The sequence below is a fragment of the Fundulus heteroclitus genome, chromosome 13 (genome assembly GCF_011125445.2).
Source record: "Fundulus heteroclitus isolate FHET01 chromosome 13, MU-UCD_Fhet_4.1, whole genome shotgun sequence".
Taxonomy (NCBI): Eukaryota; Metazoa; Chordata; class Actinopteri; order Cyprinodontiformes; family Fundulidae; genus Fundulus; species Fundulus heteroclitus.
In genome coordinates, this window is record NC_046373.1 from 2,784,743 (window position 1) to 2,848,919 (window position 64,177).

General features: G+C 37.8%; 7 protein-coding genes and 2 long non-coding RNA genes across 9 annotated transcripts in view; 7 read left to right on the plus strand and 2 right to left on the minus strand.

Annotated features, from left to right (window-relative positions):
* Positions 1 to 131, minus strand: part of LOC105922503 — a 4,680-nt gene extending 4,549 nt beyond the window's left edge. Inside the window, exon 1 of the mRNA XM_036144883.1 lies at positions 1 to 131. This exon is cut by the window's left edge and continues 89 nt beyond it. Within this exon, the coding sequence (XP_036000776.1) occupies positions 1 to 76 (76 nt within the window). The 5' untranslated portion in view covers positions 77 to 131.
* Positions 132 to 12,040: 11,909 nt separating this feature from the next.
* LOC105922921 lies at positions 12,041 to 15,950 on the plus strand. The gene is made up of 2 exons (XM_012858844.3): positions 12,041 to 12,146; positions 14,461 to 15,950. The coding sequence occupies exons 1-2, from the start codon at positions 12,128 to 12,130 to the stop codon at positions 15,948 to 15,950; spliced, it is 1,509 nt and encodes a 502-aa protein (XP_012714298.2). The 5' UTR covers positions 12,041 to 12,127.
* A 274-nt stretch (positions 15,951 to 16,224) lies between these two features.
* On the minus strand, positions 16,225 to 19,814 carry LOC105922922 (C-type lectin domain family 4 member E). The gene is made up of 6 exons (XM_012858846.3): positions 19,614 to 19,814; positions 19,456 to 19,542; positions 19,121 to 19,363; positions 17,461 to 17,621; positions 17,267 to 17,373; positions 16,225 to 16,931 (listed from the first exon to the last, which is right to left on the minus strand). The coding sequence occupies exons 1-6, from the start codon at positions 19,663 to 19,665 to the stop codon at positions 16,772 to 16,774; spliced, it is 810 nt and encodes a 269-aa protein (XP_012714300.2). The 5' UTR covers positions 19,666 to 19,814; the 3' UTR covers positions 16,225 to 16,771.
* A 981-nt stretch (positions 19,815 to 20,795) lies between these two features.
* Positions 20,796 to 26,151, plus strand: LOC118565170 (CD209 antigen-like protein E). Its single transcript, XM_036144885.1, has 6 exons — positions 20,796 to 21,538; positions 21,801 to 21,890; positions 23,504 to 23,581; positions 23,819 to 23,961; positions 24,059 to 24,159; positions 24,511 to 26,151. Exons 1-6 carry the CDS (start codon positions 21,421 to 21,423, stop codon positions 24,656 to 24,658), a joined length of 678 nt encoding a protein of 225 aa, XP_036000778.1. The 5' UTR covers positions 20,796 to 21,420; the 3' UTR covers positions 24,659 to 26,151.
* A 2,459-nt stretch (positions 26,152 to 28,610) lies between these two features.
* On the plus strand, positions 28,611 to 30,176 carry LOC110367816. Its single transcript, XR_004932229.1, has 7 exons — positions 28,611 to 28,696; positions 28,931 to 28,987; positions 29,082 to 29,150; positions 29,380 to 29,436; positions 29,571 to 29,633; positions 29,796 to 29,864; positions 30,143 to 30,176. It is a non-coding gene; the product is annotated as an uncharacterized LOC110367816 (long non-coding RNA).
* Positions 30,177 to 30,180: 4 nt separating this feature from the next.
* Positions 30,181 to 34,147, plus strand: LOC110367704 (C-type lectin domain family 4 member F-like). Its single transcript, XM_036145852.1, has 9 exons — positions 30,181 to 30,199; positions 30,396 to 30,464; positions 30,611 to 30,667; positions 31,503 to 31,565; positions 31,664 to 31,726; positions 31,888 to 31,956; positions 32,943 to 33,067; positions 33,204 to 33,304; positions 33,423 to 34,147. Exons 1-9 carry the CDS (start codon positions 30,181 to 30,183, stop codon positions 33,559 to 33,561), a joined length of 705 nt encoding a protein of 234 aa, XP_036001745.1. The 3' UTR covers positions 33,562 to 34,147.
* A 547-nt stretch (positions 34,148 to 34,694) lies between these two features.
* On the plus strand, positions 34,695 to 44,346 carry LOC105922504 (CD209 antigen-like protein E). Its single transcript, XM_036144886.1, has 6 exons — positions 34,695 to 34,811; positions 35,112 to 35,207; positions 40,972 to 41,046; positions 43,276 to 43,418; positions 43,549 to 43,649; positions 43,861 to 44,346. Exons 1-6 carry the CDS (start codon positions 34,700 to 34,702, stop codon positions 44,006 to 44,008), a joined length of 675 nt encoding a protein of 224 aa, XP_036000779.1. The 5' UTR covers positions 34,695 to 34,699; the 3' UTR covers positions 44,009 to 44,346.
* Positions 44,347 to 49,669: 5,323 nt separating this feature from the next.
* Positions 49,670 to 52,804, plus strand: LOC105922920 (CD209 antigen-like protein E). The gene is made up of 6 exons (XM_012858843.3): positions 49,670 to 49,794; positions 50,070 to 50,165; positions 51,472 to 51,546; positions 52,065 to 52,207; positions 52,344 to 52,441; positions 52,621 to 52,804. The coding sequence occupies exons 1-6, from the start codon at positions 49,683 to 49,685 to the stop codon at positions 52,766 to 52,768; spliced, it is 672 nt and encodes a 223-aa protein (XP_012714297.2). The 5' UTR covers positions 49,670 to 49,682; the 3' UTR covers positions 52,769 to 52,804.
* Positions 52,805 to 56,669: 3,865 nt separating this feature from the next.
* On the plus strand, positions 56,670 to 59,340 carry LOC118565171. Its single transcript, XR_004932230.1, has 3 exons — positions 56,670 to 56,744; positions 59,048 to 59,116; positions 59,284 to 59,340. It is a non-coding gene; the product is annotated as an uncharacterized LOC118565171 (long non-coding RNA).
* The last annotated feature ends 4,837 nt before the right edge of the window (positions 59,341 to 64,177 follow it).

Here is a 64,177-nt window from a genome sequence, read left to right on the forward strand (position 1 = left end):
TAGGGCTTTCTGCACACAAAATTGCACAAATTGCCAAAGCAGCACGTTTCTCTCTAGTTATGTTTACAGGAGCCATCGCCACTTCTTCTTCTTCTTCTTCTTCTTCTTCTTCTTCTTCTTCTTCTTCTTCTTCCGTCTTCTTCTTCGTCGTCGCCTTCTTCTTCTTCTTCTGTCTTAGTCTAGGTTTAGTCTGAGCACTCCGGTGTAGGCATAGGCCGTTTCTCAATTCACGAGAACGCGAGTCCGTACTCGCGTTCTCGTGAAGTCTGTTCTCGGTAAGAACACAGGAAGATCGGACTTGACGAGAACGCGAGCACGCAGCACGTATTGTGCATTGGAACAGAAGTATACTCGTGACGTCATCACACCCACAGCTCTTGAGCATTTCTTTAACGTTCAAAACTATTTATACACTACACCATCATATCTTATTGAAAACGTTTTTTTTATTAATTTCTAAAAAGTCTAATAAAATATCTAAAAAAAATCACAGAACTGTGGGCATAAAACCAACAATAGCGGGAATTTCTGGGGAGTTGTAATTGTTTTAGTTGCAGAGGCGATTGGATCTTCTTTAAAAATTAGCACTTTGTAGAAGCAAAATGAGCAATACGAGCAATATTGCTGTTGCTCTGGTCGTTGGTCAGCTTTACCAGCAGGCTGAAGAGGAGGTGATGCAGTTGAGGAGGCAAATCCGAGCAAGGAGAAGATTGATGCGGCAGAGGAGGCTCAGAAGGCAGGCTTTGCTCACCCATCTATTGCCAACTGGTAGGCATTTTAAGATTGACAGCCTATTTCCTACTTTTATCTTTTAAAAAAAACTCATTGATGATGATATTAAAAACGTGATCAGGTTGAAATTGTGACTATTTTTCCTATATTAATAAAAATGAAGACCCAGTTTTAACATTAATAACAGTAGGGTTAAGCTACTTTATTGCACCTACTAACCTTCACAGCATTGATCATTAAGAAAGGAAAAAAAAAAACATTTTTATGTCTGTCCACCTTTACTGTGATTAATCTATAAATTATGTGCAGTTAGTTCAGCCCATTTTTTCAGTGAAATGGTAAAAATACCAGAGAAGGGAAGCCATTTGTTATTTACTATACTTGACTAGTTTTACAACACTATACATTTTATCTTTTCTTTCTTGAGAACTATAATAATCTGCATGTTAAACAGGTATAGTTTTATGCATAGAAAACGTGACAAAAAACAATTAACATTTGGCATTTTTTATTTACAGGAAGAAACAGAAACAAAATATGTGAGGATAAACACTTCTGTGCCAATCCTCCAAATATTTTTTAATGAATGACCTGAAACCAGCCTTCAGGCTAAACAGGTCCACCATCGTCCTCCTCCTTCAGCTGCTGCCCATCCAGAAGGTCCATGGATGGCCACAGGAGATAGATGTGCTGGTGACCCTCTGCTGGCTGGCCTGTGGTGCATCCTATAGGGAAACAGCTTGCCAGTAAGATCTCTTACCTTCTTGTCCTTAAATAGAGCCAGCAATGACATACAATTGATAGATGATATTAATTGGATAGAAGATTAAGACAGATCAGCATATTACCTAAATTACAAGTTAATTTTATATTTGGTACAGGTCAAGTGGAGGCACGCTACAACAGGCACCACGCCAAGGCTGATAAACATCATTGAGCGTGTCTTTGGTGGTCTGAAGACACGGTGGTGTTTCATCTTCTTCAGGGCGCTGGAGGTCCGCCTCACGTTTGCTGAAGACAGAATGCTGCTCCAGCTGGCTGCATGTTTAAGTGAACATGACTACACCTGACCTAATGTAGATCAGTTGGAGTCATGTTCACATGCTGCTTCATTTCTTTTGTTTTCACCACCTGGAAAAATACATAAAATAATGCGCAAATTAATTTCCATTCCACCAATTATTTTTAATTGTAAGTTTATAGGCATTGTCTGTTTGTATAAGATCTTAATGAGTTATTTCATTGTTTTAAACCATGTTAGTAACTGTTAATAATTTGTTGAATATATTACACCTTCATTCTGTTCCAAAGATAAAACATTTGTATAAAATAAATGTCAGTTTTTTCATATACTATTATTACTATTATTTTCTTTCCCTCTTTCTCCTCTCAATTATTCGTGTCATGACTCAGAAGAAACTCACTTAGATAGGAAAAACATTTATAGAATGTATTTATTTATTTATTTTATATGCTGCTGCCGTCCTAGGGAGACATTTACAATTTATTCCAGCAAGTATTGAGTTAATAAAGTAACACACGTCAGTCAGATAAACACAAAACAAATAAATCAGAACCAGCAGTATTATGCACACTACTTTTTTTAATTATGCACTAACTCTGTAAACAGGCCACATAGGGAAGCTTAAAAGTATAATGTTCTCGCCTCAAACGATCTTAAAACGTACTTTTGAACAACAACAGCAGCAGAAAAGGGAATTTTTTAACTTACCGCTGTGAGCTCTGTTTGCGCCGTCTCGAATCAAGCTGCGGCCGCGGTGCATTCTGGGCAAGCGGTCAGTCTGAAGAACGCACAAGTCTGCTCTGATGCATGCTCGATAAAGAGGGCGGGCGAGAACAACATCCGGGGAATTCGGCGCGTTCTCGATTTGGCGTTCTCAGCATTGGAACAGTGCTCGGGCTGAGGCTGATGACGTGTCACGAGTACACGAGCACACGAGAACGCTCAAGAACGCATATTGAGAAACGGCCATAGATATCCATAATAAAGGCTAGATGTCTCGTCCGCGCTGCTGGCCAATGGGGGTCGACGTCCGCACGTGGCGGCCATCTTGCCACAGGCAGCTCGCTCATTCGTAACATTGTGTTTCAATGGCGCATGTACTTAAATAACCATAACTTCCTCAATTGTCTAACGATTCTCAAACTGTTTGGTTTGTTAAACAAAAGTCAGACATGTAGTTATGACACTGCACACTTATGAATAATTATAACCATGGAATTTTATATGAAAAGAACATTGAATAGAACGTACAGGTGCAATAAAATATACACGGCACAAGGGTATTTATGTTAAATCAATATATGCTTTAAAACTCAGTGTACAGGAATGGGCAACATGGAATATATTATAAATACACACACACACATATTATATATATATATAGAGAGAGAGAGAGAGGAGAGAGAGAAGTGAGAGAGAGAGAGAGTAGAGTGGAGCGATAGAGATGAGAGAGAGGGAGAAGACGAGGGATAGATGACAATGAAGAAGAGAGAATAGATAGGAGAGGAGTAGATGAGATGAAGATGAGTAGAGAGACACACAGATAGAACAGAAGGAGTGGGTAGAGAGCAGAAGAGGGATAGACACACACAGAGAGAGAAGAAGATGAAATATAAGAGTTATAGAGATGATTTATAGAGAAGAGATTGACTAAAGTTTCTGATAAGAGAGAATAAGAGAGATTTTATAGAGAGAGGGGAGAGAGACACACAGATTATACATAGACAGAGAGAGAGTTAGAGATAGAGGGAGAGATCCACACATCTATATATTATCTATATAGATATAGATATATATATATATTATATCTATATATAGATATCATAGAGATATATATATATATATATATATATATCTATACTCTATCTATATATATATCTATATCTATCTATCTATATATATATATATATATATATATATATATATATACACTTTTATTTGGGTGTGATTAATTATTTCACAGTCCTAATTTATTTATATTTACATACATACTTTTATAATATGAATATTACTGTTATAATAAAATATGAAATACTGACAAAAAAAGCTTATTGTGTGGCAACCTCTTGGTGTAGAAGCATAATCCAGGTTTCAAATTAAAGGTAACACTTTGAAGTTTCATGTAGACTATTCAGATTATATATCAGGAGTAATTACACAAAAGTTCCTATTTTTAAACCATTATAAAAGTGACATTTATTTGGTATAAAAATTGGTACAATAGTCCCCTTCACAAGTATATATAGATGTAGCATGTTGAAATCCCCACCTACACTACTGTGATGGTATACACATGGAAGACAGAGATTTAAAAAATGACCCAAAAAACATAGCTTGGCTAATGCCCTTAGAAAAGGACGGTTTTATTGAGCTTCTGTTGCATGTTGTTGCTCTGTAAGCTAAGGTTAGTTATTTTGGCAATGTGGTGCAGCCTTAACTTAAAAAAAACAAGGACACAACCAACGTTAACAGCGTATGGTGGTGGCTGTCTTTGCCATAGACAGGTCTGACGAATGACCCACTCTGCTGCCCTGACTACCATCACTGTGCCTTCTGATGGAATCACCAGATTTCCATTGTTTTTTAACTTCAGCAGGTGGTAGCTCTGGTCCATGATGGCAGATGCAGCATCTGTTACCAAGCTGGCACGGCAGACATCACAGGACAGCTTCTTCAGAGCCTGTCGCTCAACAAATCCTGAAATAAGAGTTGGTATATTAAAATAATTTATAATAACCATGGGGAAATTAGGGGAACATTTATTTTTTTGGACCATAATGAGATTGATTTCCCTCAAATTTACACCAAAGATTAATTGTCATACAATCGTTATTGGTGTCAGTAAAACCTATATAATTGACCAGTGGTCTCAGCCTTGATAACTTGCGCAAGTAGCCGTGATGCACAACTATGCTGCATGATTAAGTCATTTTTCAACAAGAAAATCTGCAATTTTGACATGTTCAAGCATCAAGAATTATAGCCACGTTAATAACGTTTGTAAGAAACCAAACTGTTTGTAAATCCGTCAAGAATTCAATGAGATAAGAGTATTTGTGTTCGTGCTGATCACTCACCTTACATTAGGTACCACAGAGCACGCCAGAAAGCTTGCCTGAGGCAAGATGGCCGCCGGTGATGACGTTTGAGACTCCGCCGTAAGACATCTAGCCTTTATTATGGATATCTATGGGTGTAGGTACCAGATTGACTCGGGCTGCCAGATTGGCTCGGGTGCTACCCGATGACGTCTACATATGGCAACTCAACTCAAACAAACTAGATTATGCGCCCGCGGTCTCCATTTGTTACAAATCAATTTTATTTTGTTAATTTACGGTTATTTTCCTGTAAATTAGTCGAGGCATGAAAACTTTTAACATCATTTTGGAATACTTGTGTGGTAGTCTGACAATTTAATCGGTAATTTTGCAGGATCAAAGAAGTTACAACCTTAGAGAAATTTAATTCCTCCAATTTTTTTTTAAGTTGTAAAGGGAAACTAAACCATAAACTCATTTCATTTTTAATAAAAGTCAGCAGCCACATTTCATTTTATCACGGCATTCATCACTGTAAAATCAATAACGTTCATTCCTCCTTTTTGTACTGATGTTGTTCTTTCTGATCACATGTTTTTTTATTATTCCAGATGAAATTGTGATGAATTTGATTATTTTTTTATTGTGGTATTTGGTACATTTAAGATATATGCTGGATAAATTAGTCTGGCTAGCCCTTCCATTTTTGTTAACAATATTCTTCCAAACATTGAGCCAATTGTCAAATATTTTTTTTTTTTTTTTTTATTTATTTGTAAAATGGCTTGAATATTTGTTCAAGCTTTTGAGAAAAAAGAAACCGCTAAATTAACTTAATAAAATTGATTCGTTACAAATGCAGACCGCGGGCTCTATGTAGTTTGTTTGAGTGGTGTTGCCATAATGTGACGTCATCGGGAGGCGCAAGGCCCACGGTGAATTGGATTCTTCTCTTATCCCACTAATAAAACTAAACATTTTTATATTATCAATCTAATTTTATTCGTTGCCAAATATCATATACATAAATCTAAATTTTCAAATCAGAAACCTCGCTTTGCAGCCTTTAGAGAGGAATTCAAACAATATATTAGATCTCTCGAATATTCAAAAAATAGAAAAGCCATTAAGACAATGGATTTGTGCTCTTACTTTAATATCTTTCTGAGTTAATTTTTCATTTATTTATTGGCTTTTCGATTTGTTTGTGCTTGATATGTAACACCCTGGCATTACTGTCTTGTCTGTTTTATTACTCATTTGTATTGTTAATTTTGCTTGTTTGTAAACCCCTTTATTATCAATAAAAAAAAATAAAAAAAAAAAAAAAAAAAGAATTGGTGACGTCATCGGGAGGCGCAGGGACCACGGCGATTTTCTTCGTAAAATTGTCCGTTTACAAGCCGCAATCCCGCTCTCGAATAAAACCTACACCCCGCTATAATTACTTTAGTAAGTTGTCCAGACCAATTACAATATTTTGCGCAATTGAGCAAACGTTAAACCAACAATGTATAGTGACGTCATCAGAAGACGCAGGACCCGAGTCAATCTGGCAGCCCGAGTCAATCTGGTACCTACACTACACCCATAGACATATTATAAGAGTAGACCCCGCATTGACTGTCGCTGCGCAGGAATTACGGGCGCCACCTTGGGGCGGTCGACTTGATACCTAATCCTGCTGATTCAAGCTGACACACTAATGATGCCTCAGCACTGTGCGGCTCATTTTTGTTTAAATCGAGGGACTATTTATGTCAGGGCTCGAGGGATAACTTTCACAAGCAAGATGAAAAGACATTGTTTATATTTTTGATCAGAATGTAAGTTTTCTATAGGAGATACAAAGTTGTTGTTAGACATTAGTGAATAAACAGCATATAAATATACATAAAACAGCATATATATATATATATATATATATATATATATATATATATATATATATATATATATATATATATATATATATATATATATATATATATATATATATATATATATATATAGTGAACCCTCGCTATACTGCGGTTCACCTTTCACGGTCTCGCTGCTTCACGGATTTGCATTGATGAGCCGTTCATTACAGTTCTCATCAGGTGCCGTGTCGGTTTATAAGAATCTTTTTGCCCAGAAGAAAAAATAGTGACAACTACCGATAAAAATGTGTTCTTCTCCCGAAAAAAAAACTCACCTTCACCGCGCGCTTTAGAAGAAAAAAACGCTACAGAGCGGAGTCACGGATGCAGCGCCTCAGTCAAAAGAGCAGTGAAATACACACGAGTCACTATTTGTCCTACTGTACTTTGTATTTTTTAATATTAATTTTTCATTTTCTCCCGTTCTAATCCAATGACTCGGGTCGCGGTGGGCCGCGCTGATCTCCGCAATTTGAAGCCTTCAGTTCGTATTGATTAAAATTATTATTTTACAGCTTATTTGTAAATAATAATAAAAAAAACGTTTATATAGTACTTTCATTTGTTAAACAAATGCTTGGGCCGGTAAAAAGGTTTTGTTCTATGGTTTCAATATACTATAGTGTATTTCATTGTATATAATAATTGTAAAAAAATTAATAAAGGTTACTACTTTACAGATTTCGCCCATCACGGGTTCTTTTTGGGAAGTATATGTACATGTACAAATGTGTTTGTTTATATAGCAATAAAAAAATTATAAAAAATGTGTGCGTGGCTGTGTTTTGAAACATACATACATCATGTCAGAATATTCTATTACTTTTAACCCCACTAAGATTATTTAAACGCATTGGACCATTTGTTGTAATAGCTATAGTTTTAAAGTTTTAAGCAAAACAAATGTGAAAATTAGTTCAACATTAAACGAGTCATAGTTGATTAAAATTGATTCTGCACCTGGTTAACACATTAGACTTAGCGGAGTTGTCGACCGCCCCAAGATGGCGCCCCTAAATCTCGTCAGCGCCTATAGGCGAGAGCGGTCGATGCGGGGTCTACTCTTTATATATGTCTATGCCTACACCCATAGATATCCATAATAAAGGCTAGATGTCTCGTCCGCGCTGCTGGCCAATGGGGGTCGACGTCCGCACGTGGCGGCCATCTTGCCACAGGCAGCTCGCTCATTCGTAACATTGTGTTTCAATGGCGCATGTACTTAAATAACCATAACTTCCTCAATTGTCTAACGATTCTCAAACTGTTTGGTTTGTTAAACAAAAGTCAGACATGTAGTTATGACATGGATATCTATGCCTACACCAGTCGCGTCAGAGCGTCGCCGTACAGTGTGAGAACTAATATATATATATATATATATATATATAGATATATATATATATATATATATATATAGCTATATATATATATATATATATCTAATATCATCTCTATATATGTCTCTATGTATGTATATCTGTCTCTCTGTCTGTCTCTCTCTATGTCTCCTGTCTGTCTCTCTCTCTATCTCTGTCTCTCTCTCTGTCTCTCTCTGTCTCTCTGTCTGTATCTATCTCTCTCTATCTATGTATCTCTATATATCTCTCCCTACCTATCTATATCTCTCTCTCTACATCCCTATCTATATATATCTCCTCTATCTCTATATATATCTGTGTATATATATATATGTCTCTTTATGTCTGTATTAATTATCTATATATTCCTATCTTTCTCTCTTCTATGTTTTTATGTATGTATTCTCTACTATCTATATATCTAATTATATGTATGTGTTACTACTATCTATATTAGTATCTCTATATCTCTATCTATCTCATCTAATTCTCTATTATCTTCTTCTAGTATTATTTTTATTATTATTATTAAGCAATTATACACTGGAGTGCTGATTTTGCGAAAAACGAAGTCACTGGCCGCCATCTTGCTACTCCCTACTCTCACAGAATCCCCATAGGATTTGGTTGCAACAACAAGCAGTTTTCTGGCTGTGGGAAAAACGTTTCACAGGTAATTCTACAGTCAGTGGATGTACTAACACTATCAACTACTAAGAAATTAGGTGCTGAAATATGTTATTCATATTATATATATATATATATATATATATATATATATATATATATATATATATATATATATATATAAAGTATGTGTATATGTATATATGTATACTATATATGTAAATATATGTTTTTGTATATTGTTATTTATATATTTATATTTTATATATATATATATTTAAATAAATAAATGCAAAATATTTCAGCACATGACTTTCTCAGTACTTTAGTACTGATAGTTTTAGAACATAACATAAAAGTATATGGCATTTGACATTTTAAAAGTTTTAAGCCCCTCTTGAACATGAGAAAATCCTTGTTATTCGATGCTCTACCGCACATATTCCCTAGTTACTGGGGGGAAACTAGGGAGTACCAATATGGCGGCTGGTGGCTTCAAAGTGACTCGTTCTAACAGCGGGCGATTAGCACTCCAGTGTATAATATAGCTCAGTGGTGAGAACACAGATCGTGAGCGGTGAACTTTTAAACCCCGCGGTTCCGTCGCACAGTTTGAGATGTATATAAGTACCACGACTGAAAAACTCGTACAGTGTATGCCTGGCTTAACCCCCAGTCGGTCGAGGCAGATGATCTTTCACAGGGAGCCTGGTTCTGCTGGAGGTTTTCCTCCCTGTTAAAGTAAATGGTAAATGGACTGAACTTATATAGAGCTTTTCCAGTCATGCTGACCATCCAAAGTGCTGTACACTATAGCCACATTCACCCAGTCGCTCTCACTGACACACACAGACACATTTATGCACGAGACACAGCTCGGTAGGCAACTTGGGGTTAAGTGCCTTCCCCTTGCCACATTGACATGTGGCAAGGGGAAGCTGGAATCAAACCCACAACCTTCTGAATTGCAAGACAACTCAACCCATCAAGCAACAGTCGCCCAACAAATGAGGATGCCGAGATGAACTGGAGCAAGTCAGTTATTTGTTGATGTTGGCGTCTCCACTTTTTATGCTGTATTACATCACCTTTTGTACAGATGTATGTTTAGATTAGCTTACTCAACACTTAACATCTTCCTAACACTGATGGACCCTGCACAAAGCTCACTGAGGTTTAAGCCTAGAGCGTGGACCCATTGGCATTTTAGCCGTTTCCTACATTTTTTACTTTATTTTTTATTCATTCAGCAGAACTAATTTTTCTATTCATCTTTGTTTATTTGGCCCTACTTGTGTCTTTAAAAAGTGATCATAACTCCAGTAAAACTGCTCCAAAAAGTCAACATTTATTTCAAAAGGATACCTTTGCCAATGATTTATTATCCATGTTGGCAAAGCAATGTTTCACCAATCCCACGCCATGTTTTACTAAAAACAATAACTTTATGGCAAGCTAAAATAAAGTTAAGCGGGATACAAAGTCTCTTGTACCATTTTTTGAAAACAAAAAATGTTACGACAGACCCCTTCCCCCCCAAAACATACACACACAAACAAACAACAGAGCCCCTCTGCCCTCCCTACACAAAACACCTGTCTTTTGTATTACATTGTATGTAATGTTGACATACACTAATTCCTTATAGAACAACACATTTAATATTACTGCATGCCAGTAATTAATCCCCATGCCTTACTAATGACGCTATAATAGTGAAATTTCTCCTTGGCGAATAAAGGTATTCTTAATTCATTCATAATTCATTCAGCCAGTGCTAACATTTTGTGTTACTTCTTCCTGGGCCTTTTAGTAGCTCTATCAGTCCCCGCTGGGTCACGCCAAGGCATAAGCAGGCCATCTGCCATACCTGGCAATGTACATTTTTGGGCCGATCCAATGCTGTCTTAATTGAATCAAAAAGGCATTTATATATTAATTTATTCTATTTATTTATTTAGAAGCTCGGAGAAATAAAAGGTTAAAAGAGAAATGTGACAGATATGTTTAGTGCCACAAGTGTGGCTGGAGCAGCGGGAAACAAGACCGTTGAGTGCACAAGCTGGAAAGAGAACTAGAAATGCAGGTGGATTCAGTTAAGGAGGAGAGAGAGGTGAACCAACGCCCCCTTAGGAAGGTCATCCAACATCATACTAACTTGAATGGTGTTCTCATGTTGTCTCTTCCATTTTGAAGCATGGTAAAGTTTAATTGCCATAATTGGTCTGATTCGGTTCCTAGGAACCAACCCTTCTTGGAGACTCAGCTGGTCCTCACATATAAACGCTGTTTCGGACGAAGGCCGAGCAGAGACTGTACTTCCTGCAGCAACTCAAGAAGTGCAGACTTCCACAGGAGCTGCTGTTCATCTTCTACACTGCCGTCCTTCAGTCTCTTTTGTGCCCATCCATCACCGTGTGGTTTTACTCATTCATAAACAGGACAGGTCCAGACTGCAACAAACAATTAGGTCTGCAGAGAGGATCATCGGGGCTGACCTCACCTCCATCCAGGAGTTGTAGAGGTCGAGCGTCAGGAAAAGGGAATCCCTTTCTCTGATAAATACAATAAACACCTTACAGCTTCAGCAATAAGCTACTCTGCTGTGAAGAAATTAGCATAGTTACCTTACCACAACTTAACTTTCTTTTTGCTTTATATGTAAAAAAAAAATAAACAAAAATAGCTGCACAGACACATACATGTACATACTGTACCTTTTATCCTCTGTTTAATTTCCTCTAAAGCTTATATCTTTATAATTAATGTCTGTATGACGTGTGTGTGTGAAACCAAACCCAAATTCTTCTTCTTTTACGCATGATCTGGGCTGATAAAGCCAATTCTCATAATTTAGACCGCAACATGAAGAAACACCAAGACGAAGATTACTTATTAAGTTCACTGACACTCTGAAAGCGTTTATTACAAAAAATGGTTCAGTTATGATCAATTTACAGGAGCAGGTGGTTTAAAACCTGATTGTGTTAAAAACAATTCTTTCTCAACATGCTTTTTTCCCCCCACCGAATAAATGTACCCAAGTATTTGTATTTTGTATTTGTGTAAACATTTCATTGTGAGGTTGTGGTGTTGCAATAAAAGATCCATTTATTTAAAACATTTTTAAATGTTAATCCAAATTGCTTATAAACTTGAAAGTTGCTGCATTAGTAAATGTTTGAGTTCTACTGAAAAGCACCCTGAGCGCCGTAGTGCAGAGATCCTGTAGATCTCCTGGAAAGATGATTCAGAGAAACAAGCTGAAAGAGGGTGTGTCCTCCGAGGGCTCTAATACTATAGGGGCAAAAAAAAAAAATCTCTTTCAGACACGTTTTACTACGAGTCCTGTGAGCACAGAAAGGAGAAAAGCGTATCTCTGAAAGAAGATTCCTCCGTGTCATCCTATCTCTGGGCAACATGAAAAGGAGTAAACTGAGTAAGGGCATGTTTGATACCTATACCAACATTTCTATTCATGTGTTTGTTGATAATTGTGTGCGGCTGACTTTTTTATTTCATGTTAATTGCCAAGTTTACCTCACAGGGCTTCAAGTGTTCTTTTTTTATTTATTATTTTTTTATTTATTATTATTATTATTATTATTTTTTATTTATTATTAACTACACTAACCTTTGGGTGTGAATGTGAATGACTGTAGTGTCAAGTGCTTTGGGGTCGTTGGACTTAAAACGACAAGCCATTTGCCATTTGGAGGTTGAAGCGTTCACATCGGGTTTGTATTGTTTATATCTTCCATCTCTGCTAGTCACATGTAGCCGCGCACTGAAAGGAATCGCTGCGGCACGTCGCCTCACCCAGTTCAACCTGACAAACCTGTTTGTTGAAGGTGTCTGGCTGTGGGCTCATTGTTAATGACATGAGGCGACACTGGGCACATGAAGTCAGGGATAGAGAGATAGCGACAAAGACAAACTGAATCCGGAAAAAGGAATGCCGCAAATGTTTGATTGCTTCAACTGAAAAAAATACCTGGTTTCAGGCGCAGCGGTGCACTCAGTGTAGATCTTTCTTGTGGAAATCGTTCAGTTTAATAAAGAGAAACTATTGTTTATGAACGTGTTTAAATAATCAATACCTGAAGTAAAATACAACAATTGCCACATATAAAACACACACATTTATATAAACAACTTAGTGTTAAAAAACTGAAGAGACTGGTGAAATGAAAATCATGTGAAATGACCAACGCTGATTATTGTGAAAGATCCCGAGTGCTTTCAAGTCTGTCTCATAGCCAAGATATTGCCACCTTAACAAGGCCACGTTCAGCTAAATGAATGAACCTTTGTGGGTTTAGGAGCACAATGTATAAACCAACGTATGCTTGAATGCTTGACTGGTTACACATAACTTATAAGAATGTTAGACATAAACCTTAATTGATACTTTAATTTTTTACAACAACAAAAAAAAAAAACAGATGACAGCTGGGATATGCTCATCATATACCTGTCTCTTTTATTAACTGAAAAACTGGTAAGTCTAACTTTGGCTGTAGTTAGTTTGAAATTTCCCACTTTTAATCTAACAGTACACCATGTCATTTGGTCTTTCTTTTGTCTTTGCCAATTTGCAGCCCCTATTTTTACCCAGGCATTGCCATTTTGTCCCTTCCTGCTTGGATTTCAAGCTTGTTAACCCGCCACCCCACCCGACGTACCCACATGTTTAACACATCTCTTTATTTCTCATAAGAGTTGGATATCTTTGAAGACTTTTGAAGATAATAGGAAAAAACACAAAATACCAATGTCTCACATAATTTCATGATCCTTCTGTGAAGACTACATATTACACACTCTTTCCATTGATTGTGGTTTAGATCCATGGAAGTCTTAAGAAAGGTGACAGATTATGACCTCATGATCAAGCATAAAACAAATAAGCAACCTCCTCCCAGTGAAAATGTTTTGCTGGAATTACATAACCCCTTATCCTTGCTGAATTAGTAAGTAAATGTAGTTATAATCTTTGACTATATGGAGATTTTATAAAAAAAATAGTTTTGAATCTTCAGATGTCCAAGGAGGTGGAAAATGACCCTCTAGCCAGTATACAAATTAACAAAGCGTCCCATTGCACACATCTCCTTTTTGTTGCTGAAACCGAGGGGTACATAATGACCAAAGGTATTAAATGTAGAGTCAGCAATTTCTCCTGAAATTTCCACAAGTCCCTTTTTGAATAACTGTGCATGCGCAAGGCCGTCTTACCTGCTCTTCCGCACCGCAGGGCGGATTGCGTGAAAAAAAATCTCCCAAATCCACTCTGGTCTTATTTCTTTCTACTGAGGTCTTCCTCTTCTTCTCATTAACTTGTTTGCTTCTTGCAACTCTCAGCCATGTTCAAAGTATATGGTCGTGAGCAGCGGAGCTACAATGAATGGCTAACACCTAAGCTAACGACTAAGCTAACCAGATACATAAACACTACAAGTGCACATGTGCAGCCAGCAAGTGGAAACTAACACGGAACATGGACACACATCTGATCAATCCCTGCCATTTGGACCAAACAGAAGGGATCGGTCAGAGTTTTCACAGGCCTGCAGCTTTCACAGAGATCAAAATTTTTATCCTCCTTTTTCCGAATACATGATGTATTTACTACTGTCAGAATGGAAGGATGATTTCACCCAGGATAACAAAATCTGTTTCTGAACAGGATTACCAACTATGGCTTTAAAGTACAAAATGGCAAAAATGATCACGCCTGCTTTCTTTTTCAGGAACCAGGAGTGAATTGATGGAGGCGGCTCTGGGATTTGGCCTGGGAGCCGTGGGAGGGGGCATACTGGGCGCCACTGAGGACCCGGTGGATCGGATCGTGTCTGCGATGACAGCAAGTGGTCCACTGCAACCAGTGGTGGAGGAAGTCCAGGTGATGGGGCCCCTGGGACTGGGAAGTCTTATGGGAGCAACGGCCCTGACAACAGCGATGACATCAGTAATAGCTGGAGTTATTTTAGCAGCGGTTGTCGCTTCGGTGTTTGTAGCGATGAGGAGCTGCAGCACCTCCTACACGAACTCTGCTGGCTTGTGGGTATCGGCAGGATTTGCCGGTATCCTTGGGACCACGCTCAGCGGAGCTACATTTGGAAAAGCAATCGAATGGATAGTAAACACCTATGGCATGGTGGGACTTCTGTGGGCTTTAGGCCTTTTCACTGTGCTCAAACCACCCCTGAATGTTTTATTTAATTTGCTCTGGAGCCAGGGAGAAGTCTGTTGCACTATAGGATCAGAAGTCATGTCCAGGGAGAGGGAAGACATTGCGATCACTGAGTGGCAGCAGAGAGAAAGGGTGGCTCTACAGATAGAGGAGAGGATCTTGTCAGTAGAAAAAGGAGGCGACACGATGGACGACAAGACAAGATGGATCTCCGAGAAGAGAGAGAGGGAGAAGATAGAGAGGAGGAAAATGGAGACTGAAGATGCAGAAATGGAACAAAGAACCATCCATGACTGGATCAACACTGTGCTGGTCAAGCATGTCGACTTCTTGGCTTTTTCAGGAATACCAATGGCAATCGTCTCAATAGTTACATCAGTGTTGGGGCTGTTTGGTTACGGGAGCCATCAAGTGGTGTTCATAGTGCTCGTGGCTTTAGTTGGCCTCATTGCCTTTTTGCTCCTGCAGTCCTCCGACTTCAAGTTCTGGATGTTGTTGGGGTGCATAGGAATGTTTGCAACCTTCATCATTGCCATGCTCACACTGCATGCCGAGCAGATGGTCGTTATTAGCGCTAATAAGATGAGAACAGTGGGGCATAATCAGTCCAAAGAACTCATCGCCGCTCAAATGAACTTCCAGTCTTCGTTGGAGGCTGTAAGCACGGCCTTTTTTGGGGCAAAACTCTGTCAGCTGGGCCTGGGGGCCACTGTGGGTGGGGCATTGGTTCGCCGAGCAGCAGGGGAGGTAAAAGTTATTGTGGGGGCAGCTTTAGTGGCAGGAATCTTACTCGCTGGGACGGAGGTTTTAGCTGCAGTTCTGGGTGATGGAGGAATGGCCGGTGCCCTGCTAGGAGTGGTTGGAGCAGCGGGGGTGTCAGTCGGTGCAACAGCAGCGACAGCCACGAGATGGTCTTCATGGTCGGGAACTGTGGGAACCGTTGGAGGGTTGATCTTAGGAGCATTAGTGATGGGAAAGTGGCATACTGTGAATATTGGACTTCAGGTTCCCGTGGCCTTTGTATTTGCAATGTCTAATCCTTTTTAACTAGTGTTAAATGTGTTATGCACAAGTAAAGTATTGTACTACAACACAGATTATCACTGAGTTCTAAATTTCATGCATTCGCCATGATTTAGAGCCTTTTATTGTAATAAAGTATATTCAAATTGCATTGTGTGCAACATCTTGAGACTCAGAGTCAAGTGAATTATTGTTTTAATTAAAGGCCGATAATGATCCACAGCTCATTTGTTTTTTGCCAGCTTCTCACTTTTGAGAAGTGGCTCAACCTTAGATTAGTTTCTCGGCTCAGACCCTATTTTTACCACAACAGGCTTGACCAATGCTTTGATTACAAAGACCCAACCTACTGTATGTCTTTACAACAAGGTCTGTCCTGCTTGTGAACAAGACATCAGCATACTTGAAATCCTTTTCCTGAAACAAAGACTTAAATCCCCAGAAGCAAGACTCATCGTCTTAGAACAGATTGTTCTTTTCATATTTGTTTATGCTGAAACAAGAACTCTCAAGGAGATTATTAATGATCTGTGCCTGTTGTGACAGACTGTATGTTTACATTTATTTTTAAAAAAGCCCCTTTTCAATTGAATTCCTACATCATGTAATAAAATAAGCTGAAATAAGGACTGACCTTATTCACATAAAACCCTCAGTTTAAATAAATACCACATATCTGAACCAGATCAGCGCAAGGATTTACTGTTTTCTTTATTTAATTTTACTGTTTACTAAAGACGAATACATTTACATTTTTGAATATCTTTGACACGTCGTTTGTAAAAGCACATTTGGTGTATTCAATTTAAACTTGTGTAGTAGATGCGTTTTCCAGAGCAGAGACACTATGGAAAGAAACCCAGATCCTTCTCACACAACCAGTGCCGCTGGTGTCCACAAGGGGCATCATTCCAGCTGAGAAGCACTGGCTCTTTGTGATACATCTCCACGCAGTCCTCATTGTTGTTAGGGCCACCATGATCCGGCTGCCCAAGCTGCCAAAATCTAAAGGACAGTAAAAGTTCAGGAACTGAAACATTTTGTCTATCTTACAGTACAGAATACAATGGGATTTCAAAAGCTTCCTTTGTAACTGAGGACTCATTATATATTTATTTGTTTTGTATTTATTATTTTATTTAATGCTTTGTATGTATATATTTTTAATTCCACAAATTAATGCTTACATGTCTGATCATTTTTTTGTAAAGAGGGTTGGTTATCATCAGGGTTATGCAAGGAAAAAAAAAATACTAGTATCATCTACAGCTTTAAAGGTTTACCTGCACACAAAACTCCTGTGATTTTGAGTTCTAAATTTTTTTTTAAAAAGGCCTTACGGTGTTTCTAGTGCTGATCCATCCACCCACTGAAACATCCCATTCTTGCCATGCAATCCAATCCAGAACAAGAGATACTCGCTCCCATTCAGACGATAAATGGCATTCCTGGTGAGAATAATCCAGGAGGTATAAGGACACAAAAACCACACCTGTAACACCAAAATAAACTTGCTCACACAACAAGACCAAACCTGTTCCTGTTCGCTGTTAATTACCACCAGGTCAGCGCCTTGACTCTGGCAGTGCTTTCGGCTGCCCTCCCATGTCTGCGTCTCTGTAGAGAGGAAGTAACACCTGGAGTTGAGCTCCCTCCAGTCAGCAGGACACTGGGACGACGCACAGCCGTTCCTCTCTGACAAAAGGAATAAACACTCAGATATTAAGCACTGGGATTTTAACATGTAAAGCTGTCCATTAGCTTTGTTGCAAAATATCTATTAAAAGGGAAATGTCATGCTTTTAAATCCTTCCTCCTCGCACTGAAATCAGACAGTTGCGGTCTACATAAAGTGGAACTGCAATGCTTTGGTTTGAGTTCCTCGTTAATTTTTTTTTCTATCCCTGTTTTTATCTGATAAAGTAACTCAAAGGAGGGAACAATTTGTAAAGTGGAGGGAAAATTACTAACGGTTTTCAAAGGATTTTATAAATAATAAACTAAAAAGTGTGGCATGCATTTGTACTGTACTTGTATATAGTTCCCATTATTTGATATCCATAAATGAAACGCTGAGCAAGCAATTGCGGAAGTCTTCTAATCAGGATACAAAGTCTAGTCGTTAATGTTGTATTCTCTGTATTATTATTTAGCTGCTCTGTGAAAGGCTCAGAGGTTTGTTAGAACAATGATCCCTAACCCCGGTCCTCAGGAGACCCTGTCCTGCATGTTTTAGGTGAAAGAGTGGCATCTTGGGGTCTCTGAAATAACATTTAAGATGCTATGTTACATGCCAATAGGTTGCTTGGGAAGCATGTCATGCCAGGGGCTTACTTTTTCTGTCCAAAACAACACTAAATGAAAACACGTAGTTTGCTAAATGCTGCTGGGACTTCAACTGGAACCATGGGCTTTTCTACAACCAGCACTCCAGGGTGAAATGGAGAATGAATACAAGTAAGTACAGTGGAGGATCTGTGATGCTTCCTAAGACCCAGAGTGCCTTGTTACAGTGCCTTGTTACAACTCCAAATTTTTAAATTAAAATCAGACTCCGTTTGCCAGAAACGTAAAGTCATTTTTATTTCTTGTTTTTCTGTTGTTTCATGGGGTTTATTTTTTTTTTAGTGATCCAAAACATATAGTATGGCCAAATCAAACAGAATGTGTATAGCAGACATGATTCTGAAGAAAGAGATTTCTTCTCAAAAAAGTCATCCAGGAAACCATGGTTGAATGAGACGCTGGACAGCTGAATATCGTCAAATGGCTCGGGCTCACCGATGAATCATCAGCTTTTCTTGGGTTTGGGGTTACCAATGTTGCGACAGGCATGTCTTCATCAACGTCATTTATTCTTTACGCAAAAAACAACAACAAATTACTGAACTTTACTGGGATTTTTTTTTTTAACCTTAGATTATGGAACTGTGATAGGAGACCAGTTAGTCATTTGTTTTATCGCTTCTTTAACCTTGCATGCCAATAAATGTGGTGGGTACTGAGGAATGAGACAAAGAAAAACTGCAACACACCAAGGAACTGTTTTATGTTGCTTAGCTCTAAAAACTATGACGTTGCATTCAGAAAATAACAGACAAATATGTGTTGATTTATTATTTGGCATCTACTTATGCAATATCTCTTTGTATTGTAACCAGTGACTTAAAACGTTATCATCTTTATTAACTCACCAGCCAGCCTCCTTTTCAGTATGTCTCTCTCCTCCTCCACCTCCTTCATTTGTTGCCGCAATTTACTGTTGCTGTTTTCAAGCTGGCTTCTGTCCTTTTTCAAAGCACAGATGTCTTCCAGGAACTTTTTGCAATGACCTGGCTGTATGTGCTCACAGTCTGTTTCTCCGTCCTTCCTGTGGTTTTCGCCACCAACGTCCGTTACATTGCAACCTGAGGTTACTGCAGTCTCACTTGAGTATACTGAGAGGGGAAAAAAAAGAGAAAATAACAATTGACTTCTTAAGATAGTTTTTTTTTTGCCTACATACTAAAAACAGAAAAGTGATACTCACATGTAAGACGTAACGACAAATTGAGAACGGCTTGTACGATACACAGCAATCCGATGCTCAAGAAAAGCACATGATACAGTCTTCTCTCTGCCCCATTAGATAAAATAATATTTAAAGGGATAGACTAAAAGAAAGAGGATCATTATATTTTGTCTTACCTGACAATTTTTTTTCCGTACGCTGTGGCTGCTCATTAACATAGTCCCTCATTCTGTTTATCGTCCTGGCTGCATCAGCGGTGGGATGTTAAGTGATCTTGTCCTCCCACTGCCGGTAACATGTCATCCTAACAAATGAGGAAATACAGAATTAGAAGTTGTAAGAAATATGAAGAAGCAACGGAAGTAAAAAGATAAATGGAATCTGCATAATTTATCGGCATTTTATTGTAAGATAGTCAAATGTTTCTTGAAATGTTTCTGTCTGATTTTAGTTGCAACATTCAAATGATAGAGCCAGAATCTAGTATAAAAAATTAATCTATTCTCCCCTGTATCAACAGTTCAGGTAAAGGAGTGGGTCATGTTTTCTTGGTACACTGTGGGTCCTACAGTACTTAATAAACTTTTAAAAGCAAACCCACTTGAATATTACTGCGTGTTGGTTTCTGATTGTGTTCCCATCATCTGATGGCCACCTCTAGGAGGATGATCCCACATTTCACAAAGCTGAAATAATCACTGGATGAAAATCAGTGCCTCCAAATCCGAGACCATGGACTTGAGCTGGAAAAGGGTAGAGTGCCTCCTCCGGGTTGGGGAGGATGTGCTGCCCCTAGTGGAGGAGTTCAAGTATCTTGGGGTCTTGTTCACGAATGAGGGGAAGATGGAGCGGGAGATCGACAGGCGTATTGGTGCAGCGTCTGCTGTGAAGCGGGCGCTGTACCGATCCGTTGTGGTGAAGAGAGAGATGAGCCAAAAGGCGAAGCTCTCGATTTACCGGTCGATCTACGTTCCTACCCTCATCTATGGTGACGAGCTTTGGGTCGTGACCGAAAGAACGAGATCCCGGATACAAGCGGCTGAAATTAGTTTTCTCCGTAGTGTGTCTGGGCTCTCCCTTAGAGATAGGGTGAGGAGCTCAGTCATCCGGGGAGGACTCAGAGTAGAGCCGCTGCTCCTCCACGTCGAGAGGAGCCAGTTGAGGTGGCTCGGGCATCTGGTCAGGATGCCTCCTGGACGCCTCCCTGGTGAGGTGTTCCGGGCACGTCCCACCGGGAGGAGGCCCAGGGGAAGACCCAGGACACGCTGGAGGGACTATGTCTCCCGGCTGGCCTTGGAACGCCTTGGGATTCCTCCTGAGAAGCTGGCCCAAGTGGCCGGGGAGAGGGACGTCTGGGCCTCCCTACTGAAGCTGCTACCCCCGCGACCCGACCCCGGATAAGCGGAAGATGACGGACGGACGGAAATAATCACTGTACTCTGTCTCTGCAGGTTCTTACCAAGGGGATAAAACTGGACCATATCGAAGAATGAAGGTGGTCACATCGAAAATTTTGAGAGTCCTACGCAGGAAATTGACCAATTCTTCAAACTGTGATGTAATCATGTTAGGTGTTGATTAGGCCCTGATGTTGACTCTCCTGTTGATTTTGCCACCAGCTTCCTAGTGGATTAATCTGTGTGTTTATACTGTACATTTATTGTTGTGAATTATTAGTTTAGACCTGAACCAATGATCTTGAACAGCAATTCCAAGGCATCACTGAACGAGGGACAACACAATTATTGCCTTTTTAAACAACCCTTTGATCATCGTGATGCAGAACAGAGTTTTAATGAAAAGCTGTTTCCTTCTGAACTCATGACTTATTGGGGATTGATGATTTTTTTAGGATGTCTAAAAGAGGAAGAAAAAAGTGTTATAATGTTGAGAAATCAACAAAAGGAGAACTGTATTGCACATTATTGGCACGCAAACACACAGACGTCTTGCCCGCTGTCACTGTCGTAGTCAAAAGGTAAAATGGTAAGAGCTGTTCATGGAGAGGCCGCTGAGATCAGCGCGGATTATGTGAATCAACCCGATCCATCCACCAGAAGCCGTCCCGATTTAGAAACGGGGGGGAGTCATGCTGCGCCGGGTAAGACTTGAATTCAAAAGGTTCAGAATAACTTTGAAGCATCATAGCTTTAAATAATGGTTCTTTACTGGAGTAATTTTAATAAACTGGTTCGAAGATGCTGCTGCATATTTTTTACCTTAATGAATGTTTCAGATGTGTCTACACTTAAATAAAAAAAAAAAGATGTATCTATACTTATCCGTTTGAGAGGGAAAAACGTCCTGTTTTAATCAGCGACACAAGAGGTTAACTGTCACTGTGTCTTTCTTCACTCATCCAGGGGGAAAGCTGTCCACACTAGTTGTTGTTAGCTTTGGACTCCTGTGCATCCTACAAGTTGCTCTCAACATTTCCCTACGCCTGACACTCTGTGAGTTTTATCCCCTCGGCTGTGATACCGCACACTTCTCTGAAGAGCATTCAGACACCAGGAATTAGATATTTACCCTCAGAAAAGGAACGTGTTATGTAGGATGCTTGATGAAAGACAACAATGGCTTTAATAAAACCATACAATTCTATTTTATTGCGCTCATTTCTTAGATCTGCACATTTTTGTAAAATCAAAATATGATTTCTAACCTCCGTTAGATCATAGCAAAAAAGAAAACTGTCAATATAGCTGGAAAAACATGGTATTAAGTTTGTTTCAGTTTATTGAGAGATTCAGGGAGAATTCATCTTCTATACTTCTTGAACTTTGGTCTTTTTAAATCTGATATTTTTGGGTAGAAGTTGTTTGTTGAGAGAGTCTTTGTACTGACCATTCATCAGTTCATAACCACTTAAACAATCTATGATTTTGAATAATTTTCACTAAAGCTTCCCACAGATTCATTTGAGAATAGCTGTTGAAATAACCCAGATAAATACAGTTGAAACCAGAAATTTAGAAAACACTTGATAAAAAAAGATGCAACTTTTTCATTGTTTACAAATATATGTTTTTACATTTATGTTGTCTGTAGTTAGTTTGGCTTGATTAGGTGTCATTTCATTCATATTTCAGAGTCACGTATGAACCACTATAAATGTTACTGGGTGCAACATGAATAAAAAAAAAAAAAAAAAAAAAGTGTAATCTAATTCAGATAACTGTAACCATACGACACAATGGAGAAAGGGTTAGCACTGTTGTCTTGCAGAGACAACAGTGGGTCAAACCGATGCCTGGCGCGTCCTCCAGCTTTTTTCCCACAGTCCAAAAACATGTATGTTGGGTTAATTGGTTATTTTAAATCGCTTTTAGGTGTGTTGGGTATGGGGAAATGTCTAGTCATAATTGCTGGGACACTACTGTCAAACAATCAACATTGTGTGGACATCTTGCATTGTGAGGGCACGTCTTCACAATGCAGAATGGACAAAGCTTGGTTAGGGTTTGGTTTAGTTCTAAGGTCTGAACTAAGTCTAGGTTAGGTATGTACTAATAATGCTAAGATTTAGGGGATTGGGGTAAGGCTCAGGGTTGGGCCATGGAAAGGAATGGAAAATAAATGGAAGTCAATGCAATGTCCTTACAATGATAGTAACTGTGTGTGTGTGTATTTCTATCTGTGCATGTCTAGCTAAAGTTGTGTGGACACCACTCTTGACAAACAGCCTACATTGTGTGGACACTTTGTGTTGCGAGGACATTTTGACAGTCCTCACAACGCCAATGACCCATCAAGTACCAGATTGATTAGATGTCTACCATTGTGGATACATATCAGCATAATCAAAGTTATTTCACTTAGTGAATATATATCTTTATACTAAATATTTTTCTTTTTACAATCCTCAGTTAAAAAAAATACTTTTCAGGATGTTAAAACTTTCTAACTCCTGTTAAGCCTTTTAAAAGTCAAAAAATAACCTGGGACTTTCCTGTTACCTCATGCTTATTTATGTCCTAAACAACAATTGACCAATTAACCTTTACATTAAACGACAATGAGAGGCTTGTTTTCAAAACGTGGACAATTTCTTCTACATTTTCAGACAAATCTCTGCCGACACTAGAGGAAGCTGCTTGCAGAAATGAGACTCGAGATGCATACAAGCTGAGGCAACAGACTAGTAAGTGTGAGGATGATGAAATGTGACACAAGAAATTATGTGACAAATACATATCCACAAAGTTTCAACTTGGTGCCACATACACATGCATAGAAGCACAGTTCTGTCGCTATTTGCCATTTAATCCCTTCCGGTTGTCAATGTTCTTTATAAATGAAAAGCTTCACAGTCTAAGAGACAAAATATGATCCAAACCTTAATTTTATGAGACAATAAAAACATGTATTTCCACAACAGGACAATATCTCCAGAGAGGATGGCTGTATTTCCATGACAGTTTGTATTATATATCCTCCAGCAAGAAAACTTGGCATGAGAGCAAAGAGTTCTGCTTGCAAAAAGATGCAAATCTGGTGATTATAAACAACATAGCGGAACAGGTAAATTTAAGTTAGTAAGCAATGAAAAACATGCTATGAAGAATGCCAAACAGTTTCCACTTTTATTGATTACCGGTTGTTTATTCTTTTGTGTAAGGACTTTACAAGACAATTCGACAGACTCACATGGATTGGACTGTACGATTTAACTAACACAGGACAATGGACGTGGGTGGATGGAGCTCCGCTGAACAAAAGGTTTTTGCTTGTTTTTATTTGAACATGTTTGAAATATAGCTAAGAGCATTCATCCATCTTGTTTAGCCACAGATCCCAAACTGGGATTCAAACCCAGGACCTTTCTGGTGCAAGTCAACAGTGCTAACAGTTGCCCCACAGTGCAGCTCCTTAATCTGAAATCCAGTATGCTCAAATCACTGACAGTTAAATTTTTGATGGCGAATGGAATGGAGAATGCACAAAAATAAAAAGATAAATAACAATAAATTAAAAGATGTGGTGTACAGGTACTGTTTCGGTCTTTCCTCTTTATCTAACAGGGTTTCCTTTTCTCTGATGTTGCAATGTTTTGTCTTCTGTGTTTTTCAGCTACTGGGGCGAGGGAGAGCCAAATGGTTATGAAAGCAATAATGAGTCCTGTGTGGAGATAAGGTTTCACCATATTGAAAACAGCTGGAATGATATACCCTGTGATGATCAAAACTTTTGGATCTGCGAGAAAGAAGGAGCCCTTTGAATAAAACTAAAAAAAAATGGAAAGCTGGTTTCATAGCATTTAGCATCTAGACTGTCTAACCGAGTCTGTTGTATTTTGGCATTATTATCAGGATTATGTCGTTTGATTTGTGCATAAAGTGAAAGCAATCCCTGTAATAGCCTTCGTTTTCTGTTAATTTGTGTAACTAAATCATTAGATAAAAACAATTCAATTGAACCTAAGACAATTCCTTCAGTACCAAGTGAAACTATTTTTTAGGTGTGCTTAAAGTGGTTACCAACAGCCTGTACAATGAGCACAAATTTTATTTTAAGGGGTACTGATTAAAAATCAGAATGAATGTTTCATCATTGATACAGCAGGGGGCGCACACAGGCAACAACTTCTCTATATACAGACTGCATAGCTGTTGTTCAAAATCCATGTATGGTTTTTGTTAGAACTACTAATGTAAATTATTTCCTTCATGTAATAATTTCTTAATAACACTTTTATAGTCTGTTTTTTTTAATAATGGCATTGTGGTATTTATTGTTTTGTGCAAGTCCCTCATCTTCTGTTAGTTTTGCAACAAGAAAAACAACGAATAGTCTGTTAGTAGGGAAAAAAGCTGCAACAATCCAGCTTGTGTGCAGATTGTGTGCAACAATCCAGTTGCACACACCTAAATACTTTGCTAATCAACTTCTGGTTTAATTTTGAGCATTCGGTCTTCTTTGATAGGAATCTCCATCTCACATCAGCTGCAGTTCCACCGACCCCTACTCGGTTTGGCCTGCCCAGCTCAGCTCTTCCCCACTCGGTTTGAATTCAAGTAGTTTGTGTTTTGACCGGCCCAAAATTGTCTGGAAGAGGGAAACACCTCCAGGGGGTGGATCTAATCCCCATCCCTTCCTACTCGCATCCTGTTCGTAACATTGACACTTTAAAGAAATCTGCGAGAAATGTTAAACGATAAAAAAATGAGGTGGATGGACACTCCAGAGGCTAAATCTAACAGCCTTCAGAGTGTGTAAAATGAGAGAAAGCCTTGATAAATCCGTAGATCTGCATAGAGAAAGCTGAATGTCCTTTTTTTTCTTTTCCTTTTTTCCTTCAGGCATTTTTCATGGTTTATAAATAGTGAAACTGTATCTTATAGTGGTCCTTAATATTAATGTCACCGCTCTTCACTTTTCCGGACTTTCTCGGAAAAAAAACAACTAATTTCTCCTTTCCTCTTGACCAATCACCGAAAAGCAGTGCGTTCACGCAAAGCTTCGCTCAAGCGTGCTCGGTTTGACCCTGGTGCAGAGCAGGGCCAGAGAAACCCGGGTTGGGCCTGAAATACAACTGCTCCTGACCTGCCTTGCAAGCAGGCGGGGCCAAGTGGTGCACAGCCAAACCGAGCCGGTGGAGCTGGGGCTATTTTGACATGAAAGTATTTGCCTAATATACCTTGTAAAAAATGCGATCAAAGTTACTATCTGTTGTTGCCCTTTTCTATAAAATGCTTGGTTTGGATAAATTTATATGACTCATGTTAGTTATTACCAGTAGTAAGTTTTATGTACGTTCTTGATCCCCTTTAATTAAGGTTGGTTAAAAAATGTGGTGTAGAGCTGGTAATCTGTAACGTTGCTTTTTCAACTTTTGGTTTAATAAGGAATATAGTAGCAATAGTATAGTATTGTTGAATAACTGCATTTAATTTTTTTTTTTGTTATACGTTCAAGTTGGTAAAATCCACAGAATATTTCAATATTTTATGAATTAAAAATGTATCTATACATTTTTAGCTGTTCTGTTGTAGAGGAAGGGACATTAAAGGGGCCCTGTATGGAATTGTCTGCAGGTTTCAAAATGGCCGCTGTTTAATTGCCTGTGCAGATTTTATTCAGGATAACTGTGAGTAGAGTAATCTGACTGGATTTTATTTTTTTGTGCTCCTTTGTATAAACTGCACCAACTGTTGTTTTGTGAATATTTTTTATCACAGGGCCGAACTGGCTTTCAGCATGAGGTATCTGCCCAATTTCTGCCCATTATTTATAATTTGCTAGTGCTGTACATTGTGTAGATGTATCACACCGACCACAGAGACCCATGAATTCTTGAGACACAGAAGGTTCCCTTTTTTTTAACCTAATATATTTCAAAAGGTGCCATTCAGTCTAGCAGAAAAAATATTAGCTAAGTACAATGACAACAGCATGTTGTTTCCCACATACTGCTAGTTATTTACTCAATATGCAATCATCAGTTCCAAAAACAAAACCTTCCTCATTCTGAGAAACTGTAGATCCACTTTTTCATAGATTAAATGGTGCTTTGAAAGTTTGTCAGATTTAAGATGCTATGCAAAAAAAAAAAAAAACACACAACCTGAGGTCAGTGGGTGTGATAACTTAGTCATACTTATTCTCAGTATTTGTCTGAGGTCTTAGCAAAGGCAGCGGGTATAATGTGAGAAAACTAACACTTCCAGCATCTGAGACTTTCCTTGGTAGAGTTCAGAAGTTGGAATTAGTCAAATTAGCTTTAACCAATTCATAACAACAATTGCAACGTGTTCAAGACCATTCACAATGTTACATAACACATTGTTATGTAACATTGATGAAATGACAGGGGCTTTTGATCAAAGATTTTTAAGGATTTTTTGAATAATATTTCTATTGGTTTTAAAGTTGTGTCTCCAGTGAGTGAGTAGGTTGTGATGCAGTAGTCTATGTGTGAAAATATCATTGAGTGTAAGAACATTTTAGCAGAACTGATTGTCATCGATGATCTGATTTGCTTAAAGTTACATATATTAAATTTAATTTTGCTTGCAGTGATTTTGATGTGTTTTTTGAATGAAAGTGTTGTGTCCAGTGTGACCCCGAGGTACTTGAACTCTTCCACAAGCTCAAGTTACACTCCCCCCAGGAACACATTGGACCGCTCAAGTTTTATGGGTTTTTTTGTGAACATCATAGAAACAGTTTTTTTTGTTCAATAACAGACATGATTGAAGGAGCCAGGGCTGTATATTGTCCAGGGCTGATGTGAGGACGGACGATGCCTCCTGTGTGCTTTTAGCAGGTGTAAAAATAACAGCATCATCAGCATACATTTGGAATTGGACATTTTGACAAACATCTGGGAGGTCATTTATATATAGGGAGAACAATACCGGTCCCAAAATAGAACCTTGTGGGACCCCTGCTGGACATTCAAGGTAGGACGACATAGTGCCACCAACACTCACAGATTGTTTTCTGCCGGATAAGTAAGATTTAAACCAAGCTATGGCATCATCTGCAAAGTTGAAGTGAGTCAGTTTGGACAGAGGTGCTTGATGGTCTACAGTATCAAACGCTTTCTTGAAATCCAAAAAGACTGCACCAACACTGGTGGTTTTATCAAGCAAGGATTTCACTGTTTCTATGAAGACACAGTTTGCTGTCTCTGTGGAGTGGCACTGGCGTAACCCAAATTGCATGGGGTGCAGGAAAGAGCGGCCTTGGCTAAGGTGTTTGTTTAGCAGTTTGGAAATCCACTTTTCTGCAACCTTAGATACAACAGGGAGAATGCTGATGGGGCGATAGTTTGAAATATTTGTTTTGTCTCCTGATTTAAAAATTGGTGAGACTGTGGCCACCTTCCAGTCTAATGGGACAACTGCCAATCTGATTGATAAATTGATAAGATGTGTTATTGGGCATACCAGTGTATTTCTATGGATTTTTAAAAATTGTGTGTCAAGGCCATACGCATCTTTGGCCTCAACTCTTTTAACTGTTAATGGTTTTAGGAACTAATGATTGGTGTAATCACAGATAATTTTTGTTTTCATTCTAAATAAATACTTCCACAGTTTGTTGTTTCTTCGATAAAATGTTTGTGATTTTTTTTTTTACAAATTATTTTTTTATAAGCGTTTCTCGTCATTCTGTTTTAAGTTTATATGATTTAATTATTTTTGTTCATCTCCGTGTGCTCACAGAGGTGTTCTAAAGTATAAAGTGGGGACTGTGGCTTTTGGACTTTTATGTCTACTGCTGAGCGGTCTCATCGTTTATCTTGCTTTTTGTAAGTAATCTGTAATTTTCCAGACTTACACTTCAGCTATAAACAATAGACACGAGCTTAAGATCATAAATGTCAGTAAGGTATGTGATGTTATTCAGCTAGTTGGATATAACTCAATTAAAGATTTCCAAGAAAATCCAATATAAATAAATATATATGGCCATTTGCTTTTAACGTTATGCATAAGATCCAACAAAAGGAAGTATTAAATCATATATTCCTCTTTAATTACAGTTTCAGAGCATAACTCCACAACTGAGGAGAGAGATGGGCAGAAGAATTTTAGCTGTGGTAAGCATGAATAGTGTCATTAATTGACAAGTCTGATTATCTACATTCATTGCTTGAAATACAAACATGTTAATGTTTGGAAATTTCCTTCCAGTTAATGAGACCAGTCTGAAAAATGCGATAGAGGAGAACGTAGAGCTGAAGAGGGACCTGAATAACATTAGTATGTATGATAAGATGCTGGAGAGTTCCTTCTTACATGCTTATATATTTTCTAAACTAAAAAAGGTCGGAGTGTATATTATTTTACCATAAATTGTCTAAAAAAAAATTTTTTTTTAAATAAACTTAAACTAACTTTAGTACTCCAGTTCCTCATATTAAATGTGATTTCATATCATTTGTCTTTTATTTGTAAATATTACAAATAAAGTTTTCTTTCATATTAAAAGCTTCACAGCTCAATTCCGTCACTGTACAAAGAGAAGAATGGAAGGAGATCAAATTTGGTCAGTGCAATATTTAAGTGCCAAATTGTCTGTGTCAGATATGAAAATCCAACTGCTTTTCAAGATCATTCTGGTTCAAGAGCAATTTAGATATAAAGCTACAAAAATGTAAATGTTGGCAAATGTTCCTCCAGGTTATGATGCCAGTCTGAAAAGTCTGACTGCAGAGAGAGGTGAGCTGATTAGAACCATCAGCAGTAAGTATGACAGCGTGAACACTCTGCAACAACTGTGTGAGGGGGAAATAAAGTGTTTAAGGGGGTCAGCGGTAGGCACTTCAGCAACCCAGGGATGACTGTCAACGGAAGTAACTTTTTTATAAACTAAAACAATCACACTGATTCTGTGATTTTTTTCAGTTGTTGAGGCCAATAATACAAATCTGACTGAAGACAGAGATGAGCTGAGAAATGACATCCAGAACTATAGTGAGTAATTTTAATATGAGATAGAAAAGTATTATTGGTTTTCTGAAATATAAATTATACGTTCTAAATCAGAATAAATATATTAACCGTAAAATTATATATATATATATATATATATATATATATATATATATATATATATATATATATATATATATAGGAAATAAAAATAAACTAATGTATTTCAGTAACTGGTATTATTTACATTTTTGGTTATGGATATTGTCTTTTACACCTATGGCCAATATGACCAATACATTTTCCTCTGAAAATAAAAGCTTTACAGATTAAATCCCTGACCGAAGAAAGAGAAAATATGAAACAGATCAACTTTGGTAAGCGCAAGATTTTCTGTGTTAAATAAAACACAAAGTCTGATTGTTGTGTTGTTTGTTTGTCCTCCAGGGTTTCTAAATTACTCCATCACCTGTTTGATTCTTTCAAAAATTTGTTTCTACCTGCTAGCCTCTTATCCTGAATAAAACCACAACAAATCAATTATTTAAGAAGATTATCAAAACTGTGTTTCAGATATTGAAGCCAAAAGTAAAAATCTGAAAGAGGAGAGAGACGATCTGAAGAGGAAGCTGAATGGTTTGGGTTCGTATGACAGTAAAGTTCAGACAGTTTTCAGAACATAGATGAGCAGGGATAAAGAGAGATGACATTTCAAGATAAATTTATCATTTTCTTATCTGCAAAAGAAAACGATCCGTATTTGTCAACTTTTTTAAATTAAATTACAGCTTCTGAAAAGAATCTCTTGGCTGGAGAGAGAGACACTTTGAAGAGGATGAACTCTGGTAAGAGCAATACTTAAACTCTAAAATTGTATGCTGTTGTTTTATCTCTTCTTCTATAGTAATGTGTTGTTAACCTATGTCACTGCCAGGTTCATTCAAATACATCCACTGATTTACAAACTATAAGCATGTTGAGCTAAATTTCACCAATTGATAAAATTCTTTGCAGATTTGAGAGAGAAGATGGCTGCTGTATCTCTGTTTAAAACAATGGTGTCACAACAGCATCTAAACTTTTTATTTCTCCATGAAATCACTTTTGTGAATTCCTTCAGAGAGAACCAAAGTGTGAAGACATTTTAAGCAACTACTTCAAAGCAGGAGGATAGTCTTTATGTTTCCATCTGGGTTGCATTTAAAAGCTGGAACCAAAATAAAATCCTGATATCAGGGGAAAATGAGGAGTGCTGTTAAATTGAAGTTTCAAATTTTAATAGCTGAACCTGCAGATTTCAGAAGTAGCAGCAGCAGCCTGTAATGTAAAAACGAGTCATGGGTTGTCAACAAGAGTGTCCCATAAAAGCAGACTATTTACTATTTTCATTAAACATCATAAACAGGTAATAATACTTTGAGGCATTCTATGATATATCAATATACTCCTTAGGTTATGTTGTTTCATCTTAAAACTGGATATACCTTTTTAGGATGATGTGCGGACACAATAGCCTCCTAAGCCTATTGTGGTTTTGTTCAGCTTGTGGTTTTCACACAGAAAATGATCAAAAGACCATTTAAAATAAACATAAGGAAACAAAGGAACATTGTTTATCATTAGTAGGAACAAATAGAAATGTACTTTAGTGTAAATGCAGCTGTTGATATTTTGTTTTAGACTTCCAGGTCAGGAATCAGAACCTGACTTTAGAAAGAGATGAACTAAAGAAGATTAACTTGGGTAGGTATTATAATTGCCATTATTGGACAAGGATAATGATCCACATGTGGATGGACATAAAGCAACAGCAATGTCTGTGTTGGCAAATGTTTCTCCAGGTATTGAGGCCAGTCTGAAAAGTCTGACTGCAGAGAAAGATGAGCTGATTAGAACCATCAGCAGTAAGTATGACAGCGTAAACACTCTGCAACAACTGTGTGAGGGGGAAATAAAGTGTTTAAGGGGGTCAGCGGTAGGCACTTCAGCAACCCAGGGAAGACTGTCAACGGAAATATTTTTTTATAAACTAAAACAATCACACTGATTCTGTGATTTTTTTCAGTTATTGAGGCCAATAATACAAATCTGACTGAAGACAGAGATGAGCGGAGACATGACATCCAGAACAATAGTGAGTAATTTTAATATGAGATAGAAAAGTATTATTGGTTTTCTGAATTATAAAGCATATGTTCTAAATCAGAATAAATCTATTAACTGTAAAATTATATATACATATATATATATATATATATATATATATATATATATATATATATATATATATATATATATAATAAAAATAAACTGATGTATTTCAGTAATTGGTATTATTTACATTTTTGGTTATGGATATTGTGTTTTACACCTATTTTTAAATAAATTACCAAATAGAACTACTTTAATGTCTAGATCACATTCCAGCTATGTTCACACAGCAGATCTTGAGGTCCAATCTTACATGGTTGTTGGCATTATAATCTAAATGTGACTGCCATCAGACTTCAGCTTCAATGCATTGTTCTAAAGATATTGTGCAATCACAGCTGACAAATTTGACTATTTAAATATGTGGCATCTGCTGTAATATTGCTAAATACTGTTGTCACAATAAATTAAGAAAAGTACGATTTGAATTTTTTTTAGCTTTATGCGCTTATAAGTACCTGTGCATGGAATTTAAATAAAAATAGATAGCTGAAACACTCAGCTCGAGAGTTGCAAGCATGCAAATATTAAACTCTGCAGCAATCACGACATCTGCTGAGCTTGCTTCCTCAACCTTTATCAACATTTGATCTTGCCTCTTTCTACCTCCCCCGACACAAAACTGTAGGTCTGTCACACTTAAATAGCAGAAAACTGGAATTGGGATGGTGTTGGGTCAAAATCTCCACTTGTAACTACAAAAACCGCTATTAACTGTTGAAGGTGCATGCTGAGATCCAAAGCCTACTTTGCTTATAAGTACAACTGAATCGTGTATTGAGCATGCACGAGAAAACAAATCGGTACTGGTACAGTTTATCAGTTTCTCTACATTTGGCAAATTTTATAATGACCTAGAGGACACTATTCTCCTTCATGCTGTGCCCTCTTCTCTGTTTCCTCAAACAGGATGGGAGGTTTTTGAAGGTAGTGCATACTACGTCTCTGTGGGGAAGAAGACCTGGCAAGAAAGTAGACGTTACTGTAAATCACAAGGTGCCGATCTGATGGTTATCAACAGCCAAGAGGAACAGGTATGAATATTTGTTCCTGCATGTAACACAGATGTTACAGCTGCATTGAGAGTTAAGAGCGTAATAGTGTGTGATTAAACACTTTTACTTATTAAAATAAGTTCTCAATTTGTTTTCATTTGTTGATGTTTTCTAGGTCTTTGCCAATGGATTCAATAAATATATGTGGATTGGACTGACTGACTTGGAGACAGAAGGGACATGGAAATGGGTGGATGGGTCACGACTGACTTCAAGGTTCGTTTTTTTTTACTTTTTGATTAATCAAACACACCATTGCAGAAATTATTTACGGTGGCATTTGAAGCTTAAACAGCAAGGCAATTTCATTTCTGACATTTTATTTCTGTTTTAGGTACTGGAAGGTTGGCGAGCCAAACGGTCAAACAAATGAAAACTGTGGGAATATAAAGACTTATGAATCACTGGAAAGCTGGAATGATGAACAGTGTGAAATGCTCCTCAACTGGATTTGTGAAATGAGCCTTACTTAACTGTAAATCCTAAGTTGGACAACAAGATGTACTTCTTGAATGAAGAGAAGAATTAAAAACAAATATGTATCTTTTTAATTTGGTCTACATTTGGATTTCCGGCATATACTTTAGATGTGATTTCACAAGTTATTTTCAGGGTAGGTTGTTAGCTGCTAACTAGAGTCCCCTCTGTGTGTTAAATGAAACAATGCATTGTATGTTTCAGTCAAGTAGGAAGCAGAAAAATAGAAGCAGAAGCTGCCTTTTAACATTTTTAGGGGATTCATTATAGAGAAAAATGGCTGAGGAACTAGTTAAACAAATTTTTACTTTTTTTGAGAACCTTTAAAGTGGTTACTTTGTTATGATAGATCTGCTTTGAATATCAACAAGGAAGGACAAAATGCTAAAGTCCTGAGGTTATATTGTCCTCACACAAATGCATTACTAGAATGTTGTCAGTTGATTGCCCGTTTTAAAGTTTAAAAGACAAGTTTTATGTTCAATATTAGATTTATAATGCTAAGAAAACCCAAAAATGTTTAGTTTATGTACTTTATGGATTGTGTAATCTGCTGTGGTCATTGTTCTTTCCTATTCTTTCTGCTAGTAAACATGTTTCCATTCTCTGTCAGAATTCATAACCTGTTCATCCTTCTCTGGTTATTTTTGTTAAAGAATAAAAAAGCTCAAAATCCACTGTCTTGCTGACTTGATTTTGTTGGAGATTCAATGTTGTAAAGCATTACTTAGACATGATCTAACAAGTTTAGACTGCAAAGTTGATGTAAAAGTAGTGGAATTATCCTTATATCTTAAGAGTGAGCATTTTCTTCGAAGTTGATCTCTCTTTTTATTTAGGCAGATAGAAACTCAACTAAATGTAGAAACTAAATATGGAAAAAAGAGATCATGTCATGATCATCGAGGTACATTTATTTTCTCAGCATTACAAATCAGAATGTAATGTGAAGTATTGTTTTATTTCTGACATTTTTTCTCATGAGGGAATAAATTAGTCTGAATGTCTGAAAGAGGAACAAAACGCATTTGACGTTTTGTTGCCTAATTAACAAAAGGAGAAGTGTCTGACAATTTAATGTCACGCAAAACAAAGATCCCTAGCCCATTGCCGTTGTGGTGGTCTGAAGGTAAGATGGCAGGAGCAGCTGATGAAAAGCCAGATGAGTTCAACATGTTCTATGTGAATTTACCTGAAGAGTCAGGTAGAACGCCTGCTGGAAACGAGGGGAGCCACGCTGCACCTGGTGAGACGAAAAACAGGCGAAAATAGATGGTGGACTTTTTGACATGCCCCCTATTTTGCATAAAATATACAATAACAATATTGTTTGTGATTTATAATCTTAAACTTTAAATGCAATTTATTTTGTCAACGTTTCTTTATTAGACTTCATAAATTGCTGAATGAAAATTCAGTTACTTACCTTTGAGCTTTATGTGTGTCACGGTTCACTGAGAGCAGCAGCACTGATAAAAAAACAAGGCTAAAAATAAAGTTTGACATTAGTTGCAACAGAAAAATTACTTTTTTTTCTTGTTTCTAGATCCAGGTAGAAAGTTATTCAAACTGGTCGGTGTTGGCCTTGGACTCCTTTGCATCCTGCAAGCTGCTCTCAACGTTTCTCTCCGTCTGACACTGTGTGAGTGTTATACCTTTTGTCGTGTGACAACAAGGCTGTTTGCCCAAGAGACAATAAGTTGTATCTGGGTACTTTAAGAATATGCCATGTTAAACTAAGCGAACATGGCATTTTGTTTCCACTTTAATAATCCATGAATTAACAATTTTTCTATAATTTCCTCATGGTTCCCTGTAAGGAAATGCAGTTACATGATTGCTAAATAACTCTTAAAACTATATTTAGTTAATCAGGTCAAAATTTTTCATCTCTTCATGAGTGAACTGGACTAAACAAGGATCAAAGCAAAAATGAATTTAAATTGGGTATGATATAAAGTCGCCAGAAAATAATATACAAACTCATTTTTGGGGATATTTAAGGACTTTTGAAAAGTCACTTTTCAAAAGCTGTATCTGTATATATTTTGATCCAAATCCTTAAGGGAAACGTAATGTTGGTGAAACTGGGAACCGGGTATTCGAGTCAGACATGATGTTGCGTTTTAATAAGGTTTATTGTAAAAGAGATGGAAATGACTGGCTGAACAGATGAAAATAACCGAGTTGCTGGAACAAGCAGATGACGGCAGATCAGTTGATGGTAGCTGAGACAGGCTGAACAAATAAAGGCAGAGAGCAAAGACTTGGAACGGGCAGGAGTCGAAAACGGCAGCTCAGTCCATGGGGTAAGGCAGGAATCGTAGTCAGAAAAAAGTCCTAGTTGTGTCCAGAATCAGAGAGCCGATGGATACCCAGATAAAGGAATACCAGGCACAGGATCCTCCCAGGAACACATAGAAGCAGGCAGTGCACACAGGTCAAGTGATGGCAGGACGAGCACAGGAACATAGGATCAACTGGCAGAGCAACGCAAACTCAGAGGGACAATCCATACAGGCAGTGAAATGAGACGATCTGGCAGGGAATGACTGTGGGAGGCCAGTTTAAATAGGAGGAGTAACAGGTGAGCTAACTTGATGGTAATTAGTAGCAGCAGGTGACGCTGATTATGGAGAGTGGAGCCGGGAATAGGAACAAATGGCCAATCAGCCCAAAAATATATAAACAAAAAGCCAAATACGTGACAGGGAAATAAACTGAAATGCAACTACAATGGTTAATTTTTTTCTGGGTCCAGTCAACATTGACAAAGGGTTGGACTGACCAACAGTGGAGGAGGTCACACTGTTACAACAGGGGGTGGATTGTGCCGGGCACCCCCTTTGGCACTCGAGAACAACACACACCAACACAACATTTGAGCAGGCCAAGGGAGGATCGATGTCTTTCTCACACCTCTGTTCGCCGATTGCCACCTAGAGTCTGGGGCTTGGTGAGGAGCGAGCCACCTGGTCGGGGGTCTTGGCTGGCGGCTGTTGTTGGGCCTGGGCAACTTGCCGGGACTAGGGATGACACCTCTGCCCTCCCCGGGAATAGGTGTGGTGTGTGGCTAGGGCATGGAGGTGGAGGCAGTGGGGGTGATAAATGTTCAGGATTTATTTGGGGGGCGGCGGGGGTGGGCTCTGGTTGACATGTTGGCACCATCCTTGGTGGGGGGGGGGGGGGGGCTGTCCCGTGGGCCGTCTGACCTGGGTGCAGGATGGGGGGCCAGGACCGGAGCAAGAATCAGGAAGGTTGGGTTGTCCCTGGGGCCCATGTCCGGTTCCACCTTGGCGTAGCTGGCTGCCAGCGGGGCCCACGGCCTCATACTCACGGCTCCTGGGGGCTTCAGAGTTGCAGCGGCTGGGGTGTTTCCTGGGGGCCGTCTCCCCTCTTCCCTCTGTGGGGGGTGGGGGGGATTTCCTGTGTTGGCCCCATTTTGGGCACCCTTACTTTGGGGGTTCCTTTGGGCGTCTGCGGTTTTGGGTCCCCTGGCGTCTGCCTTGGTGCTCTGGGGGAGGGGTGGGGGGTCTTTGGCTCTTCACAACCACTATTGAGCATTTTCCCCATGGATAAACCTTACACACTCAAGTGTACTCTCACAAACACCTACAGGCTACCACTTTATACATTTCTGATTATTACTGTATATACTTTTGTGATGGTATCAAGGTGTTGCTGTATTGTATCTGTAGTTCTATATCAGTTAGTCGTGCTGTTCTTTTTATATCTGTCTTTGCAGGTGATGAAGCGGACTGATGAAGTTTTGTCAATCTCACTCTTCTGTCTCCTCTTTCTTTCACCTTTTCTGCTTTTTTCTTTCTAATTTTCTGTCCTCTTTTACTTTTTCAATGTAGTGTCCACATACGATTAATTATTCCCTACATAAATCACAATAAAACTATTTACATATATAAATCAAGCAGAGCACTATGGTGAAAGCGATAATGCTTCACTTAAGAGAGTAAAATCTTTTGAGCTCTTTGTGGAAGTAAGACAACAATTCTTATTACCAGATTGCCAGACAGGACACTAAAAAGAAAAGAAAAAAATATAATAGCTACAATAACTCTAGCATCCATTATGACCTAGATATGTTGTTGTGTTGGATTTTTACAACATAGTCAAACTGTGGTCAGGAAGAATATTTTAGGCAAGGCAAATTTATTTGTATGGCAGTACAAAGACAATGCAAAGTGCTTTACATGATTAAAATATAGGAAAATAAAAACAGAATAAAAGGAAGTTGGAATAAAATGTACAAGAAATTAAACTAAATAAAACATTGGGAAAAAACATGGAAACTAAAACCAAATATTAAAAACAGTTGGACTACAAACTTGACATCCAGAACAAACATGAACATACTTGAACTAATGATGTTTCAGTAAAACAATTTAACTAGAACAGTCAAAGGCAATCCTACGCAAATGGGTTTTTAGTCTTGATTTAAAAGAACTCAGGCTTTCAGCACTTTTACACTTTTCTGGAAGTTTGTTTCAGATAAGTGGAGCATAGGAACTGCTGCTTCTCCATGTTTGGTTCTGGTTCTGGGTATGCAGAGTAGGCTGGATCCAGAAGACCTGAGTGATCTGGAGGGTTTATACACTGATAACAAGTCTGTGATGTATTTAGGTGCTGAGCCATTTAGGGATTTATAAACTAAGAAAAATATTTTAAAATCTATTCTCTGAGAAACAGAGAGCCAGTGTAAGGACTTTAGAACTGGGATGATGTTCTCTACTTTCTTAGTCTTAGTGAGGACGCTGGCAGGAACGTTCTAGATCAGCAATGTAAGGTGTGTAAGCTGCAACAGTGTTTTTACACTGTTGCAGTAATCAATTTGACTAAAAATAAACACATGGATTAGTTTTTCCAGATCCTGCTGAGACATCGGTCCTTTTCTCCTGGAAATGTTCCTCGGGTGATAAAAAGCCGACCTTGTAATTGTCTTTAGATGCTTTTGGAGGTTCAGGTCTGATTCCATCACTACACCCAGGTTTCGGGCCTGATCGGTGGTTTCTAGCTGAAGCTAACTTTTGATCTCTTCTCTTAGTCCAAAAATAATTATTTCAGTTTTGTTTTTATTCAATTGAAGAACATTTTGGCACGTCCATGCATTGATTTCTTCCAAGCTTTTACTCTGTGCGTAAAATGGTGCATAGTCACGTGGTGACATTGTGATGTAGAGCTGCGTGTCGTCTGCATAGTTATGGTAGCTGATGTTGTATTTTTATGATCTGAGCTAGAGGGAGCATGTAGATATTGAATAGGAGGGGACCCAGGATGGACTGTGGGGGAACCCCACATGTGATTTTTGTCATCTCTGATGTAAAGTTACCTACTGACACAAAAAAGTCCCTGTCCTTTAAGTAGGATTTAAACCAGTCAAGTGCTGTACTAGAAAGGCCGACCCAGTTTTCCATGTGCTCTAACAGAATGGAGTGATCAACGGTATTGAATGCTGCACTAATGTCCAATAATACCAGCACTGTGATTCTTTCACAGTCTGCATTAATATGGATGTCATTAAACACCATGATAAGGGCGGTCTCTGTACTGTGGTGAGCACATAAACCTGACTGGAAAACATCAATGCGGCTAGTCGTTGTTAAGAAGGTGTTTAATTGTTGAAACACAGCTTTTTCAATAATCTTACTGATAAAGGGGAGGTTTAAGATGGGCCTATAGTTCTGCAGAAGTAGCTTGTCCAAATTTTTCTTTTTTAACAGTGGTTTGATAATTGCTGTTTTTAGGAACTGGGGGAAAACACCTGACAGAAGGGACGTGTTTATTATCTGAGTCAAATCAGATGCTGTGACAGGCAAAACTTTCTTAAAGAAAGTTGTGGGACAAACATCAAGGCAGCAGGAGGAGGAACTTAGCTGGCGATTGGTTTCCTCTAAGCTTTTGTAGTTTATTTGACTAGATTGGGACATTTTGTCAAGATAAGTTCTAATTGGAGACAGCTTTGATTCTGAACTTGACATGGATGTACAGACAGAATTTTAAGACTTTTCCTTTTGTGACAATAATTTAATTTCCTTTGTTTTACAACTCCACTTCCTTAATTTTTTTTAAATAAATTAAATGTATGAAGACTTATGGATTTTGTTATATAGCAGCAATAGCTTGTAATAATAATAAAATTCCTGAATTGCGTTTGTTACTCAAATAAAACAAAAAAGCTGAGAAGGTCCCCTGGACGGGTTGTACCTGGAAAATTTCATCCCTCCTCCACAACGTTTCTTCAGTCTAAGGAGTTACAGGTAAAACTTATGAACAGTACCTTCACATAGTGAATCAACAAGTTTATCGGTGACAATCAAAACTTGATTGTCACCGATACTAATTACTAATATGCAAGAGAGGACCATCAACTGACTGATCGTTGGTGCTCTGCTGGCCATTTATTTTTCCCAGGGGGCGGTTATACTGGCAATAACAGCATTGTAAGAGGGGGCAATTGAAAACAAGAGGCCTCTACCAATATTTAATGATGGATGGTTTCTCTTCACAAGAATGGCTTCCATCCTTTCTTTACTGCCATTATTTTGGACATCTGGCAGAGTACAACCAATTAAATGTTGACTTTCATGTTTAGCAGTGAGGATGTCAATCAGTGTTGTTCAAATTATCCTGGTGAAAGGACTCTTAATACACATAATAATTTACATCGATTCCATGATGTTAAGACTCCTTCACTGTTGTGAAAGTTTAGAAAATCAGAGGAACTACTCAAAAAGAAAGGGGAAGGGGAAAGCACATGACTTTCCAGTGTCCTCACACTTTACATGTCCACTTAAAATTAGTCACAACCTCCCACATCAGAATCAGAGAATCAGAATCAGAATCAAGTTTATTGCCAAGTAGGTTTCCACTTACAAGGAATTTGACTTGGTATTGATGGTGCAGACAAAAATTAAGAATCCAGTAAAATAAGAAGTAAAAGGATGTATACACAGAAGCAGTATACACTCAGTAAACTGTGCGTTAATGTAACGCAGAAGCTTGTAAGTCCTGAACGGGGGAGAGAGACAGTGTCCAGTTTCACGGGTGGCTCTTGGCCTTGTTCATAAGGCCGGTAGCAGATGGGAAAAAAATGTTCTTGTGGTGTGAGGTTTTGGTCCTGATGGACCGCAGCCTCCTGCCAGAGGGAAGTGACTGAAATACTCTGTGACTGGGGTTCGATGGATCAGCCACAATCTTCCCTGCACGCCTCAGAGTCCTGGAGACGTACATGTCCTGGAGAGATGGAAGATTGCAGCCAATCACCTTCTCTGCAGACCGGATGACACGCTGCAGTCTGCCCTTGTCCTTAGCGGTGGCACCTGCATTTCTATTTATGTGACAAGATGAAGTGCTTTCTTTTCAAAGTGTGGAATAACTTTCTACTTTTTCAGTCAAATCTGACACTCAGCCATCACCTACAGAGACCGTGTGCAGAAATGAGACAGACAAGCAGAGACAACTCATTGGTAAGTATGAGGACAATGAAACTCATCACGAGACACTCACATCTACAGAGTCTTAACTACAAGGAGCATAAGTAATAAAAAAAATATGGATAAATCATTATTATATGTTTGTTATGTTATACATCTGATAATCATAGTGCGGCTAATTTCTGGATGTATTTTTGTCAGGTTGAGAAAAATGCTTTTTACTCAATGTATTATGAGTTAAAAGACATAATTTGATAATAGCAATTGACTGATTGGTTGCACGATCGAACGATTGCAGCCGTTTCTTAGTAGGAATAACCAGCGAAGAGAGGTCGACATTGGATGACTTTTCTCTGCCAATGGCACAACGAGGGGTGTTGACCATTCACATGAGAAAATATAATTTACCTGACAAAACAAAGAGAAGTCCCTCAATGAAGCCTTGTTTCCTCCGCAGGATTGTGCACAAGCCTGAGGCTCGTGTTTAGTCCTGTGCATGTCACCTGGGAGGACACCAGGAGGTAGAGAAGGAGGGTTTCTCATGTGGAAAAAGCAGCCGGGGGTGGGGCTTGCAGTTCAAACTAAACTGTTTTCACTCATGGTTCGAACTTGTGCAGGATGAGGCATAGTGTAATGTTTTGTACAATAAAAACCTGCTATTTGGGCCAAACACCGAACACGATTAAAAAAGTTTATAGTAAAGATTGTATTAGTTGACAGGCAGAAGATGACGGTGAAGGCAGATGATGACAAGGCAAGCTGATAGCAACAGAAGGCTTGTTGGTAGACAAAAACCTTGGCTTAGATACATTTTGGTCAACATTTTTTAGTCAAGGGCTCAGTAAGCTTTTGAAAGAAGCCACAATTCATGATTACTCATAACCTTGAACATGTTTTAATGTGTTAAACTACAAACTGCAATAACTTGTATTTTCTTAAAAGAATATAACATTTTTAACACTTTAGTTGAGGTGGGATCTCCTGCTGCTAGGTTGAGGAATGCTATCTATAGACTCTTCCTTTGAAAAATAATAGTTTAAAAACAAGTTTTGTCTTGTTTTCCTCCACAATTCAACATGCACAATAGTTCTCTGGAGACTCAGCCTTGAAGATGTTGGGAATCCAGTTCTGAACCAGAAACACCCATGCCTCTGACAGGAGTAGAAGCCAGTGCTTCTCTGGACAGAATAACTTTAAGGCCGCTGGGTCGAACAACGGTCGTGTCGCTAGCTCTCCCCTCGACTGAGTTGTGAGACGAGCTTCAGAACCACAGGTCCAGAAACTGACTTCAATGAAAGGAGACACAATGAAACCCAGGCCACAGGGTTACCACACACTCAACCATGTGCACACTCGTCGTCTTCTCCTTCTTCCTCTAAACGTTTCACCAAAATAAAACACCCTTTCAGGATGAGTCAACTTCAGAGTTTTGCGTGACCATTTATTCTAAATAGGGCAGAGAACTAATCACAAGTTTCAACGCTGGACTAAAAAAACAGCGTGGATGACATACAAAATACTAAGAGTCCTTAATCAAGGCCACATGTCCCCCTCACAGGGGATCATTTCCTCAGTGATATCTGAAGAAAAAAATGTGTCATCATGGAGATGTTATCTGTTTTACGGCATGTGTCATTCAGTAACATGGCTCAACATGGTCCTTTTTGTTTCTGCACTTTAAAATCTTTCTGAATTAAAAGGTTTAGACTACTTCTATGATGCACGGTATTTTGATCCAGAAAGGAAGCAGGAGCAGGCAAAAATAATTTCTTAAAATATATTACACAAAATGACTCAGGAAAAAGACTTCATATTTGGTCCAGCTAATCATCAAGACCGTTTATTTGCGTATGCAATTCATACACAATTTACATGAACGTTCTCGGTCTCTCAAAGACGGAAATACAAAAGGGTTCATATTTAGGATTCTAAACAGTTGTTTACATCTTGACAAATAGTTGACGCCATGAAAAATTCTGCGCAAACTCTTGATGACATTTCTGCCACTAAACGGACGGTTTTATCCGGCAGTTTACAAATATACAACAGTCATCTCCTTGGTCAAGTCACATAAAGGAATTGCAGAATCATTTTGACATGACATGACATGACATGATGTGAGCATTTCAAACCACTATTAGGTAAAAGGTCTGTGTTCTGTTTATTCTTTCCATATGTCACAAATATAGTTCATCTCTCCTTCACAGGTATGATGCAAATTGTAAGGTAAAAGCGCCTTAAGATCTCTTCTTTCCCCAACAGGGCACTACATCCAACGGGGATGGCTGTATTTCCATACCAGCTTGTATTACATTTCTGTCAATACGACAACCTGGCAAGAGAGTAGAGAGTTCTGTCTGCAGCATGAAGCAGATCTGGTGATTATAAACACCAAGGAGGAACAGGTAAATGTGTTTTAAAATGTTTTGCATATTAAATAAAAAAGCTTATTATTCTGAAAATGTGTGCAGAATTTGATGAATGCAAAGAAATCTCCATTTACATCCACTTTAATGGTCACATTTTATGTGTAAGGACTTTACAAGACAGTTTCACAGACACACATGGCTTGGACTTCGTAACGTCACTAAGTCAGGAAAGTGGACATGGGTAGATGGGACTCTGCTGACCAAAAGGTTATCTTTCTTCTTTTTTTACTTTAAAAATAAAATGTTAAAGCCTAAAGCATTTCAGCTGTTGACTAATTAAATCTGTCAATTTAATATGAAGAAATTAAATCAAATTTTAATAATGGAAATAAATTATATATACTTTTGGTTTTCTACATGCTTTATTAAAGTATCTTTTCTTCTCATTCATATTTTCTTATTTTGTCTTTGGTTTCAGCTACTGGGGGGATGGAGAGCCAAACAATTACAAAGGCACAAATGAAGGCTGTGTGGAAATAAAGTTCTTTGCGTTTGAAAATAGCTGGAACGACACACCGTGTAATGATCAAAACTTTTGGATCTGTGAGAGAATGGTGGTTCTGTAAATAAAACCAAACCAAGTTAGAGACCATTGAAGTGGAGCTGAAGCTCCTAACTTATAATCAGTGAATGGAAAGCTAGTCTCACAGTTTTATGCACATTGAAAACAGTGTTTTAGATGTTGGATGGGGGGAAAGGACTTCTTGTGATTTATGCTCAGTTAATCTTGAAAGCAAAAGTGGTCACGAAAAAGTCATATTTTTTTTAATTGCTGTGAATAATACAGTAGCCAATCTTACAGATTGGCGACGGTTAATTTTAATCTAGATTTATATCACCATCAAGTAAAACCTTAGTTTGTAGTGAAATCTCCTATCAGGTTGTAAAATGACTATAAAGTAAATTTGAACAGGTTTTATTTAAAAAGTGGAATTAAAGTCTCCAATTTAGAATGGCGGGGGAGGGGGTGGGGTTGGGGCACAAATGAAGGCTCAAACTTACACATCCCGGGTGTCACACTCATTTCTATATTGGGCCACTTTGGCATCATGAAGTCATTAAAAGGGCCTGTTGCACATGTATAGATGATACTTTTCGTTTCGTTTCATTTCTGTTCACATAGAAATATAAAAAACATGCACAGTAACATAAAAGTAGCACCCTTAGTTTTAGCCACTTATACAATTTAATATATGTCTGTACTTTATGACATGATGTGCCTTTTTTGGCTCTTGAACACTGGATAAATTGCCTTGACGGGCCGGATTTGGCCCCCCAAGCCTTGAGTTTGACACCCTTTCTCTAAACAGACTAAACATCACTGTTGTTTTGACTATTACAAGTGCTAATTATTGTCATTTAATTTGATGTTATCATATTTGTGCTTTCAACTTGTCATTGAGCTATAGTCCCTTGTGACAAAGTGGGTGAGAACACCATTTGTCTGTTTATATATATATATATATATATATATATATATATATATATATATATATATATATATATATATATATATATATATATATATATATTGGTAACAGTTTGGCTTGTTTGATTTAGCCATATTGTATTTAGTCTTTAGTTTGCAAATATATACTATCCCGGGTTTGTTTATGTTTTGCATTTCTACTGATTATTTACTATAACATCTTGGTTTAAATCATTCAGTTTGTTTGTAATTGTTTTTTATTTATCTTGTGTATTTTATTTTGGTGAACTTACCTGATGTGTTGCAGGAGGAAGTGTTACCTCACTTCCTGGAAATTAGGCCTTCCTGTTGGAGGAAGGGCACAGGAAGGTACCAACTGAAGAGGGGGAAGCGATACCTACTTCAGTCTTTTTGTCCTTGAGTTTTGGCATAGTGTACTTTCATGCTGTTGTATTTAAATTTGCATTGTTTTCATATTCAGACATAGTGCTGAATTGTATTGATTTAAACAATGATAGGGAATGTATCAATTGTTTGGGGGGGGGTGCCTGTGTGGGAGAGTCCATTGGAGGCCATTTTGTCTACATTGGGGGGAAAGAGTATAAAAGACAAGCAGTTGAGAGGTTAGAGAGAGGGGGAGAACCAGGGGTCCGTTCTTCGTACGCTGCTTAAAACATCCAAGATCAAATGACACATCCAAGATGATTTCATCCGGCTAATCCTGATCCGGCTAATTGGGTTCTTCGAACACACCTGTTGTTTACGATTAGTATCACTGGATTGAGTTATCTGAGATAACTGCGCGTTCATGCGTTTGTTTAAAAGGGGAAATGTATCGATAGTAGAAACATTGATCAGCAGCGCTGCTATTGGCTGTTCAGCAAAGAACGCCCACAGTTTTTCTCCCAAGCAGAACAAGAGCTTTTAATGGAAGGTTATGCCGAATTTGAGTCATTAATTAAAACACCTAAAAATCTGTTAAAGCCAGGAGAGAGGGCTGGCAAAAAGCAGCAGACAAATTAATGCGTAAATACTGTCCATGGTAGATGTTTCTATCACTTTCTACAGTATTAATTTTTGCATTTTAATAATCTCATATTTACTTTGTTCTTTTATATCAGAGCCTCCACGGGACCCACTAGAACATGGGGACAAGTAAAAGTGAAATACAAGAATATTCTACAAAATGGTAGCCTTTAATTATTATACTGTATTTTAAAAAGGCACTTATTATGTCAAGAGATCCAAATTTCAGTGTCATTCCTTAGACACTGGAAGTAAAGAACACGTGCAAACTGGGAATTTTAACAAAAAAAAAAAACAATCTTTATCCATAAAAAATGAAAATCTTCCTTTTCCAAGTCATCCACAGTTTACACGGTAAAACTGTATTGCTCCGTGTCTAGATAATCCAACCATAGTTTTTTCTAATACAATATACGGCTCGACAGGAAGCAAGCCTTTCAAAGTAAACTAAACTTCACAATAAAATGGCCCGAACAAATGTTCTTACTGAATAGGATAAAAATAAAAAGCAAACCACCATACAAATAACTTAAAATTTTAGATTTATGGCTCCAACACCACTTTTTCCTCTTTAAAAGCCACTGTTAAATGATGTGTTTGTCTGTTTATAACAGCCACCAAGAAAAATCTCTCTACAATTACACTGTTGCGCTGCTCTAAAGGATCCTGTCTATTGCGCAATACGCGATTAATTCGAAAAACTCTGCAAATTATTCTTGCACCTTCCGCAACAGGTTGCAGTCGTAAAAATGGACATGGCTACGTCAGACTTCCCATCTCCGCTTATACAGCCGTGATCTAATCTTGTTTACATGAAATAAGCCTGCTCTGGAGCAGGCTCAAGCTGGCGCACTTGTTGCTATGACAACAAGTGCAGGAAGTCTTTCGAAGAACCAAACGATCCAAGATCATGGCAAATCGTCAACAATGAAATCCTGCTAACTGAGTTAGCGACGTACGAAGAACGGACCCCTGGTCAGTGTAGCTGTGTGCACGTGGCATTAATTTTGGTTGCTTTTTGTTCAGTTTTGATCTGTTGAGCGCATGTTAAACCTTTTAGTTATTTTTTTTTTTTTTTAGATTTTTTGTAAATATTTTTTCAACACCTTTTTTGTGAATAAACCACCTGCTGCACTGGACATCTTTTGCCTGACTGCCTTCTTTAGCCACTTTGGCCAGGCTAACTCACATCCCTCTAACCCCCACCCGCCCACACAACAATTTAGTACTGCAAATAAACAAATATACATAAAAAATTGAGTCAATCTAAATTCTACTGATAAGACATTTATATGAAGAAAATGTGTTTTTGGGTTTCCGTTTTTGGCCTCTGGACAACTCAGAGTAATGCAACCTTTTCCTCCTTTTGGCACCTTCTTTTGTTTATTAAACCGATGTGTGACAAGTGAATTTCTCCACTGTGAGATCAATAAAGCCTATCTTATCTTATCTCATCTTATTTTAATAGTCAAGCAAGAATCTGAGATTTTGTATACAAAGATAATTACACAGACTGACAGAGAAAATTTAATTTGAAGCTCCAAACACTGGAGAAGCATGTTTTTCTTTAATGGCCATCACTTTTCCTTGTATAAGTCCTCAATGGAGTCTGAAACATTTTTTTTGGTTTCCATGACGTCATGACGTCACCGTCTCAAGAGCAACGCCCCTTTTGCCGACTTTACAGCCGTTAAACTTTCGCAAGACGATGTCCCAGGCACACGGATTACTGGTCGAACCGTGGAAGACCACACCAACCTTCAGCTCAAACGATGGCTTGAGTGTCGAGGGCTTAAAAAGACCGGAAAACAGGCCGAGTTGATCGAACGGTAAGCTTTGGGTTTTTTTTTTCCTGCGCGGCGGTCATGGCGTCGTCGGTCGTTTTTTTGTTTGTAATCACCGTCCAGGGATCGGTATATGTTTAATGTTTGTCTTATTTGAAATGTTTTTGAGTAAGCTATCCTGGTAGCAGGGTATCAAGTTAGCGCCTGCTACCATGATAGCCTATATGCTATCATGGTAGCAGGTGCTTCATTATTAACATGTCGGCCACCAAAATACTCTTACCTGTTCACTGCTTGATGTCGCTGGAATTGGGTCAGGATGTTCTTCGGTTGTGCCCTTTCCTCCAACAAAATGCTTGCTACATATGTAGGTGAATTTGGTAACTTTTTCCGGGTTGAACTGTTGTGTAGGCTGACCGCACCGGTGAACCCAGCGCACACATTTCTCCTTGGCAGTCTTGAAGAAAACATCCTTCATATGCGGCCGATCAGCGTACTTCGAGTCGCTGTTGCACGTTCCATAGCAACAATGTTTAAAAACCATGGTCTTAGATTTGGAAAAAGCTGTCGTTTACCAAGTAAAACCAAGGGTAACGCACGTCTCTTTTACAGCGACACAGCGGCGGACTATGCAAGCTTGCCCTACTGCGTACCACGTGATGTGACGTCATCGTGACGTTACGTTTCTAAAAATAGCTTGCGGTACGCTATTGCAGGAGCCCTCGGCCCGCACCCACAGGCTCAGAAGTCTCGTGCAAGACCGCGAGAGTCGGTCTTGCTTTACGGCGAGAACTCCATGTGTTTTTGCCCTGCCATTCACTATATGCACGCGCGAAAGCAACAACAAAGAAACGCGTGTTAACGTCAAATAAACATGCAAGCATATCGAGTTTTTTTAATTATTATTATTTATTTATTGAATGTTGGCGAGGCGGTAGCGTGAGTTTGGCGAGGCGGCCGCCTCGCCAAGATAGCGCTGCGGGAAACCCTGATGTTCATACCTTCACTGTGTTAGTCATTGTTTGTACTGCCGTTTTTTCGACTTTTCCTTGCGTTCGCCTGTCTGCTAAGCTAAAAACAATCGCGCCTGGCTTGACGGAGAAACCAGAACAGCTGAGCATCTTTACAACAGTGCACTTTTACTTTCGCCCTCTGGGGGGAGCCTCGCTGGAAAATCAACCCCGGTTGCATAGTATACCTTTAAGGTCAATTTGCCCATGGAAAGTGCGATCAATGACAATCAGGCCCTTGCTCTCCCATTTTTTAAAAGCACCATCTGACATTGGTGGCAAAAATTCTGAATTACTTACAGTGGGCATTGCCCGAGATAGCCTTGATGTCCCTGTAGATTTATATATTACATGTTAATATTAGATTATAATGCTTAAAAATAAAAAAATAGTTTCTGCATTTTCTATGGATTGTGTAATCTGCTGCAGTCGTTGTTCTTCCCTATTATTTCTGCTGTTAATTTTTTTTTCCATTCTCTATGTCATTACTCGTAATCTGCTCATCCTCCTCTGGTTCTTTTTTTTTTTTTATATAAAGAATAAAGGAGCTCCATATCCACTGTTATCATAGTTGTCTTGTTGACTTGATTTTGCTGTACATTTGACGTTGTAAACCATTATTATGACCTGATCTAATGAGTTTAGGTCGTTATTATTATCATAAAAGTAACAGCTACTGTTAGCAGTATTTTCTTGCAAGTCGATTAATTTTCAGGAAGACAGAAACAAATAAATATGAAGAAAAGAAAGATCATCATACCATCACCATGAGGACATATGCATTTCCTCAGTTTTACAAATCAGGGGAATGTGTGAAATAATGTTTTTTTCTGACCTTTTAAGGGGATACATCAGTTAGAATGCCTGAAAGAGGAAGAAAAAGCATGTGCCATTTTGTTGCCTAATTGACAAAAGGAGAAGTGTTTTGCACCTTATCTCTATGCAAACAAAGATCTCTAGCCCATTGTCATTGTGGTGGTCTGAAGGTAAAATGGTGAGAGCTGTTGATGGAGAACCAGCTGGGCTCAACATGGATTATGTAAATCTACCTGCAGAGTCAGGTAGAACGGGTGCTGAAAATAAGGGGAGCAATGCTGCACCAGGTAAGACTAAAATAAATCTTGGGCTTTTTGATATGCCATATTTTATGTTAAAAAAAACACTTGTTGCTGATTTATAATAATAACAATAAGCTTTAAACACAATTTATTTTGTAAACATCTATTTACTAGACTTGATAAATGACTGAATGAAACCTCTGTTTATCTTTGAGCTTTATAGGTGTCTCAGGGTATAGTGATAGTAGCAACACTGAAAAACAAAGTTTTTCATAAGCTGCAACAGAATGATTTCTTTGTTATGTTTTCCCTGTTTGTAGCTCCCGGCCAAAAGTTATTAAGACTGGTTGGTGTTAGCTTTGGACTCCTTTGCATCCTGCAAGCTGGTCTCAACGTTTCTCTCCGTCTGACACTCTGTGAGTTTTATACCTTTTGCTGTGTGACAACAGGGCTCTTTGCCCCAAGAATATCAACTAAGCGAATAGCAAAATGTTTCTACAATTACACAAATTGCTTATTTAATGTAAATAAAAAAGGTGCATCTTACAATCTTGTATCAAAGAGATGGTAGACTAAATTGAGTAATTCTCCAAAGTGCTTACTTGGAAGGAAATTGGATTTCTTCTTTTGTTTCTTGAAGACGTTTTGCCGCTCATCCAAAAGCTATCGTCAGTTCTGAACATGGGTGGAAGTAGAGGATTAAAATTTTTAGTCATAACAATCACATGAATAGGGCCACTGAAGTCAATAGCGGGGTAATTACGACACGTGAGTCATTGCCCAGACCCTACATCCAGCTCAGTGTTTAACCTGTTCTTTTCTTGACAATCCAACGCATTCCTAATGATGCCATGAGAGTTGCTTTGGTCAGTGTGAGTTGTTGAGTCAGGGCTGCAGAGTGTGTGTTAGAAAGATGAAACCTGAGGCCTCAGTTTAGTGTGGATTTTTCATGTGTAAAAATAACAGGGGAGAAACTACTTCAGGAAACAAGATAAGAAGTCCTGTTCTCTTCCGCGTAAGCTCTTAGGATTGTCATGTCCTGGATGACTGAAAGACAAAAATAATCTATTGGCATCTATTATGATGTAGATATGTTGTTGTGTTGGGTTTGTCCAACAGAGTCAAAATGTTCAGGAAGAATATTTCCATTTGTTTCCCTTTGTGACTATATATATATATTTTTTTTTTATTTATTTATTTAACCTTTATTTAACCAGGAAGTCCCTTGAGATTGAGATCTCTTTTTCGAGGGAGACCTGGCCAAGACGGCACACCAGTTAAAATACAAACACAAGTACAACATAGATAAAATCTCACATAGAGATGTGAATAATATAAATGTGATCTATAAACAATGATTTAATTTCCCTTGAAATGATCCAATCTCACCTTGGAATTTTTAAACAAATTATAAGTATGAAAGAATTTAATATGTATTGACGTGGTCATATTTCAGCAGGGGTTCAGTGTTCAAATTATTGTACCTGGTGAAAGGACTCGTAATGTTAAGACTTTCTGACTGTTTTGAAAGTTGTGAAAAGTCAGAGGAACTAGTCAAAAAGAGAGAGGAGGGGGTAAGCACAGGACTTTCCAATTTTTTCATGGCTCTCATTTCCCCTCAAAATTAGTCACAACCTCCCACATCTGAGCCCACTTGCATTTCTATGTGTCATGATGAAGTGCTTTTTTTTCAAAGTGTGGATTAACTTTTTACTTTTTCAGTCAAATCTGACACTCAGCCATCACCTACAGAGACCATGTGCAGAAATGAGACAGACAAGCAGAGACAACTCATTGGTAAGTGTGAGGACAACGAAAGTCATGATAACAGGAGATAAAATTTTCCATTTTTAAAACCTTAGTTAAGGCGGTAACTCTTGATGATACGTTGAGAATATGTTGTCTGCAGACATTCTCTGCCTTATTTTAAACAAAAATAATAGTTCAAAATCAAGTTTGGTCCTGCCTGTGCAAATTCGGTAAGTTTTGGTCCTGTTTTCATCCACAATTCAACATGTACAATGACTCTCAGGAGGGCCAGTCTTTGTGGTGTTGGGAATTCGGTTCTGAACCAGAAACAAACAGCCACACCTCTGACAGGAGAAGAAGCCAGTGCTTCTGTGGCCAGAACAACCTGAAGGCCACTGACAGTGGTTGTGCTGTTTAACCTGCAGAATTGAACCTGAAGCAGACAAAATATTTACTAAGACTGATAAGATTTTTGATTCTTTAACATGGCTCAACATACCCCTTCTTGTCGCTACGCTTTAGAAAGTCGTCAAAATATGATGGAAACACACTTTCTCTCCAAACAGGGCACTACATCCAACGGGGATGGCTGTATTTCCATACCAGTTTGTATTATATTTCTGTCAATACGACATCCTGGCACGGGAGTAGAGAGTTCTGTCAGCGACAAGGAGCGGATCTGGTGATTATAAACACCAAAGAGGAACAGGTAAATGTGCTTATTTTGTTTTGTTTTTTTACATAATAAAAAATTTCATTAAGAAAATACTGTATGTGCAGAATATGAAGAGTGCAAATAAATCTCAATTTGAATCAATTTCTAATGGTTACATATTCTGTGTAAGGACTTTACAAGACAGTTTCACAGACTCACATGGCTTGGACTTAAAATGATCGAGCCAAGGAAGTGGAAATGGGTAGATGGGACTTGGCTGACCGAAAGGTTTTTTGTTCATCTATTTTTTTTACTTTAAAAGCAAAATGATCAAGCTTAAAGCATTTCAGCCATTGCCTAATAAATCTGCAAGTAATATTTGAATAATGGAAAAAGGTTAATTATATATATTTTTTGTTTACACTCTTTATTAAAATATTTTGTGTTTTGTCCTCTTTGGTTTTCAGCTACTGGGGTCCTGGAGAGCCAAATGGTTTTGAAGGCAAAAAGGAGAACTGTGTGGAGATAAGGTTCTTTGACCTTGAAAACAGCTGGAACGACATACCGTGTGAAGATCAAAACTTTTGGATCTGTGAGAAAAACGTAGTTCTGTAAATAAAACCAAACGAAGTCAGAGAAAGTTGAAACAAACCTAAAGCTTGGTGAGCTCAAATTTATAACTTATAATTGGGAAATGGAAAGCTGGTCCCACAGTTCTATGCACCCAGAAAATATTCTTTTAGATTTTGGATGGGAAACAGGATGTCATTTGATTAATGCAAAATTCATGTTGAAAGAAAATGTCTTGTAAAAGTAATTTTTATCGCTGGGAACAGTGGCATCTCTGCTATGACAAGTTAAGTAGGACACTTAAATGGACTGAACTTGTATAGAGCTTTTCCAGTCATGCTGACCGCTCAAAGCACTGTAAACTAGAGCCACATTCACCCAATTGCTCTCACTAATGGCACACATTCATACACAGCTCGGTAGGCAACTTGGGATTAAGTGCCTTGCCCAGGGGCACATTGACCATGTGACAAGGGGAAGGTGGAATCAAACCCACAACCTACTTATTGCAATACAACTACTCAATCCATCAAGCCACAGTCGCCCCTCAACACTTATTAACAGCAATACATTTTTTGTGATGCAAAAAATTTAATTGGCAAAAGCCAACACACTAGAATGTCAATTTCCATCCATCCATCCATTTTCTGATTCGCTTAATCCCTCATGGGGTCGCGGGGGTTGCTGGTGTCTATCTCCAGCGTTCACTGGGCGAGAGGCGGGGTACACCCTGGACAGGTCGCCAGTCTGTCGCAGAATGTCTATTTCATATAAGCTAAATGTAATTTATTTTTTACACACAAATAAAATGCTCACTCATATTGTTCATTTATTGAACAGAAAAGATTTACATTAATCCTACAATGAGCCAGCAAAGGCGACCATAACTAGATTAATATTTGCTTTTAGTTTACATTTTGCTATGTTTTTATTTTGTTTAAATGTTCCTACATTTTATTCCAATTGATTTTATTTAGTTTTTCTTTTCCAATGTTTTAATCATGTAAAGAACTTAACATTGTCCTTGTACTGAAATGTGCTGTACAAATAAATCTGCATTGCCTAGATGGCCGCACACTATCCGGCAGTTGTTTCAGACAATAGACTGAACAACACTCTATGAAATATGTTGTTGTATAACCTGCCCCTGCTTTAAACTTTTACCCAAAATTACCCGTAACTTGTTTGGGTCTCCTTTGGGTCTCCTTAATTTAGGACAGTAAGCTGTCCTAAATTCTTGCATCAATTCCAGCTGCGCAGGGCCAAATATCTCCAGCGTTTTTGTCCATTTAAAATATTTCCTTTGCTTTATGAATAGTCTGTGGTTTGTATCATGTGTCAATGTCCCAGCAGCTGTTGAGAAGAACAATAAATAAATTATTGGCCTGAATTTTTTAATTTTTTCATCTGAAATGCCTTTTACAGGTCGGCAGGAATAAAAAAGTACCCCCATCAGACTGCTGATTCAAACTTTAGTCATTGTGAAATATTAAGACTTTTCTTCTTGAAATACTTCATGCTGACTTCTAAACCATGAAAACTTTAAAATACCACATAAGACGAACAAATAACCAGATGCGATCTGAAAGTCAGTTACTGGAAGAGAGCAGAGTTATATGTACCGTACATTTATTTTTGTCTTTACCGTTTTACAGCTTTACGGTAATGCCAACTAATTCTAAAATATTAACACAGCCTCTAAAATAGACTAAATATTCCTGGCACAGTACGTGTTTTTATCTTTAAAAAGCAAAAGCATATAATTTTTTGAGAGTTTCATTTGATTTTTATGTTCCTGTTTATGCTGTTTAAGTCTCTGAGATTGGACCAACACTTCAGCATTGTTCACAATGAAATGCGTTGAAATGTTATGAAGCTGTAGTACCATTAACACCATCTGCCATCTGAGGTTACATGCGGGTTGTAGCAAACGTTAAATGAAATTTATCATGCCTTTCTTTCAACAAAGTCTATCTTCTTGTTGGTCATCCATAAAACAGATTTGTGACGTGCATTAATGATTTTTTTCTGAGAATATATTTCTGAAAATAATCACTTCTGAATTTAGACTAAGTTTGGAAGCAAAAGCACAAATAAATTATCATTGGCACAATTCTTGACATTTTTAGGCCTTAACAGGTTAGAGGTGGAAGAAGTTTTAGAATGCTTTTTTTATTATCTGAACTATGGATGTCCTGGTATTATAACAACTCTCTGTAAGCTTTCAAGACCAACACATCTACGCATTAAAAATGGTGGTTACATTGTTCAAGATGTGAAAAGGTTCCAGAGTAAAGGTTACTTCCAAGTGAAGTAATAAGAGTTAAAATGAATCAGAGCATTTTGAGAAGAAAACCAACAGACTCAAAAAGAATTGGAGTAAACAAAAAAAAAAAAAGACGTTCATAAGAAAGTCAACTTTGCTAAAATCTGCACAAGAAACATAGGAAGAAAAAAGATGTGGCAAAAGTTCCTGTTTCTAGCCTGAACTCAGTTGTACAGTGACCAGAATATCTAAACAATAAATTTGTTTTGTTCCTCTTAACTCATAAATATGGCCTGTGGTTCTCTAGCAACAAATTTTTAAACTAGGCAAAATAGTTGCTGAATTGACAAACTTTTCTTTAAATTTCAATCTTCCATTAAAGCAACAGTTTAATGTAAGAAAGTGACGCTCTGAGAAAATGAGGAAGATGTTTTTGTTAAAAAGGAGAATCACTGCAATATTGCTGCTTATCGTGCTGCCATTAAGGAACAAGCTGGATCTTAAGTGCTGAGATCTGTTAAAGGAAGCCATCTGAAGAACAGATTTCTGCTACAAATCAGTTACTTACTGCTGTTTTAAAACCAAACATGGTTCTTCATAAAGAGGAATATGAAATATCTACAACATATGATGAAGTCGGTTCACCTTTGTACAGTAATGATATTCCGAAGAGCCACTCAGAGGAAGACAGAAAAGCCTCTTCTGCAGCATCTGGTAAGAGAAAAATCAGCTTCAACAAAAATGTCAGATTGAAACATGATGAATCGTTTACAGCTTTGTTTGCGTAGTCACTTTTTCTGATGCAAAAATTAAGTAAAATTGCTACACAAAAAAAAAATAATAATGTCCATATTCAAATTTATTTACGAAAAGTATCTAAGTGCTAAATTTCTAATAATAAAAAAGATTCAAGGAAGGAAATGTGTCAAAGGTATGATTTTGAAATTTAGGAAACTCTTTCTGTTGAACTGATTTCACAAGATAGTTGATGAGATTTAAATTCACTATTTAATATATTGCCCAAGAATCTCAGTCTGCACGCAGAGTCATTTAAAGGCTTAAAGAAAAGTGGACTTCCTAAAATTAGTTCTGTGTAATCTGAAGCAGTTGGAGGATTTTTTTGGGCAGAGATGCAGTCAGTAAAGGAGGGGATGAAAGTTGGGATAGCATTTGTCAAAAGGTGAAAAATATTATATAATCAATGTTTTTATTTAATGAAACAATAACTGCAGATTTTGTGTTGTGAGGCAAAACTTTGGTAAATGTCAAACAAGCAGATGAAGTTCTTTGAATGAAACTTTTTTTGTTTTATGTGTATAAAATGTTTCTAATGCTTTCAGCTCTTGATGAAATAATTGTTCTCCTTTACTAGAATGAAACAATCACATGAGTCACAGTCAGTCTAATTCATTTCTCCATTAATAACAAAAAACAAAATCAAAGTAAAGGCTACCATTGTTTTATTCTCAGTAACTATTAAACATTAATTAATAGCCTAACATGTTGTCCTTTGTGTTTCCTTAAAATAAAACCTCTGGTGTTTATTGTGTTTGCGGTGTTATTTTTATGAAGTTTATATAGTCATTTTAAATGTGCATATTATTATATTTGCAGTTTATATCACGGCGGTACTTTGAGGTGGTTTATATCACTCTATATGTGTTTACACAGGAGTTCAACTCTACAAAGTTGGAGCAATTACCCTGGGACCTTTGGCTCTAATTCAGCTCGTTCTTATCATTTATCTAGCCCTCCGTGAGTAACCTTGAAAATTCTTATTGATTTTCACACATAGACATGCCCAAACATTTTCCCAACGCATCACCAATCGGTTCAAAGATCACACAGCTCCTCACTGATTATTATGATAAAACTAATGCAGACAGTAACTTAACAATTTCCTAGCATTGAAGAGTATTTGCAACATATTAATGCCAAACATGTTTGCTCACCCATCCTTATCATTGCATTCAGGGATTTCGACCAATCTATGGCCACAGGTTTACATAATCCAACATATAGGCATTCAGACTGCTTCTGCATACGTGTGAAAGAACTGGTCATTCTCTGCAGCTCAATCAATTCCAGTTAATGCAGTGACTGGATGCCACCTCTCCAATAAATCCAAGTGTGAAATATCACCCACGGCTTTGTAAAATCACAGATCAGGGTCAGCGAATGCTGAGGGGGCGTAGTGCACATGTGCCACCAACTTGCTGTTGTATAAAAAGCAGCAGACCTCCAAAGTTCTCTCCTAATCGAGAGCAGTATGTAGATAACTTCATGGAATGGGTTCATATTAGCCAATCAGTTGCATGGAAATAAAAAAAAATAACATCACCAAGAAAATGGCAAGATGTCAGAAGTGAAGGTGTAAAGGCAAGGCAAGTTAATGTTATTTATAAAGATCTTTTCAGTAACAAGACAATTCAAAGTGCTGTAAAGCAGGCCACCACTGCACTCTGGATCAGCAGAGATGTTTACTTGAATAACAAATCAGGATTCTCTGACAGGCTATGCAACCAATGACTCTGGGTTTGGCTATTATCACTCACCTGCACATTGTCAAGTAAGTTTTGTACAGAGGGGATTATGGTCTGAAACTGTTTTTCAGGAGTTGGACTTGGTAAAAGGAAGTAAAAGGAAGGTTCATATGGGGCTTTTCTCAAATGACGTCACACTTGCCCCGCGACAGCTCAAGTTTCCCGGATGTTCGGACAAGCAGAGTACAAACTAGAATGGCAAAAACTGCAACACTAATCATTTTGGAAGATGACAACGTCCTTGGAGCTTCATATCTGGGTGCTTCAACCGAGAAACAGAGTAGAACAGTTTAAACCTTGGTTTAAATGCTGAGGCCTCAAAATGAGTGGAAAGAAAGCAGTTTCAGTAGAACAGTAGGAAAGGTTGTCCTCTCTTCTGAACAACGGATCAAATACGAGGAAGAAACCCGCTGAATCGACATAGAATTTCAGCCAATACAACGAATCATCCCCCTAATATATATGTGGACTTTGTGGAAACAGTTTGGGGATGGACTCTTCCTCTTCCAACATTACTGTGCAAAAACCAGTCCATAAACATAAGGATAAAACAGTTTGGTGCAGAAAACAATCCGACTTCAACACAACAGAAAACCATAAGAATGAATTAGAAGATGGACTGCAAGCCAGGTCTTCTCATCACACATCAGTGTCTGACCTCATGAATGAGCGTCTGGAAGAATCACCACAATTTCACCTGAACACCCTTAAACCTTGTAGGCAGTCAACGATGCTACAGCAGCAGAGGGTGTGGCAACATTTTACTAAACCCTGTGGATTGAAGATACAATGTCACTAAAGTCTATATGTGCATTAAGGCAGATGATAAAATACTTCTAGTATTATATTGTGTGTGAACATGAGTGAAGAGAAAAAGTTTGTGAGATTCTTTAAGGGACTTAATTTAATATTCTGTTTTTGTCAGACAGAAAAGTGGGAGATGCTCCCATGAGATTAATTCAGTTTCTGTAAAAAGGTTCTGATTGTCACAAGACTTAGGAAATGTGTTTAACTACATACATACATACATACATACATACATACATACATACATACATACATACATACATACGTACATACATACATACAAATATACATACGTACATCCATACGTACATACATACATACATACATACATACATACATACATACATACATACATACATACATACACACACACACACACACACACACACACACACACACACACATACACACATACACACATACATACATACATACATACATACATACATACATACATACATACATACAAATATACAAGTTGGAAGATTATTAACTTTGTTAAGTGTAATAAAGTGTTACATTTACTGCACATAAATTGGTCCTTGTTGGATTTTCCTTCTGCAGAGAACCTCCAGTTAACTTCTAGGTGAAATCTATTTGGTTTTGTGTCTCTTGTTAATTGTGCAGCATAGTTGATTTCTGCTTTCTTGTTCGTCAAAGTAATGAATACATTTATTATAAATTAAGATGATCAATACCTTGTTTCAGATATGTCAGCCAGAAGCAAGAACTTGACAGAAGATAGAGATGAGCTTAAGAGGAAGCTGGATGATTTAGGTTAGTACTAACATTAAACTAGTAGTAAAAAGTACTTGGATGATCACAGGCCAACAAAATGTATAGTCAATGTGCAAAGTTTCACCTTGAATGTGTATCCAAATAGATTTTCTGGGCTGCAGGTATAAAAATATGTGTCAAACTGAACCTTTTTATTAAAATTACAGTTTTAAAGCAGGAATCCTGGAGAGCAGAGAGGGACAATTTGACAAGTATGAACTCTGGTAAGTATTAGTTCTATTAATTAAACTCCTTTCCTGTTCCTTTTCTTTAAACAGGATTAATCAAAGAAAAGAAATTTCAGTCTCTCTCCGCAATTGTTGTATTTTTCTACATTAGCTATAATCACGTAAAAAAAGATGAGAGGAACATCTCTTCACCAATCTGGAGTAAACGGCACAACTGTTTACATTCTCACATTTCATCTCTCCAGAGTGGGTGCTGTGCATGTGTAACGACAACAGATGTGTGTTAATAGTGGGTGTCATTTCCCCATGGTTTCTGAATTTTTTATTGCCACGATGAAGGACCTAAAGATTGAATTGATCAATTAAAAGAAGAAAAAAAAAGACCACTGGTGGGTGTTATTGATACATAATGCTTGTTATATTTCAGAGACTGAGGCCAGGTCCAGAATAATCTCATTGGAAAGAGATGAACTTAAAAAGGAGCTCAATGCCTTAGGTGAGCAATAATTTTAGTATACCTATACACTATTATGTGTGGCATTTCAAAAAGTACTTTTATAATGTCAGAAAAATGCCCCACATCTCGAAAATGTATGCATAGAAATATTATGAGCATGAAAAAATTTCATGTTTCCAAGTCAATCAGATTTTATGGTTATAAAAAAGAAAAAATGGTGTCAAATGGTGTTTTTGTATATTTTGGGTTTGTAATTAAACATAAATTACATCTTTTTTGCCAGGTGTCACCATATTATTCACCAACTTTTTACTTCTTTTCCCATTAATTTTTTATTCAATTGTTATATTTGTGAGCAGCAAAAATGCCTTTTTGTTTTTAAAGTGAGCTTTTTTTAGTGAGCATGCACTGTTGAGGAAAACTATTTGCTGTAAAAACATTGATCCAACTGTTCAACAATGAATGGAGACCTCTTCTCTGATAGAATCACAATACCGCTCGGTGGCAGAAGAGAGAGACAGCATAAAGTTAAAGTTAAACATCACAGGTGAGCAAAAATCAAATATATGTAAATTATTAAAGATGCAAAATATGGAAGATATAGAGTCCTTCATATTGTTCTGCAGGAAATTGGTCAGCTTCAGCCCTCATTGCACATGCTTTGATAGCTTACTGTAAGTAGAGCATCTGGTAAATTACCCATACCGTCCTCATGGGGATGCTGTTCCCACAAAAAAGGTTTCCTGAGGCACCAAGTGTAGTAAAATTAGCAGAATCTTTTCCAACCAGGAATCAACAGTCAGAAGAATTGAAAAGATGAAGCTCGTAAATGAATGCTTTTAATGAAACAAAAAAAAAATTCAAACTGAGCTGGAGTTTATTGCCGACCCTAACCCAGCAATATTTAGTCTCCTCTCTGCAAACGGTTCCATATAAAGACTCAGTGATTTTGAGAAAAAAATGGTAGTACTGAAAAAAACTTTTTTCTGGCATCTTCCAAATAATCAGTTGGTATTGTCTAATCGGTTGTCATGGCAATTTGATGACCCCCCCAAGATGATACTGTTTCCTGCACTCCTCTAAGATTAGATTTTGTATATTTTTAACTCCCCTCCCAGGTCCCCACCCACCCTGCAGGCCAAGTGGGAAAAGAAATGGTACCCTGTGACACATCATATTTGTGCCCCAGAGAAACAGGAAGTTGTGGATAAGTTAGACTGAGAGAATCTAAGAAAATCGGATCAATTAGAAAATGCTTCAAGTTGGTACCAATAATTGTGCCTCTCTGGGTTCTTAAATAAACAATTATTTCTTGACATGGTAGTTTTTTTTTTTTTTGCCGCAATGGGACGGGTTTCAAAGCAAAAATACAGACATCTTCCCAGGGTACTGGCAGATTTATCTGCATCTGTTCTTTTGTTCATTATTGCCTGTTTTTAGCTTGATTGAATGTTAAACTATTCTTTTTCATCCCGTGAGCAAATAATAAACAAGCATTTTACTACATCTTGACATCTTAAATAGCAAATAAAAAAAATAATTCTCTTCCAAAAAAAGCTCGACCAGGATGGACACTTTTCAGAAGCAGTGCGTACTACATTTCATCTACGAAGAAGTCCTGGCAAGAAAGTAGAGCTTACTGTCAGTCAGTAGGTGCAGACCTGATGATAATCAACAGCAAAGAAGAACAGGTATGTGAGCAGATGTACGTCTGCATGTTAAATGGACATTTGACAGCCTTAATGAGAATTAAAAGTTTAATGGCAAACAAAAGCGTACCTTACTGGGGTAAACAGTTCAACATTGGATTCTATTTGTTTTTGTTTAATGTTAGTTTCAATCTGTGTTTCTTAGGTCTTTGCAAACAGTTTCAAGATGTACATGTGGATCGGCCTGAGTGACTCGGAAACAGAGGGAACATGGAAATGGGTGGATGGGAGTCCATTGACCACAAGGTTAAATTGCTCTTGATACAGTTTAAGATGTTGTCTGCCTCCCTATACTTTTATCACAATGTGAAAAATGTTTGCTGCATCTAACAATTTTTGATACTTTCTATTTCAGCTACTGGGGAAGTAATGAGCCAAATGGTGGAACACGAGAAAACTGTGGGGAAATAAGTAATTTTTCTACAGAGAAAAGCTGGAATGATGGAACATGTTCTTATCAACATAACTGGATTTGTGAAATGGAGTTTACTCATTGATTGTGCTAGAAATCAGAAATCATTGCTTGCTTTTTGTCGATGTAACTTTACAGGCAAGCTTTATGTTAGACTATTTTTGACTTCCTCATTCTCTTGCCAAATTAAAGCTCAATATATTTAAACAACATCAACCTTGTACAAGCAACAGATAATTAAAACAAATGTATCTTCCTATTTAGGTCAGTTTTGTAGTATAAATGGGTGAAAGCAGTTCTAAATTCTTTCAGATACTATTACTATCCTAATTAGGTTCCCAATATATGGGCCTGCATGGGCTCACATCTGGTCCAACCAGACATTAACGAGGGCTGTGCTGAGATGCTATGACCTTCTCTTTCCCTCTCTTTTCTATCAGCTCTCTCGCCCATGCTCTGGATCAGATTTATGAACTGTTTGTTCATAAAAAAAAATCTGTTTATTTACTATGCATTGGGATTCAATAAAGCTGCAAATAATTGCTCAGATTATTTGTCATCATTTTGCATGTCCCAAAGGCAGGTGCAACTTGGATTAGTACTGCCAACAGATGGCAGGTTTAACCACTGTGGAGAAAATTCAGGCCAAGGGCAAGAAGAAAGGAACTTTCCTAATTATGTGAACATCTTTGAACTGACAGTAGAAATAAATAAATGAGAATCTAACTCCTATAAGATGACTTGGAACCACAAACACAGAGGAGAAACCTCTGGATCATTTCAATGAACGGTGGCAGCCTGTCATCATCCATTCAGACACCAAGAACACAAAACCATTGTCTTTTTATGAATAGTAAACTGTTTTTATGTTCTTTAATTACAGGGTGGCATACCTCTCTCATGGGGAATGCCTAAAGTCAAGTGCCTCCTTATCTTTTTTTATCCCCTTCCATGGGGGTCAGTTCTAAGAAATCATGGTTTAGCCTTCAGTTTTTATGCAGATGACAGTCAGATTTGTATGTCAATAAAAAAGAAAATAGTTACTCTGCAAATAAACTACTTGAATTCATCGCAGAAATCAACTCATGGATGTCAACAAATTTCTTACACCTGAACAATAAAAACACGGATGTCATATTGTTTTTAAATCAGTATATGACAAATACTGCCACAGACCTGGCTGTAAGACTTGAGTGTAATCTTAACTTTGATGCTCAGATTCAATCTGTGATCCAGTTCATCTTTTTCCAACTAAGACAGCTGACCAAACTGAAGCCATTCTTGTCAGGGGCATCATTTAGAGATTTGAATCTATGCTTTTATCACAACTTGCTCAGATTACTTCAATGCACTGGGTTTATAACAAAACATCAGTGGCTTTACTGCAGCTGGTCCAAAATGCTGCTGCTTATCCTTTAACTGGTTTTAGCAGCAATTCATTGGCTACAGCTTCACTTTTGGATCAATATTTTTTCATTATGTTGGAAACTATGATTTTTTTTACATCATTATCCACAAATATCAACATCCCGTCCATCCTCTTTTTTAAAACCCACAATATAGACACAAAAAGGTGTTTCTTTAATGATGACAACATATTTCCTACAGTAGATATTTATCAAAAGTTATAACTTGTCTTTTTTCAAAAGGCCAGGCAGCATTTTTGGTTCTGAACGAGTATAATTCAGGTGGACTGTAGGAAAAATGGCTATTTAGACTGTAATGGTAATATATTGCTGCTACACATACAAACGCCATATTGTATCGTTATATGTGTATATTTGGTTGCTTAAAATTACAGAAAATGGTATAAAATAAATTTCCTACGGCACCAAACATCACCATCTAGTGGTTGCTGTAAACATAGTCTATGTTACGGCCAGTGGCCTTCGTTTGTGTTTTCTCTTTTCTGGTATTTAAATTCAGATGCAATAGCTCCCCTATGGGATTTTGATGCAGACCTTCTCTGGGTCATTTCCTGTACTTCCTCCTGCATCACTTCATGTTAAAGTACTCCTCTTCTCCCGATTGGATACTCGCTGTAGGAGCCTGAATGAACATTTTGTGATTTTCTTTGTATGCATTATGGTTAATGTTTTGTGTTTAGTTTTCTTGCTAAATTTATTTGTTTGTTGAAATTATTTGATATTATTGGTAATTAATATTAATTTGGGGAATTTGAATATTTAACTATTGTGGACATTTTGTTATTAATTTTATTACTTTTTGGTTTAAGGATGCATACGTGTCACTTTTGAAGGATGATGCATCATGGGAGTTTGGGGTTTGGTTGTG

Bases quoted from the DNA above. Each gene is read 5' to 3' on its own strand.
- LOC105922504 (XM_036144886.1), top strand. From the start codon at position 34,700: ATGGCAGGAGCAGCTGATGAAAAGCCAGATGAGTTCAACATGTTCTAT. The intron at 41,047-43,275 runs GTAAGTATGAGG...TTTCCCCAACAG, and splicing joins CAAGCAGAGACAACTCATTG to GGCACTACATCCAACGGGGA. The intron at 43,419-43,548 runs GTAAATGTGTTT...TTTATGTGTAAG, and splicing joins TAAACACCAAGGAGGAACAG to GACTTTACAAGACAGTTTCA.
- LOC110367704 (XM_036145852.1), top strand. The intron at 30,465-30,610 runs GTTCGTATGACA...ATTAAATTACAG, and splicing joins GAGGAAGCTGAATGGTTTGG to CTTCTGAAAAGAATCTCTTG. The intron at 33,305-33,422 runs GTTCGTTTTTTT...TTTCTGTTTTAG, and splicing joins GGGTCACGACTGACTTCAAG to GTACTGGAAGGTTGGCGAGC.
- LOC118565170 (XM_036144885.1), top strand. From the start codon at position 21,421: ATGGTAAGAGCTGTTCATGGAGAGGCCGCTGAGATCAGCGCGGATTAT. The intron at 23,582-23,818 runs GTAAGTGTGAGG...TTTCCACAACAG, and splicing joins CAAGCTGAGGCAACAGACTA to GACAATATCTCCAGAGAGGA. The intron at 23,962-24,058 runs GTAAATTTAAGT...CTTTTGTGTAAG, and splicing joins TAAACAACATAGCGGAACAG to GACTTTACAAGACAATTCGA.
- LOC105922922 (XM_012858846.3), bottom strand. From the start codon at position 19,665: ATGAGGGACTATGTTAATGAGCAGCCACAGCGTACGGAAAAAAAATTG. The intron at 19,364-19,455 runs GTGAGTATCACT...TTCCCCTCTCAG, and splicing joins TTTGTCGTTACGTCTTACAT to TATACTCAAGTGAGACTGCA. The intron at 17,622-19,120 runs GTGAGTTAATAA...TCCTTTTGTCAG, and splicing joins ACTGAAAAGGAGGCTGGCTG to AGAGGAACGGCTGTGCGTCG.
- LOC105922920 (XM_012858843.3), top strand. From the start codon at position 49,683: ATGGTGAGAGCTGTTGATGGAGAACCAGCTGGGCTCAACATGGATTAT. The intron at 49,795-50,069 runs GTAAGACTAAAA...CCCTGTTTGTAG, and splicing joins GGGGAGCAATGCTGCACCAG to CTCCCGGCCAAAAGTTATTA. The intron at 52,442-52,620 runs GTTTTTTGTTCA...TTTGGTTTTCAG, and splicing joins GGGACTTGGCTGACCGAAAG to CTACTGGGGTCCTGGAGAGC.